This window comes from Juglans regia, chromosome 4 (assembly GCF_001411555.2).
Source record: "Juglans regia cultivar Chandler chromosome 4, Walnut 2.0, whole genome shotgun sequence".
NCBI classification, from domain to species: domain Eukaryota; kingdom Viridiplantae; phylum Streptophyta; class Magnoliopsida; order Fagales; family Juglandaceae; genus Juglans; species Juglans regia.
The window spans coordinates 4,290,246-4,362,334 of NC_049904.1; the positions used below are offsets into that span (position 1 = coordinate 4,290,246).

Here is a 72,089-nt window from a genome sequence, read left to right on the forward strand (position 1 = left end):
CTGAAGCTCATCAATACCGATAGATCTTAAATTCAATGACAATAATTGAAGAAATTTCAGATGATGAAGAAGTATTACAACCACCAGTTTATGATATTGTTCCATTTAGTGAACTTCATAATTATAAAGATTCGGTTGCAGAGATAGGTAAATATTAAATCAAAATTTACAGATCCTTTCATAACTATATTTATTAACAAAGAAAAAACTATAAACGTGATTTATTAGATTTGTTGGCAATTGCGTTATAGATTAAGCCAACTAGAGAAGTGAAGACAACAAACAGTTTCATAGTCTTGCAGGAAATATATATGGTTGATCAAAGGTAAGCATGTTCTTTAAATTATGTATTTATTTTATTACATTTTCAATAGTAATTGTTTTTTAATTCCATCTAATTATAGAAGATACGAAAACTTACTTTATTGATATGAGAGTGTCCTCTATATATAAGGGCTGTACATGATATGCAGTTACAAGTTTAAAAATGTGATGATATCTAAAATATTCAAATGCCGTAACAAGAGGCTCCTAGTCTATCGGGTAGCAGATTTACAGGGGATAGACGTAAGTCAGTTTTACACTTATACGATTTCCTTTAGTCAAGTAAATCAGTTGGTTGCACCTATACGATTTCCTTTATACACCCCCTCAAGATAGGCGTGCCATTAGATAAGCCAATCTTGGTGCATAAGTTTTGAAATTTTTGTTGTGACAGAGGCTTAGTTAGAAGGTCTGCGAGTTGATCGTGGGTGCTGACATGGGAGACTTGTAGCATTCCTTTTGAGACTAGATCCCGAACGAAATGGAGATCAATAGCAATATGCTTCATCCTTGAATGCATTACGGGATTAAGACTTAATTGAGTAGCACCAATGTTGTCGCAGAATAAATTTGGAGGCTTAGAAATCGGAATACCAAGCTCATGGAACAGTGAACGAATCCAAATTAGTTCTGAGGTGGCTGAAGCAAGAGCCCGGTACTCTGCTTCAGTGGACGAACGAGCTACCGCACGCTGCTTTCGTGTGCTCCAGGATATTGGGCATGCGCCCAGAAAAATTAGATAGGCAGAGGTGGAGGATCTGGTATCCTTATCACCTGCCCAATCCGCATCAGAGAACCCTTGAAGAGTTAGATTTCAAGTGCGCTTGAGAAGAATACCGTGATTAAGAGTGCCCTTCAAATATCGCAAAACTCGTTTGGCAGCAGTCCAATGAAGCTGAGACGGTTTATGCATGAACTGAGCCAGCTTGTTGACCGGGAAGGCGATGTCTGGTCGACTAAACGATAGATATTGGAGAGCTCCTATAACTCGGCGATACTCAGTTGGATCAGTAGAAGAAGATCCATCATGAAGCTGAAGTACATCCTTGGTGGCAAGTGGAGTCATCACTGCCTTGGCACCGTCCATCTTTGTGCGAGTGAGAAGATCCTGAATATATTTTTGTTGGGATAGGAACAGCCCTTGTTTTACTGATATGACTTCGACACCAAGAAAGTAATTTAAGGATCCAAGATCCTTTAGAGAAAACCGACGACCAAGTGGTTCAACCACTTTAGAAATAACGGTAGAGTCACTACCTGTGAGTAAGAGATCATCCACATAGATAAGAAAAAATAGCGTGACTCCATCACAATTATAAATGAATAAAGAGGAATCCGACTTGGACTGTTGAAAACCCAACTGAAGAAGGCAAGTGCTCAGTCCTTGATACCAAGCACGAGGTGCTTGTTTTAAGCCATATAAGGACTTTTTTAACCTGCAAACGTTAGAAGGCAGATTAGGATCAACAAAACCGGGAGGTTGAATCATAAAAACATCCTCCTGAAGTCGGTCGTGTAAAAATGCATTATTAACGTCCAGTTGGCGAATGGGCCAATTTTTCTGAACAGCAATGGAGAGGATAGCTCGGATAGTCATTGGTTTCACAACCGGGCTGAACGTCTCATTATAATCAAAACCATGCCGTTGATGAAATCCTTTTGCCACCAACCTCGCTTTATAGCGAGACATACTACCATCAGGATTTCATTTTATTCGAAAAACCCATTTGCAGCCGACGGGTTTGATGGTTGAGTTGGGTGGAACAAGCTCCCAAGTGCCATGTTTAACCAAAGCCGTGAACTCCTCTGACATAACATGTCGCCACTTGGGATCCTTCAAGGCCTGAGATAAACATGTTGGCTCGACAGGTTGAGGAAGAGGGTGTTTTGTAGCTAGATAAAGCTGCTTGGGTTTATGAATATTATTCATAGATCTGGTGATCATGGTATGAGTACGAATGGGCTGGGTTGGAGCTGCAGATGTTTCGGGTGGAGATATTTCTGCTGAACTGGGTTGTGCAGGTGTTTCGGGTTGAGTAATTTCTGCTGGATGATGTTGTGCAGGTGAGGTGGTTGGCTGAGCAAACAGATTTGGAGCTGGAGGAGTTCTGTTCGTCACGGTCTCATGCGAGGAAGGTGTCAGTCCAGTGGAAGGCACCATTGGTATTGCAGGATGTTGTATGTTAGCACTTGAAATTGACAATGAGGACATAGTGACCTGGGCAGATGAAGAGAAAGGAAATAGACACTCATCAAAAACTATATGCCGAGACAAGTAGATGCGGGAAGTATCAAGGGCCATACACTTATAGGCATTTTGAGAATTCGAGTAACCTAAGAAGAGACAAGGCACTGATTTTGGTTGTAGCTTATTGGTGGTATAAGGTTTTAACCATGGATAACATTGACAACCGAAAATTCTCAATTTCTTGTAATTGGGTAGACGACCAAATAAGCACTCAAAGGGACTCTTATTTTTTAAAATAGTCGTCGACATACGATTTATTAAATAAACCGTGGCTTGAAAGGCATAGGACCAATAAGATGGAGGAAGACTTGCCTGACTCAATAAAGTTAAGCCGGTTTCGACGATGTGACGATGTCGGCATTCACTTGTACCATTTTGTTGCGGTGTATGAGGAGCGGTGGTTAGCCAACTAATGGAATTAGAAGAAAGATATTTGCGAAGAGCATAATATTCCCATCCATTATCCGAGTATAAGTGCTTAATTTTAAAACCAAATTGGTTTTCAAGTAGCCCTTTTAACTGAATAAAAATGGTGTGGACCTCACTCTTTTGACTAATTGGAAACAACCATGAGTACTTGGTAAAATGATCAACAAACAATGCATAAAACCGAAACCCATCAAGTGAGGTGGAGGACGTAGGTCCCCAAATATCTGTATAGATATATTCCAGAGGATGAGTACTAATGAGAGAAGTATGAGAAAAAGGCAATTTATAACTTTTATTGCATTGACAAGCAGTACAAAGGGATGATGAAGAGGAACGAGACACTGCAACTGGAAGAGAAAACTGACGAATGACCAGATCAACAGTTTTATTTGACGGATGCCCAAGTCGTTTATGCCAAATTTCAGACGTGGTGCGTTCACCAACCAGTGCTAAAACAGAGGATTTGGTAGCAATAGGAACCATTGGCATTGGATAGACACCATCCTTACATTTACCGCGAAGAAGAGTCGTCCCCGTGCTCCGATCCTTCACAAGAAAATGGAATGGGTGAAACTCCAGATAAACATTATTAGAGCGAGTAAAATTATGAACCGAGATCAAATTCTTGTGAATATTAGGGACACAAAGAGTATTGGTTAAGGTAAAGGTTTTCGAGGAGGAGGGAATAGTCATAGAGCCAACATGTGTGACTCGCAAACCTGAACCATCGCCAATGACGACCTCATCCGTGCCATCGTACTCCGAGTGAATGGATAAGTTTGCAAGATCAGAGGTACTGTTATGGGAAGCAGCTGAATCCACAAGCCATTTCTTGTCATTTGAGTCGCTTGTAGTGGCACAATTTGCAAACTTTTCAGTAGAAACTGAGCGACAGAACTTGGCTGAGTGTCCCACTTTGTCACATAGCTGACAAATAATTTGGGGCTTACCAGTCCTCTCTTTACGACCATATCGACTGGAGTTGGTGCGTTGCTGGCCAGAGGATCCATGGGTGAAGCGTTGATTGCGATTTGATTTGGAACCAGCAGGACGACGCTGGGTTGAGTTTGCAGTAGCAACTAGAGATGAGTTGAAAGCTTCAATACGTTTTAGGTAGTTTTCATGACCAACTAACATGTCATGAAGTTCTTCAAACGTAAGAGAAGTTTCACGTGTCCGAATAGGTGCTGCAATATCACGGAATTCAGGACCGAGGCCATTGAGAACATAAAGTGTAAGATCATCCGCTGAGACGGGAGAGTCAATCACCGCAAGTTCATCAACAAGAGCCTTAATGGCATGAAGATACTCCGAGACCGAGCGAGACTCTCTTTGAATAAGAGTCAATTCCTCCTTAAGTTGCATAACACGAGTGCGTGAACGAATGGCATACAATCGTTGCAACTTGGACCATGCATCACGAACAGTAGATGAAGAAGCAATGAGTGGCATTACTGGTTCAGAAACTGATGTAAGGATAGCATGAAGGAGCAGCTTATCTTGCCTAAAACAGCGCCAGTAGGCTGGATTTGGAACAGCTGCAGAGGAGGAGGTGCTTGTGGGAAGCGTCGATGATGGGCAGACAAATGTGCCGTCAAGGTAACCTTGGAGATCGTAGCCAATGAGTAAAGACATCAGTTGGGCACGCCATGAAGGGAAGTTGGAAGGTGTCAGCTTTAAAGGGAGCTGAGAGCCGGCATTAATGGCAACAAGATGAGTGTCGCCATTGCCATTGGGCTCAGAGTTGTTGACGATCACAGACTCAGAGGATGTGGCCATTTAGAAAAAAAAAAAAAACTCGTGAGAGAATTAAAGCTCTGATACCATATAGAAGATACGAAAACTTACTTTATTGATATGAGAGTGTCCTCTATATATAAGGGCTGTACATGATATGCAGTTACAAGTTTAAAAATGTGATGATATCTAAAATATTCAAATGCCGTAACAAGAGGCTCCTAGACTATCGGGTAGCAGATTTACAGGGGATAGACGTAAGTCAGTTTTACACTTATACGATTTCCTTTAGTCAAGTAAATCAGTTGGTTGCACCTATACGATTTCCTTTATACTAATGACATGAAATTATTGTTTACTTTTACTTCAATTTTGTAGCTTGAACCCTGCGTGTTTTGACTATGTGGGGTCAGTTTGTTGATGCTAAATGTCAACAAATTTCAAAAGTTATTACAAGTGAACCAATCATTTTTACCAGACGATTAAAAGTCACTTCTTATAATGGTATTATTAAAAAATTCAGAATTCTATGTTTTTGTTTTGTATAATATGCACATGCCATATCTAACATATCTTTTTAATTTAGAACTCTCTTTGTCGTCTCAACCAACGAGTATGTTTACTATAAATCCTACAATTCCTGGCGCAACATCATTGCAAGAATGGTAATATATGTTTTCTTTTTCCCGTTTAATTTTAAAACAAACTTTTATTAATTTTTGTTTACAATATAGAATTATTACATTTTCAAAAATTATTATTTGTTTTTAATTTCTCTTAAATTCATGCAGGGAAACACTCAATGATTTCTTGCTTGAAAATGTGATTATAAAATCCTTGGTATGCCACTGCTCAAACTGTCTGGAAATTAACAAACATTTATGATGTTGTAGAACTTCTTAAGGCTTCACAACCTGAAATAGTAAATTATATTCTTAACAATACTTTTTTAATTATTGATTATCACAACAAAATCATTTTAATACTTGTTATAAATATCATATAGAAACCAAAATTTTGGGTGAAAGGCAAGATAAACATGCTTGATCTCCAGCAAATCTTCTTTTATATGTCTTAAATCGGATGTAATAAAGAAACAAGCTATGATTACAATGAAAAACTTTCATGTTACCAATGTAAGCATATAAGCATTGCACAACCATGGCATGTACATTTTTTCTAAACCTTAAGTTCGCATTGCTTGCTTAAAAAATTTAACATATATTTTCTATACATTCTAACATATAACTATATTTTTGTTGATAATAGTTGTCGAGTATATGTTGAAGTTGATGATGGTATAGGACAGCTAGCTACAATAGTATTTGGTGAAACTGCAGAAAAAACATTGGGTTATTCAACAATTCATTTCATGAATTATACTGACAAGGTAATATAACATTACATTTTTAAAATTTCTTCAATTCAAATGATACAATTATAAATCAATATATCATTTTTATAATAAATTCTATATTTTTTTTCTAGGAGCATTTGCCAATCTTAGAAAAATGGCGAAAGAAATCTCAGAAACAAAATGGATAATTGAGCTTCATGCAGATATAGACCACATGAACCAACAATGCTATAAGAATTTTAATATCTTATCAATTACTTATGCAAAAGAGAAAGAAATATGTTAGTTACTATGGTTGTAGCATGAACTTTAGTTATTATTTAAAACTTATATCAAACTACATTTTGTAAACTTATATCAAGTTTCTTTTGCATATATATTACTATGGTTGTTGCATATATTATTTGTTCTCTTTGACATTTCAATTTTGTTTTGCGATTAGGTTATAACCTTTTGCTATATGATTTATAAATTTATGAGAAAATATATATATTCTTTATAATACAATTGTGTTATTTTTATTTCTATCTATATATAGATCATATATATATATAATTACCATATGTATTTTCTCTCCACTGGGCAAACGTCCCTTGGACGTTTCAGTACTAATAGTGTGTATATATATATATATATATATATATATATATATATAACTAGCAATTCCTTGGACACATGATTCAACCATTTTATAAGCATTAATTGAAAAAAGCGGTCTCTCTTGAACCCGGAAGCTCTCTCTCAAACTCGTCTCTCTCAAAACTCCCGTTTACAGTTCTAACTCGAGGGGGTGGGAGATTCGGCTCCTTCCCCATCCCTCCCTCTCTCCCCACCCCTCGTACCCTCTGTGTAGTGCTCCATTTTGTGTTTGTTGTGTTTTGCAGGCTAAATAAGGGAGAATCGCGGATCTAGATCCTTTGGCAAACATAGATCAGCACGCGCCTCTCCATGGAGTTGCCTAGCCGCCGATCTTCAAGACTACCGAAGGCGGCGCCAAACAGGGTGTGGCGAGTTGCTCACACGCGCGGCCAAAAGTTATCAGAGATGTTCGGCGAGTGGCTTTCTCGCGTGGCGCCACTGAGTTCTGTGAGTCCGGATCCTCCAAGATCGGTCGACAGTTTTTTCCCAGGGTGGCGTGTGTACTACACGCGCCATCGCAGCTGCTTGGAGCATTTTCCTTTTCCGTTGTTACAGTGGTTTTCCATTGTATTTTATTTCTTGTCCTATTCTTCTTTTATTGAAAAATAAAAATCCAAAAACTTTTGTCCCTTCGGACCTTGGTCCGAACAGTGTTATCTCCCCTCTCCGTTTAGGCGGTGTATGGGGTTTAGTGCACCCTACTCTGTGTAGTCGGGGTATGGGTTTCGTCACCTAGTTACTATTACTCAGCCACGGAAGTGTGCTGGGAAGCTATTAATGTTTGTAACTGACTTTTTAAAGTCAAATTTGTATGTTTTCTATTATGAATGAAATGTGATCCTTATTATAAAAAAAAAAAAAATCAGAAAAAGCAATTTACCAATTATGGTAAAAAAAAAATACACCAATCGGAAGCCGCTCCAAATATCAATAGTGTCCAACAATCGCGTGGCCAGCAGCCTGGTAGTGGCAGCGAATATAGCTCGATTTGGTCTTCATCTTCTCTGAAAATGCGAAGAAACATCTCACAAATTTAAACACACCAAACATGAAAACAACGGGCCGGTTGATATGATAGATAGAAGACAGGAGGGAGGAAAGACGACGAGCTCCACTTTTTGAGAAATGTTTTGAAAATGTCTTGAATGAGATTTTTTTATTTTTTATTTTTTTACCGAATGATTAAGAAAATATTTTTAATGATGTAAATTTTTTATTTTTTTAAAAAATATTTATGATGATTAAAAAATTACATGAAAAAAAAGAAAAAAAGAAGAAAAAAAATTACACTATTCGGGACATTTTTTGGGTCTCGAATTCGAGACCCGTAGCAGTATTCAGTTTCACTGTTTCAGGGGAGAGAGAGAGAGAGAGAGAGAGAGAGAGAGAGAGAGAATCCGACAATTCACTTTAAAAATGATACTTTGTCCACTCAATTTATCCCATTATTTTGACACCTCATATTTTTTTTTATTTTTTTATTTTTTTATCTTTACTACTGTTAGTTTATTGATATTTTTTTATATATTTTTTAAAAATGTTTTAAAATGATAAAAAAATTGCAAAAAAATAAAAAGACCAATTTAACTTAACATCACTTAGAGCGGTGCAACTCAGGCGACATGCGACAGAGTAGCACAACTCTTCTTGGAATTATTTCAGATACCAAAAAGAAAAAAAAAAAATTGTTTGCATTTCTTACCTCTTAACCTGCATGCTAAACTCTTTTTCTCTTTTTGGCAAGCAAACTGATCATGTAACCTATTTGATATTTTATGAAACTTCGTTTCCCTTTCCTTTTTTTTTAACGGTCAGGAGTGATCATGGGGACAGTGGCTCCCAAAAATGAATTGATATATAAGGAACCAAATGAATCAAACAACTTATTGACAAATGCATGGGCCTGCAGTACTAGCAATCCTATCTGTGTGTAATTGTTTTAGAGCCTCTCCCTTTATAAATATCACTTTCGGCTCATAATTTGCAAAAGTGACCTACTATACGTTGTGTCAATTGCTGTCGATCCATGATTTTTTGTCGATTTCTGCACTGACATATCTCAATCAGTACCGACTCACTGAACTGAACTACTTACCATCTTTTTTCATTGTATAAACAAAAGATCACTGCATTCAGAGATGAAGTACTACTGAAGAAATGATCGCCTATATATATATATATATATATATATATGTATGTATGTGTATAAAGTAGCTAGTGATCAAGAGATCAGTCTACAACTTCACACACAGAGAGACTCAAATAATTCGTTCTTTTTTTTTTTCTTTGAACAAATAATATTGAAGTTTATCTTAATGATCGTACGTATAGATCAGAGACAGGTTTGATGACAAGTTGCTCGCGGAAGATATTGATGCCTCCTGAGTTCTATATCTCCACTGACAATACTCACATGCTCCACTTGTTTGCCGACATATATATATATATATATATATATATATATGATCACTCATCACATATATCCAAGCAATTTATATATAGTATGTAAGAATATTACATTCTTCATGCGAGCTTGAAAAATAAACTTAAACTAGAAGAGAAAAAACACTCCAAGTTATTAAAGATATTTATCATAAAACTAAAATAAACTAAAAATAGCAAGAAGACCTAGAAATTCAAAACTACAAAATAAAATATGAACTAAGAATAAGAAAATATAAAAAAAAAGTGAGAAATTAAAATTAAAAATAATTTCAATTTAAAAAGAAAAACTCAGGCGGTGGGGAAAAGTTCATCAGTTGCTTGTAATTACATATTGTCCCTGCATGAGTACTGTTGACCTACTGATATTTCCTGCAGAAATATCTTAATATATAGATATATAGTTGGTTTGGTAGTACTGATTTATCCTAAAACCTGTGTCAAAAATCTAGCAGACATGTCAGCTCAAATTATATATGTTAAATCATAATCAATAGACAAAAAACTAAAAGTTTTTTTGTAAGATTTTGAGTGTTCTACAGCTGATTTTGTCTTCGTATCCTTGTGGGTATGACATGGAAAAACATCAATATTATTGGTTTCCACACGAATGAGTGTGGGCTATGTGGAGTACCTGCGCCCCAATCTTCCAAAGACGTTATCATGAGAACAATGATACTTCGATAAATATTAAGTAAAACCACAACGTAGCTAGCTAGGTACCTTTTGGACTAAGGGCCAACTACTATACTAACTCATGAAGGTATGGATTTGTTCACTTCAATGCTTAATTTGTGCCAAAGTTTGCCTCTAGACCACAAGTCAGCTACGCACCCAGCTCGTATTACTGCTTACAAATTATGTATATGCATATATACACCATAGTTTTTATGTATATGTTTCATAACAATAGTTACCTATAAGTCATGCGCTGATCGAGCACTTTAATAAAATACTTTTCTTTTATTCACTACCTTTTTTAGAAATGTTTTAACCATAAAAATATCTTATAAAGGTAAACTCACAAATTAACGTAACTAGCTTGATGTGGTATATTAGATTGTAAAGTTACTTTTATTAAAACATATATAGATATAATATATCATATAAAACTATATCAGTTGTGGGTTTACTTCCTATGAGATTCTTTTATAGATGTATTGCTTCTCTTTTTTTTTTGGTTTCCTCCACATGAAACTCTCCCTTAAATGCAGGGCTGTGCAAACTTCTGAAAATTCTGACTCCATTCGACTTCCGCTCCGATTCTGACTCCAAAGGAGTCGGAGTGGTCGAAAATCAAAGTCGGAATTGGAGCAGCTCCGAATAAGTAGAAGGAGTCAGAGTCGGAGTCAAAGTTCATAGCTCAAGGAGCTCTGAACTTCGAACACGGACTCCGATTGTTTTTTTTTTTTTTTAAGAAATTAGATGTAAAATGATGTGATCGTTTTAAAAAAAAAAAACTAAACGACGCCATTCCACATAATTGTGATCATTTCATCACACGGGGGTCCAAAACATAAGAATCCCTTCCCTTCTTCCTTCTTCACTGAAGTTTGGACCTCTTAGGTCTCCTCTACGACTCGCCACCTCCATTCCCTCTCTATTGTCGTCGTTGCCTCTTTGCGCCTCCGTAGTGTGTTGACTCCGTTCCCCTTCACTTCTCAGACCAGCCTCTAGTTAGTCGTCCGACTCTAAGCCCTAAATCAAGGAAATTTAATTTTATGTTTTCTTTTTTTCCATGTTGTTGGGTTGCCTAGAATTAGTTGTTTTGGGTCTAATTGTTGTGATTCATGTGAAATTGTGTTGTAGTAAGGAAATGTGATAGAATTGAATATGGTTGATGCGTTGGGCTGTGCAAACCAGTATGCATGCAATGTGTTTGATAAAATGTGTAAGAGATGCTACTGCTTCAAAAATCAAAACCACATGACCCAGCAAAACAAAGTTAGTAATATAAATTGTAGAATAGTAAACTAATAATAAAAACAAACAGAAAACAAATTATATCAATGAGAACCGCACGCATGCAGCAGCTAGCTAGCTTTTTTATTATCTCATATTAATGGAGACAATTGCATGGGAATGAGAATTAATCAGCACGATTACATATATAATCTTGTCATAATATTATATATTTATATATATTCAAGTTTATGTCAAACAATATATATAAATGAGATAACATCATGAACCAGCTGAGATATGTAACTAGAAGGCCGTCTAGATCATTGCTCTCCTCCAACAGCTCCTATGCATGCAATATGTTTGATAAAATGTGTAAGAGATGTTACTGCTTCAAAAATCAAAACCACATGACCCAACAGAACAAAGTTAGTAATATAAATTGTAGAATAGTAAACTAATAAACTAATATAATTAAAATTCAGTACTATTTAATTTCATTCTAATAAACTAATATCCAAAATGAGTATCTACGAGCTACTCTTTCTTCATGGCTGTATATAAGTCAGTATATAAATATATTGATTTTATCTTTAAATTACTTCGATTGATATAGTATTTCTCATATTTCTATATAAGAAATATTATTTTAATATCAAACAAATAAAATTCTCCCAAAAAAGCACCTCCCGGCTCCTGTTATTCTATGATCTATTTGATCTCTTGAAAAAGGATAAAAAGCATATAAGGTAATATAAGATGCTGCTTTATTGATTTGAAAAATGATTCATAGATTTTTAGAATATGCCAACGTCATTAGGCAGGATGGTTAAAAAAAAAAAAAAAAGGAAAAACAAAAAACCATGAGAGGTCAAAATGGTTTATGAAAAACTCAACATTAATTGTTAGAACTTTGGTAGTGGAAAATTGAAATGCTGCATGTAGTTCTTTGTCATTTTATTTTTGCCTAATTTGACCTCAAAAATCAAGGCCATGCATGCTTCTCTTGGTCCCTTCCAAACTGTCCAAATTAGTTAACCCAACCCTTAATGCTTTTCTTGGTCACCTTATGCTTATCAGAATTGTGGTGGTCACAAGACACTCCATCTTAAATGAGTTGATGCATTTTAATGAATTGATGTCTCTTTTCATGTATGTTTGTTTATGTTTAGCTTCTAATTTATTTTTCTCCATCTTAAATAAGTTGATACCTTTTAATATAGCCTAGTTATTTTTTAAACTAATTTTTTGCTTCTAATTTATTTTTTCAGCTTCTTTAATTGAGATATGGATCATACACCTAGTGGAGACAATCGTCTACAAGGGGACGTGGCAGATGTCAGTGCTACTGCTCCTACATCGATGGGTACTTCCACCCCTAGAGCCACATCTAGGGCAACTACATCTAGAGCAGCTACATCTAGATTTAGAATAGCTACATCTTGTACGAGTAGTCGACTCCTAGTAGATATAGAGGATGAGGATATGTTCAATGAAGAGGAGGAGATGCCCCATTGAGCACGATTAACCACCATGGCCTTCTAAAAAAATGTCGTGGATATGGGAGCATTGCACGAAAATTCTTGGTGATCGTGCAAACCCGCAAGTAAGATGCCATCACTGTGGGCAACTTTGTGATTGTCATTCGAAGAAGTAAGGCACCAGTGTGTTACTAGCACATCTAAATGGTTGCCAACGAAATAATATCGCGAAGAGATTGGTGGCCACTGATCAAACCAAGCTTAGTTACAAAACTTCTACGACCACTGATAGTACAAAGGCTAAGAAACTGGTCATCTCTCAATACAGTGAGAAGATGTTGAGGGACATACTTACAGAGATGATAATTACTGATGAGATACCCTTTACCACAATCGACAAAAGAGGCTTCCGAAAGTTTGTACAAACTATTGAGCTATGATTTCCCAATTCATCACGGTATACAATGATGCAAGATTGTATGAAGAGGCATGCGAAGGAGAAGGCAGAGATGAAGAATATATTTATTACCACTGGCCAGGGAGTGTCATTTATGACTAACACATGGACGTCCATACAGAACATCTGCTACATGTGTATCACAACACACTACATTGACAGTGAGTGGATTTTGCATAAAAGAATTATTAGTTTCAAAGAAATTGTGAATCATAAAGGTGCAATCATTGGGGCGAAGATGGATGATTGTATAAAAGACTGAGAAATTTGAAAAGTGCTGTGTATTAGAGTTGACAATGCCAGTGCCAATGACAAAACAATTGATTGGTTTAAGCAGAATACGACGGTGAAAGATGATGTCATTCGGGCGCACGAGTTTATTCATCTTTGATGATGTGCTCATATCATCAACCTCATAGTTGTTGAAAGGTTAAAAGAAGTTGAAGATTCCATTACTAGAGTCTGCAGCATTATGTGATTTGTGAGGGATTCTCCCCAAAGGCTTGCCAAGTTTAAGGGAATAGCAGAAGATCTTTAGATTGGATATTCTAGTATGTTGTGTTTGGACATTCTAACTCAATGGAATTCTACATACATGATATTGGATGTGCCACAGAAATACCAAAGAGCGTTCGAGGGATGGAGGTTGAGGATGCAGGCCTGAGGTATGCTTTGTTGGAGCCAACGGGATAGGGGCTCAGTATGCCAGACGCACATGATCGAACTATTGTGAGGTACTTTCTTTAAATTTGAAAATTTCTTATGACATAACCATATGGATATTTGGATCCAAATATACGACTGCGAACTTGTACTTCAACGAGCTATCAGGGCTTCACTTCCACTTGCAAAATAGTTGTGATGGCTCTAGGGGATTGTTATCTGCTATGGCTACGAGGATGAAGATCAAATATGATAAATATTGGGAGAATATTGAGAAGATAAATTGATTACTATTTGTGGTTGTGATCCTTGACTCCCAATATAAGCTGCCCGTTATAGAATTTTGGATAAATTCCGTCCTCGGGGTAGTGAAGGTTGCAGAGTTTATTAGAGTGCTAAAAAATGATATTGATGACCTATATAGTCACTACAACAATAGTTGTCAGCCTTCATCTGCAGCTGGTAGCTCCTCACATTCGAGGCCGATAGGGTCGACAGCTTCCTTAGATGATACTGACCCATTCGGAGAGGTTACAGACCATCTGCACTATCAACAACTCATTGCAATGAGGAATATTATGCAGTGTACATCTGAGGCTGAACGGTATTTTATAGAAACTGTCGAGACACCTAGTGATGTATTTCAGTTATTAAATTGGTGGAAGGTTAATTCCACCAAGTATCTAATCATTTCCTGTATATCCCGAGATATGCTAGCCATATCTGTCACTACAGTAGTCTCAGAGTCAGCGTTTAGCACTTGTGGTCTTGTGTTGGATGCTTATCAGAGTTCATTGTCACTGTCAACCGTGGAGGCCCTCGTTTGTACACAGAATTGGATAAGTGAAATACCCATTGGACTAGATATCGTTAGCGCTGATGCCGAGAGCTATAGGCTTGAATCGAGTAACTTTACGTACTTTTAAATGATTATTTAATTATCTTTAATATTTCTAACTTCTATTTTTTTGTAATTTTATAGATCTAATTGTGCGCACTAAGATGACTGAGAGTCTTGGTGAGAATTAAATTCTACTTTTTCCGTGTTCAATTTTTTATTATCAGTTTTTTTTTTCTTTATTGCTTGCAACTTTCTATCTTCATTTCAGGTATGACCAATGGACCACTGAGATTTGAGTGAAATCCGTGTTTAATATTTATGTAGTTATCTTTAAAGACTAAGTCAATGTTGTAATAAATGAGACTGTTATAACTTATGAGTACATGTTATTTAGTTTTTAAGCTATTGTATTTAATTTTTTTTTCAGTATTTTTTTTACAGGTTTGGAATTAGGCTTTGGTGAGCCCAAAAGTCGAAAAAGAGCATTCATTTAGCCCAATAAACAGTCGAAGCTCCGACCTCCGTTCGGAGCTCCGATCGGAGTTCAAAGTACCAACCTCTAATCGGAGTCAGGGTAAAAATTTTCCTCTAAAGGTTGGAAATGTCAACTCCGACTCTATAAGAGTCGGAACTCAGCCCTACTTAAATGTATCTACACATGACTATTATATTTGTAGTGTGTTTGTGAGAGGGAGAGAGAAAGGATATTCGCACCACTTTTGTTGGGTACCAATTGTCGATCCCTTTTCCCTTTTTATCGTTCTCTCCACCCCCAATGTCTGTACTCTAATTTTATATTTCAATAAAATGTTATCTAGCAAAAAAATGAAAATCATAATTACAACCCGATATATGTCAAATATTATTAAAGGATCAAGTGGGGAAGGTTGGTAGGTCTCGCTTTAATCATATATAGTTTTTACATTACACTAGTCGTAAATAATACGCGCGTGTAATGTGCAAGAATAATTAACTCAAAATGAAAATTTCTCAATGTAATTAAGGTATGAAACCTTGAGGCGTTATACAACAAATATATATGACTTTTAAAAGAGCGTTAATTAAAGTTAGCATTTTGATCTGGAAAATTCAGTGTTCGATCGTGAGTTTGTATCCGTATCTGTAGCACTACTGCTCTTCCAATTCTGATTCAAAATGATGAAAGAGCCAGGCTAAAGAGGAAAGGGGTAGTAGGAGCAGTAGTAGTACTCGACCATGCATTGATCTTCATGCATGGCTGAGCCAGCTTGATCTTCAAAAATTAGTAGGTTTGGCCGTCTTTATTGAAAGCCAAAAACATTTAAACTAAGAATGCACAATACAACTTATATGTAATAATGTGATAAAATTAGTAGACGTTTAAGATGCATATTGAAAATGAAGGTGATGATTCGGTAATACACATATATTATAATTTCTCTTATTGAATTTAAGGGATCAATGACTCTTAAAATTCTATAGATATTAAACCACGTAATTCTTTAATTAGATCTCAACCATTAATATTGAAATGAATATATATATATATATATAGTTGGGATTACGATAAGTACTATATATGCTATAGGATATTTTGAGAATTCTGAAGATCAATCTTGGTCCCAAAAGCTGGTCATGTAATGAACCCAAGCTTCTTTTTGTTAAGTATCAAGATCAAGAAAGAGTTGCAAAAAAGGAAAAGAATGAATATTGGAACTTTATTAACCGAGAAAACGGAATTATTCAAGGTCATTCCAAACTCCACGCAATGATCTCAAGCTCAACGTACGATACTTTCAACTTTCCCTCCCTTCCCTAGTTATTCAACTGAATTATAGACTCCCTTGATTAGAAGAAATCCCAAAATGCACCGTCTCCCTATACAGACCCAAAACTCATCGCATCATTTACAAAACAAGTATAAACGCATACCGTATCTTGGTTATAACTTGAAGGGACCATACTATCTTGGTGCCAATTTAAAATTATGCCTTAATGCCACAGTTTGCTGCAGTTTCTCCTCTCAGTCCTTTTCTGATCTGCAAAAAACTTCATTCTTTCTCTGGCATGATTGAGATTCTGCTTCAACTGTAATTTGATCTACTATCTTGTCTTCAGTTGGGGATCCATTGCAGCATTAGTTGTTGTCCCAAGCACATAAGACAACAACTTAGGAGGGGCATAGCCATACAAGGTTTCAAAATGAGTCATTTTAATCGATGAATGACTATTGGTATTATAACAACACTCAGTCATTGGAAGCCATAAACTCCATTGCTTAAGCTAAGAACCCACATAACATCTTAAGTGACTCTCAAGGCACTTATTTAAAGCTTCAGTCTGCCCATTTGTTTGTGGATGATAGGCAGAACTGAAAGCCAAATTTGTACCTTGCAACTCAAACAACTCATTCCAAAAATTGCTACTGAACATTGTATCTTGATCAGAAATAATGGTTCAAGGCATCCCATGTAATCTAAACACTCCTGAAAAAAAATACTTGGGTAACCTTAGTTGTAGTGTATGCATGAGATAGAGAGAAATAATGTGCATGCTTTGTCAATCTATCAACTATAGAAAATACCACACTGGCACCATAGGATAAAGGTAGGCCTTCTATAAAATCTATAGAAATATCAGACCATAGATTTTCTGGAACAGGAAGTGGTTGCAACAAAATAGCAGGGAAATATTCTCATACTTTGTAACTTGACAAGTATCACATTTCCTCACCATCTTCTTGATGTCTGTACGCATGCCATACCAGTAAAAATCCATTTTAGCCCTCTTGATAGTTTCGTGGTAACCCGATTGACTAGCTTGAGGATTAGCATGCAGGAATGAGAACAATCATACCCTTCCTCAGCAACAAATCCTGCTGTAATGAATAGTGTTAAGCACTTGTTTCCCTTTCTGCAACTTAGTACATAACTCTTGAATCTTTTGTGACTGACTATAACTTTGCTTGAGTTCATCAATCCACACTGGGGTCAGGAAAGAAATCACTGCCAATGTTGCTTCTTCCTTTTCTAACTTCCTGGATAAGGCATCAGCAACCTTATTCTCTTTCCCACTTTTATAGTCAATGGAAAAATCATATTCCAATAACTTAGCCACCCACTTATGCTATGATTCAGTACTCACTATTTGCTCCAGTAAAAACTTGAGGGCTGGTTGGTCAATCTTAATCTTAAAAGACTGTCCAAGGAGATACGGCCTCAATTTCTACACAGCTGAGACAAGTGCTAACAATTCCCTTTAATAAGTCGATAAAAGGGAATGCTTCAATTTATATACAGGTGGCTGTGTAATAGCTTTCTTCAATTTTTGGAATGCTTCATCAGCTACATCAATCCACTCAAACCCATTCTTTCTATGCAAGAAGGTTAAAGGTGTTGCAATCATACCATAATTCTTCATGAACTTTTTGTAGTAACTTGTGAGGCCCAAAAACCCCTAAGGGACTTCAAATTGTTTGGCACAGGCCACTCCAATATAGTTGATATCTTAGATGGATTAGCTTTCACCCTATCTCCTGATATTAAATGACCCAGATAGTCCATTTCTGCTACACCAAATAGACATTTTGATATTTTGAAAAACAATTTGTTCTGTCTCAAAACACCCAAAATTGTCTGCTGCCTTGCATGCTTACTAAAATCATTGTTGTAAACTAATATATCATCAAAGAAGACAAGGAAAAATCTTCTTCAAAAAAAGGTTTAAAAATATCATTCATCAAACCCTGAAATGTGGCAGGAGCATTAGTAAGCCGAAATGGCATCATCGAAAACTCATAATCGCCATCATGAGTTCTGAAGGTTGTCTTGGAAATGTCTTGCTGCCTAACTCTAATCTGGTGATAACCAAACCTTAAGTCCAACTTCTAAAACACCTATGCCCCATGCAACTCACCCGAAAGCTCATCATCACAAGAATGGGGAATTTGTCCTTAATGGTCTCCTGATTTAAGGCTCTATAGTCCACACACGTCCTCCAACTCCCATCAGCTTTTCTTACTAACAACACAGGAAATGAAAATGGACTTTGACTGGTCCTAACCATCCCTGACTTAAGTAAATCTTACACTATTTTTTCTATCTCAATTTTTTGGTAATGATGATACCTGTAAGGCCTCGCTGAAATAGAAGTTGTGCCCTTTTTCAAATTAATGTGGTCATCATTGCTTCTATTTGGTGGCAGTCCAGTAGGTTCTCCAAATAAATCTTAGAATTGATCCAAAATTATCTTCATCACTTCACACTAATTCTGACTAGTCCTCTCTTCTACTCTCTCATGAATTAATTGCGATAAGAACCTAAACTTTCTCCTCAATACAGACTCGAAGAATTGGCTGCCATCTTCCACTATACTCTACCCAGAACACACCCCTTGTAAACTGATCTACTTACCAAGCCATTAAAACTTCATTATCATTAGTAAAAATTCCCATACGATTGGTCTTGATGTCTTAAGCCAATGGATCCACAAGACCATGTCAAAACCTCCCAGTGTCAACAAGTGAAAAGACACTGGAAACTTGTTCCCTCGAATCTTAATACTGACCTGCTCACATTTTCCACAGCTCGAAAGCTTTTCACCATTGGCCTCTTTCACTTGCAGTCTAGGCCCTTCCTCTACTTTCAAACTGGCTATTCTGGCCATCAAGGGATCCCAAAAGTTATGGGTACTTCTTGAATCTACTAATATCACCACTAACTTAGATCCAATCATTCCCATCAATCTCATAGTATTAGAACCAAGACAACTAGAAATAACATTTATTGATATTTCTAGGTTTTCATCTTCTTCTACCATGTCTTTTCCCAATTATTCTTATTCACAGCTACCATTTTGTGGCCCTTCTTCATCAGCTACAGTTTCCTCTCCTTGCAAGAGATAAACTCTTGGAGTTATACAGACATGGCTAGGATTCCACTTCTCCTTACTGTGGTAACAAAACATTTTCCTTCTCTTTTCATCCATTTGAGAAGAATATATTTTCTTCCCTTGAACAAAAGACGTTTGAAACTTATTGCCTACTTCCTCACTACCTCAATAGCCATTACTCTTTGCAATCAAGACAACATACCAACTCCAAATATATTCTTCTTGAAACTTAGCAAGGCCAAAAGCTACATTTAAATTGATGGGATTGTGCATCCTCAGTACTGGTCAACGAATTTCATCTCTCAATCCACTAAAAATTTCATATTCTGTCTTATACAGTTGAGAATAGAGTACCAAAAATGCACAAGTCTACACCAATTATTATAGAAAGTATTTCATTTTCTTGCTTAGATACAAAGAATAATGTAGAAAAAAGAATAATTACGCTTAGCATACAAAACAGAAAAAATGGTGGTAAAACTACACCAATCTACAAAGAAAGTAAAATGCTGTTCAAAATAATGAAATGCAGTAATAGAAATATCAAATTTAGTACAAACCCATATTTTCCCCCCCTTTATCTTCATTGGAAAACACTTGAGGGAGACCTAGTTTTTTTACCGATAGCAACAACTTTCACAAATGCGACCATTGGCTCAAGCAAAGCAATCAAAGGCAACTTATGAGTGTGGATCAAGTGTTTCAAATGAAGCATAGTACCATGATTGGCTATATATGCCCCGCACATTCCAAATAAGAATAGAGGTCGTTAATATATAAGTTGATTTTTGTGTTAGACTACTTAAGAAATGCAAAATCGATGAAACATATTTAAAATAGAAATCTTTGATTTACAAAAAAAATTACAAAAGGATAATTCACTACCCGATTCATGTTGTGATGCATTACATCTACCTTACACTTAAAAAGAAATTTACAATTTAATATATCAAAACAAATTAAACCACATTAGTATGATAGCTTTTAATCTCTAGATGTAATTAGCTCAAGTGGTAAAGACCTTGGTCTTGGTGGTATGCTCCATCTCTGTCTAAGGTTCAAATCCTCTTAAGTGCAAACAATTTCTAGAACTGGTCATACTGGAGAAACTTCTCCTTGAATTACCCAGAGTGCACTTATAGAAAACTCGTTGCCAAGAGCCTGTACACCTCTGAAATTAGTCAGGATTTTGTTCTAGAACATGATCCGATGCCAATATAAAAAAAAGAAAGTGTGATAACTTTATTTTCACGGGAACTATAGGATCAAAAGAGGAGTGCTTTGTGAAATAGTCTAGTCACAAAGAGATTACATAAATAATTTCACAAATTGACGTGTTTTAAATGATCGGTTAGATCTATTTTACAATCAAAATAATTTTACAATCTAATATATCAGATTAAGCCACATTCATTTATAAAATTATTTTTATATAATATTTTTATGACTAGAATATTTTCTCGGAGCAAAATCATACTCAGTGGCATGACTTTTTACGGACGAGGGTCTTTTATAAAAGTGCACAATTATACAGACAGCGCGTGTAGCTTTCGAAAGTACAGATCGAAGGGCCGGGCTAGAACATATGAATTCCGCAGAAAATTAGGATTTTTCCCATTAAAGTTAATTTATAATTAAATTAATAAGAAACTATAATCTTTCACCCATTAATTTAACTAATCTGATAGTCCATTGAAACCAACCATCTAATCCGAACGTCACAATATTACATTCAGGAAATGTCTCTGTCATGAGCTTTTCTCCAGTTTCCATCAGATGATGCAAAGTCCTCTCCTTTCTTGATCCCAACACAATTCATTCTTTGAAGCAACATCACCAACAACCTTTGAAGAACTAAATAGCTGCTGAGACTGTTTACAGTGAGCGATTGCTCCATCTATTGAACTCTCAAGCTCTGAGTCCATGCTGCAATTGATCCTCTTGAGCAGCTGTAGATCATTAAATCCACTTGAACCGAATGAAAAGGATGAAGAACCAGAAGAAGATGTAGACGAAGACCATGACTTGGTATCAGAACGCCGTTGACTAACCCCAGAAAAAGACCTCCTGGGGCTGCAAACAGTTCGATTCCCTAGCGTCTCTTCATCAATGCTCTTCATCCAAGTGGATGATATCTGGTATTTCTCCCTATCAATTTTTCCGAGTGGGTTTTTCTTGGGTACCTTCATAAACTTATTTAGACAATCCTTACCCTTTGAGGCAGTTTTTGCTTCTGGAGTGCATGCTGCCTTGGCACTGGAGGATGCATCTGAACAACCAGATTTGCTGAACAAAGTCTTGAGATATGAACTTGAAGCCTTGAGTTTTTGACCAAGTGCAAATTGCTTGATTTGCTTGAGCTTCTTGGCCCAAGACTTCTTTGAATGACTGCCAATGAATTCACTTTTATCAATAGACCATTCTAAGAAGCACTCATCTGGGCTTACTTCACTACTAAACCGGCAAGACTGTGATGGTGAAATGTTGCGGGAGTCAAGTGGAGTACTGCTATTGGTAGAATCTGCAGTACTGGGGCCAGTACTAGTGATAAAAGGACTGCTATAGTACTTTTCTTCTAAGGCTTCTTCTGTTTTGGGTTCAATTTCTGTGCTAGAGCTCTGAAGGATTTTTCGAACCATTTGTGACCGAGTAGGGAGGTTAAGAGGAAGGAGTTTTCCCTTGTAGAAGAGCTCATCAGCTGGGGAAGTTGTGGATTCTCTCTCACGTGACATTGAAGTCATTTGGAACTCAAACTCTCTAGTTTGTGGTGGGGAACTGATAAAGTAACACAAGAAGTTGGAAGAAGAGCTCAGTTCCATATCAATATAGTCTTCATCTGCATGCAGGTTAACTGAAGGTTGGTTTGTGGCCATTTTATGCATTTGACAGCCAGCCCTTTCTCTCTCACTCTCTCTGTATTATGTGTTTAGATCAGAAGAGATGTGCTTATGGGGAGGTAAGCTTGGTGAAGAAAGAGGAGGGCAGGACATGATCATTTAAAGTGATCGAGGATGATGACATGGACGCGCGAGGCCAAGGCTGGCTGGGGCGAGAGGGGGCCCAAGGCTGTGATGACTAAAAATTAAAAAAGGCAAAAAGCTGGTTACTTATTTTTGCTGCCTCTTCTGCAATGGCACCCTCTGATCCCCCTCCCCAAAAAAGAAAATTCCCTTCTGCTCCCCAAAAGAATTTGGCCCCCCCCTCCTTAGCAAATGTGCTTAGCTCCGTCCCTTGGATAGTGCCAAACTAGAATGATATATAGAATAAAATCCTATAGTCAGATATTTTTATTATTATGAATGCTTCCAAGTAGGAAAATTTAGAGAAAAGTAAAACTGTGGACCTTTAATTTCCCTGCCTAGCAAAAAAGGTTAAGCATATAGTTCATGAGCTAGTTGCTTTTGTTTCATCAGTTGTGTGATATGTTAAGTTCAGATGCATCAGCAGCAGCTCATGTGTGACCGACATGCATCATTTGATCAGTCTAGCTAGCTACCTAATTAATTACCTATGAATGATGCTACTATGTCTCCTCATTTTGTCTCTTCATTTTAACTACTCATGCATTTAAATTTTTTTTTTTTTAATTTCTTAATAGTTAATGAAGTGAATATTAGTGTATTTGTATTTTTTTTTCTTTTTTAAAAATATTTAAACATGTTTAAAAAAATATTTGAAATAAAAAACAAAATAAGAAAAGAAAAGTGCAATTTGCACTAGGCGGCAAGCGATTACCTGCAGGCGACAGAGTAGCACCGTTCATTACCTATATATGAAATATGCCAGCTATCTAAACTTGCTACAAATTTTACCACAAAAATCTTGAAATTTTCATGTGATTTGTGGCATGTCATTAATATAATAAATATTAATTTGACTTAGGTTTTTACTTTTAACTTTTGATTTGTAAATCTAAAGCAGTAAAACTTGACGACGTATACATCATGATCATTAATTGATCATCCAAGTTCTCTTCAACATGCATAAAGTTTTTGATGAGCAGTGCTCACCAGCTAATTTAATTACAGTACTCCACAATGCATGGACATCTTCTTGTTTTCTTTCGTTGGCATGCATATATACATGTTGGTACCTTGAATTTGAAATGCCCAAAACGAGTTAAGTCTCCACTACATAGGAAGATGTTGACAGTGCTCTTGTTTTTATGGACAGTTTCAATGGAAGTAATTCCAAACCCATGACTCAACTATGTAATAATGTTAGGACAATGAAATAAAAACTCAGGATGAAGATTCGGATCGATGGATGGATTCTATATAGATATATCTAATATGTGCATATGTATGCATGATTAATGCATGTACATGCACTACTACGCCGCTGGGGAATTCTGAATGGACTGTTCCTCCAACCTTGTCTGTAATCTGTATCGTCCAGTTCTCTCTTATCTAGTCATCGGTACTATAACGAGTCAAGTTGCTTGCACCATGCATATACATGATTCATGTTCATTACGGCCTCAAGTCATGACAGACTACATGCATTATATAGAAGAAAAGGACCATACACAATATATATAGACGTACAATAATACATCTATGGCTATTATAATAATGAACTTTCTCCAACTTATGTTACCCGATATCCACAATCTTTTCGAGTTCGAAAAGCTATCTCATTTCTCGAAACCCTAGAACTTTTTTTTTTTGCATAAAATTAATTTTAAATCTTGAATTCTAACGGATCAACATGATATTCTCAAATTGACGTCCTTTCAATTTATTTTTATAAATTAGAAGATAGATTAAAAAATATAGCGGCACTATAAAATCTAGTGTTATTTATATACTTATGAGAGAGAGTGTATACCCTACTACATGATCATTAGATAATTGGAGAAATACTCTAGCCACAAAAGAATTACATAAAAATAATCTTACAAACTGATATAGTTTGATGTGGTTCGTCAAATTATATATAAAGTTATTTTTATTATAAAGTAGATATAATATATCAGATAAAAATACGTCAGTTTGTAAAGTTATTTTTGTATAATTATTTTATGAATGTAACAGTACTCTTCAAATAAACAACAGGAGAAAATGTGATTCTTGAGAAGCCCTCGTTTATATGTCTACACGTGACAGATGTGCTTTACCAAAAGCCAGCTCAGAGACTATAAACTTGGGGGAGTTGATTACGCGCTGCTTTTGGAGTTATTTACATGTACCGGTCGATCGCATGATCATCACAACTTTCGCAACGTGCTTCTCTGTGAATGGTAAAGGTTTCTGCAGATAAAAGTTCGTGGAAAGCCCAGAGGGACAAAAGGTATCTCTCACTTTAGGAAACTGCCTTCCATTATTATGAATATGGGTATCGCGCGTTAAAGTTGTTTGTGTTAGCTAGCCAGACCTTTTACACGGTTCCAGCTCATAAGCATCTCTGCATTCATGCGGCCAGAATCAAATTACAGATAAGCAAATTAAAGACCAGCTCACTGATCCTACCGTTACTGAGTCAATAACATGATCTCCTCTATGTTTCTATATTTATCTTATCATGTGCGGTACAGATATTTCTGATAGAGTACAGAATACCAGTGTTTGTAGGTTGAATTCACTGTAGGTACTTGTATTGTGCAGAGGATATATATATTATATATAGAGAATCAATTCATAGAGTCTATAAAGAGTATGGGAAATACTCTAACCACAAAGGGATTATCTAATGTTTGAGCTATAGATAAACTCTATGTTCCTAGATCTTCGGTCTTATCCTCAGACTGTTTGTGTTTATCGTTTACACTCCCCCGCAAGCTGGATTGTGGAACCACCACATGAAGCTTGTTCCGCAAAGTAACAAAACGTGTTGAGCCAAGTGGTTTTGTAAGTATGTTAGCAAGCTAGTCCTTGCTTGATAGAAAACGGACAATTAGACTCCCTTGTGACACTCGTTCTCGTACAAAATGAAAATCCACTTCCACATGCTTTGTGCGAGCATAGAAGATTGGATTAGCTGTGAAATAAGTAGCCCGTACATTATCACACCATAGAACTGGGGGTTGGTGTAGAAGAATTCCGAGTTCCTTCAGTAGTGATTGTATCCAGATCAACTCTATTGTGGCATTAGCAATGGCTTGATACTCTGCCTCTGTACTTGATCTAGCAACAGTTGATTGCTTTTTTGAGCTCCTTGAGATGAGACTATTACCATAAAATATACCATAGCCACTTGTCGAGCGTCTATCCTTAGAAGAGCCAGCCCAATCGGTAGCTGAGTATGCTGCCAAAGTGGAGGATGGGCTTGGTTGGATGGTGCATGAACTGACACACCTTGTTGACAGCAAAACTTATATCTGGTCTTGTTAAAGAAAGGTATTGTAAAGCTCCCACTAGGCTGCGATACATGTGCTCATCTTCAACTGGATCGCCATCATGTAGGGAAAGAGAATGAGTAGTAGACATCAGTGAAGATACATGCTTGGCGTCGAGCATGTTTGTACGCTTGAGAAGGTTGAAGATGTAACATTGTTATGTAAGAAAAAGACCATATGGAAGGAAGCTGGCCTAATACCCAAAAAAAGTGCAACTGGCCCATGTCTTTAATTGCAAAACCCAGATTGAGAGATGTAATCAAAGAGGTAAGAACCTTATCATTAGAGCCAGTGATCACTATGTCATCAACATAGATAAGAAAATAAATTGTGGCGAAGTATCCTTGTATACAAATAAAGAGGTATCAGCTTTAGAATTAGTGAAGACAAGGGAGAGGAGTTTGTCACTCAGTTTGGAATACCAAGCTCATGGGGCTTGTTTTAGGCCGTAAATAGCTTTGTGAAGCTTTCATACATGGTTTAGCTGCTGGGGATGGATGAAACTTGGTGGCTATTGCATATAGACTTCGTCTTGAAGGAAACCAAGTAAAAATGCATTTTGAACATCCAACTGCATGTCGAATAGGCCACTTATGAGAAATTGCATGCGCAAGGACTAGTCTAATCGTGCACGGCTTGACCACAGGACTAAAAGTATCTTGAAAATCAATTCCCTCTTGTTGATGATAACCTTTGGCTACTAGTCAAGCTTTATAATGCTCTAGTGAGTGATCTGGATGTCGCTTGATTTTATATACCCAACGGCACCCCACTATATTCATGTTTGAAGTGGGAGGTACAAATGACTAAGTTCCATTACGGATTAAAGCATTAATCTCAGCATCCATGCTCTGGCGCCATTCTGAAATTTTCATAGCTGAGGTGAAGTAAGTAGGCTCAATTTCAAGTGGGTCACATGCAGCCAGTAAAGCTTTGGGTAGTGGATAGCATACCGTGCCATCAATGTGAGGTTTTGGCTTTGAGATAACATTTTGGAGCCTTGTACGCATGAGATGAGTTCGCAAGGACATACTTGCAGCAGCTGGACTAGGAATGGGCGAGGGTGGTTGATGTGGCGTTGAGCTCGAGGTGGGTGGTAGGGTGGGAGATGTGGGACGTGATGATGAAGGGGTGATGGATAGTATGGATGAAGAATGAGTAGGCGATGTATTGGACTGAACTTGGGATGAAGACCCTGGTGAAACTGGGACTAGTCCAAGAACAAATTTGATACGTGAGGTAGGCATGATAGGTGGAATAAGTAGCTTGGTAGGGAGTGAGTTTGTGGCGATAGGTGGAGAAGACATGGGAAGTTTGGAGTGGGTAAAAGGGAAAGTTGATCATTGAAGACAACATGGCAGAATGTGTGATTGGTATGGCCGCAGGAAAGGCCAGCACTCGCATCCAAAAACCCTTAATATGGTGTAGGTGGGTGAGTTTTGGAACATCTTTTCAAAAGGAGAAATATTTGAGAGGTTAGGCGTAGGGAGATGATTGATTAAGTAGCAGGCAAGTCACAAGGCAAAGTCCCAATATTTATATGGGGCTAATGCTTGGGAGAGCATGGAAAGCTCAGTCTCGACAATATGGCGATGTCAACATTCGACAAAGCCATTTTGTTGGTGAGTGTAGGGGCATGTGAGATGATATTGAATTCCAACCGAGGTGAGAAATTTGCCAAGGCTGCGATATTCACCATCCTTATCCAATTGAAGCATTTTAATTTTGCGATTAAATAAACGTTTAACATATAGAGAGAATGATCGAAATATAGGTAGCACATCAGATTTATTGGAGATAGGATATAGCCAATAAAATTTACTATAATGATCAACAAAAAGCACATAGTATTTATTGCCAGTAGTAGAAAGACAGGGGTAGGACCTCAAACATCCAAAAATATTAAATCTAAAGGACCTTGAGAAGAGGAGACAGGCGACTCAAAAGGTAACTGGTGGCCTTTTCCTTATTGACAAGCGCCACATACAGACTTTATTTTATGTGAAAGAGAGACCCTAGACATAATAGCTTTAACCGTGTGCATAGTGGGAGGACCAAGTCAGGAATGCCAAGATTGAAGAGACACTCGAGAGGAGAGGAATGCTTGTGGTGAGGATGTGGTTGGGGAAGCTGGAAACAATGGATATTGCCTATCCTTAGTCTTGTCGTGCAACAGTATTTGTCTCGTTTTCTCATCCTTTACGTAAAAATACCGGCCATGAAATTCAAGAAAAACATTGTTATCAGTGGTGAATTTGCTAACTGATACTAAATTCTTACTCACACTGGGTACATGTAATAGTTGTCTCAAAAAGAAAATTAGTATGAGGGAAGGAAAACCAAGTGGCCCCAAAGTGGGCTATAGGCAAACCTGAACCATCCCCAATTTGAATCTAATCTTGACCTTGATATGACTCAGCATGAAGATTCATGTTTTGAAACTCATTGGTTAAATGATGTGTAGCACCTGTATCAGCATACCACTGTGTATCAAATCCAGAGTTAGGGGCAACAACATATGTGGTGGGAGGTTGTTGAGATGCTTGATAGGAGTGACCAAAGCGATGCCAACAATTGAGAGCCATGTGACCAGATTTCCCACAAACTCGACGCATTGGATGAGTGGATGGTGAAAAGGTAGTAGATGAGGCATGACCATGGCCACGGTTGGTGTAACAGGCCTCGTGTAGCATCAAATTTGCTAGCAAGATTCGTTGATGTGATGTTGAGTTTAGTAGCTGGATTCCGTTGATCAAGGCGAGCTTCAAAAAAAGGAGGTGGCCAAAGAGATCATCCAAGCAAAGTGGGTCCACCCGTGTGGTGATGGAGGTCACCAATGAATCATATGACAAATCCAAACTAGCAAGTAAACAAGAAATTATTTCCGAGTCTTCGAGATTGACTTTTTGATAATAATCTTCTTCAATGTAGAGAGTTGGAACCGAATGCGGGTAATACATGTATGAGATGTTGCAGAGTACATGCATCTAAGGGCTATCCAGACATCACGAGAAAAGGTGAGGCCAACAACTTGAGTTAAAACCCCTTCAGAGAGGGAGGAAACCAAGAGGCTAAGAAGAACCTAATCCTAATGATACCACTGAGTAAATGCCAGATTAGGAGCACCATCAATAAACTGAGGGGGAAGAGTGATACACCCATCAACATAGCCATATAGTTGCTATCCCCGTAGATATGGGTAGAGGTTTTCCATAGTGAATAGTTTTCTTTGGTGAGTTTGAGAGAAAAAAAATGAGAAAAGTTATTGGTAGAGATGATACGGGCAGATTTTGAAGAAGAAACATTGGTTCGAGGGGGGTAGGAGAAGAAGAAAAAATAGGGGATAATTGAAAGTGTAACACCCTGTATTTTAGTGTATTTTTATTAATTGATTTATTTTTTATTTATTCAAAAATTTATTCTCTTGTTTTAAGATTGGTTGGATTTTTAGTGAGTTTATTTTTATGATTTTAATTTTGTGAAAATTATTTTGAAGTGCTTTCTTATAATTAATTATGGTTATGCATTTAAATGGCTTTTCATATTTAATTACTTATTGTTGGGTTTAATTATTTATTTTCATTTTAATCACTACGTTTGAATTATTTTATTTTATTTGTTGTTTTGAAATCGTTTCCGTTGGATCATTTTTGTGACCTAAGATGTGAGGACTGGACCTCATTTCTTTCCCTCCATTTTCTCTTTCCTCTCTTTTTCTTTCTTCTTTTCTTTTCCTTTTCTTCTTTCTTTCTTCTCCCTCTGCTTCCCGCGCGACACCCTTCTCCCTCTCTCTCCCCATGCGTTTTTCTCCTCCACCCAACCCGCCGCCCATGACCGACACCACCCACCACCACAAGTTCCCCTCCCGCCGGCCATCATCCCCAACCAACCTCAACCCCTGACACACCAACGTTCTCCTCCACGCACGGCTTGAAGCAGCGGCGTTCCTTGTGCTCGCGCGCCGCCGTCGCGCCACCTCTGGCTACAATTTCTTCACCACTTCATCCTCAACCTTCTAGCAACCCAATGCACCCATCCTCACCTTCGATCTGTCACCGGTGAAGCCCCACCATCAATATTTCTGTTTTGGGTATTTTAGCCTTTGACCGCCCTCTACGCCGACACCCACGGCCAACCACCACCACTACTAGCTTCACCGACATCCCTAGGCCCTACCCTATCAATCTCGGGTCTTCGTTTGCACCCGTTCAAAAGTGGGTCTTTGAGACCCACGGCCATAATGCATTTGGCACTGTTTCGTTGTTGCATTACCACTTCTTGCAGCTCCGTGATCCTTCCGAAATTATTATATAGCGCTGTAGGTATTTTTCCAAATAACTTTTAAGATTTAAATATATTTCTGCGCTAACTCATTTATTTATTGTGATTGGTTGGTTTTGCCAGACTGAGTCCGAGGAGTACAGGGGTTGGATGGATTTGAGAATGAAATTGTTTGTGTGATTGGATTGTGTTGACATTTGTTGGTTGTTGGATACTGTTGTTGGGTCGTGTTCATTGCGTTTGCACGCATGTTCATGTTTGTAACTGAAAACTGGATTTTCGCATGATTGCATGCATGTTCATGTGTTTATTTGAAAACTGGCTTTTCATGTGAGAAATGATTTGAGTATGTTTGAAATATTTGGATTGACTGGTCTGAGAAAAATGAAAAGAGACTGTAAGGATGGTGGTGAGCATAAATGGTGGTAGAGTCCTGCCTGTGATTCCCGCCTACGATGCACGCGGTAGGGATGGTGGTTGTATCCCACCTGTGATTCTTGCCTACGGTGCATGCGGTAGGGATGGTAGTAAGCAGGGATGGTGGTATAGTCCAGCCTGTGATATTCGCCTACAGTGCTCTGATATGTATTCATTGTGTGGAAAGGAACTGTAGGGATGGTGGTAAGCAGGGATGGTGGTAGAGTCCCGCCTGGGATTCTCGCCTACGGTGCACGCGGTAGGAATGGTGGTAAGTAGGGATGGTGGTTGTGTCCCGCCCGTGATTCCCGCCTACGGTGCATGCGGTAGGGATAGTGGTATAATCCCGCCTGTGATTCCCGCCTACAGTGTCCAATAAATGGTTGGGTTTTGTGTAAATCATTTTCTTGGAAAATGTTGGATTATATGTTTTGGCTAAAATGGAATTTTTAGCGTGTGTTGGAAAAATAATCATTTTCGAGAAAAATGAAGTTTTGGGATCTATTAGTTGGTTGCTTTAATACGTTTTTATCTTGAGGGTTGTTTGGATTATTACTTACCTACGGTACCGTTTTATGGTATCACAAATTTTGATGTAGATGAGGATGACGAACCTTAGGCTTTGGTTCCGCTGGAGGAGCGGCTTGGGGTTGCTCTCATGTATCAAGATTTAATTTATTATCTGTTTATGTGTTTGCCCTTTGTGATATATTTTGGGATAACTGTATAACTTTTAAAGGTAATTTATTTTGGATACTTATATTTAAATTTATAGTACTTAGTTGACTTATTTATATTATCCGCTGCGATTTTTATTGAGCATTTTTTGCATGTTGCACACACTTGGGCACATTTCGTTGGGATGTGTGACCCGTGTTGTCATCATACCGACGTCACAATTCCCGTGTTTCTGTACATGGGAGTCGGGGTGTCACAGAAAGGCCATAGGATCAAACGTGAGTCAGTTGGCTCTTGATACCGAGATAGAGTATAGGAACTATCAGAGTGTTTGTAGGTTGAGTTCACTGTACTACTTGTATTGTGAAGAGGATATATTATATATAGAGAATCAATTCATAGAGTCTGTATAGTATACAAATACATTATCTAGTGTTTGAGCTATAGATAAACTCTATGTTCCTAGATCTTCGGTCTTATCCTCGGACTATTTGTGTTTATCGTTTGTGGATTCAACCTTTATGATGCAATGATCTCTACATTTTGGGCTATAATTTATCTTCTTTCTTGTATTTAAGTGTACATTTTTGTAAATGAAATTAAGATTCTTTTTGTCCATTTCTTCCTCTCTTCTCTAGTATCAACAGCCCTACGATTGACACATTCGATCCCTATGACAGATTCTTCCTCATTTGTTATTCCCAACATTACTTAATTTATCTCAATCAAACTTGAACTGCATGATTGCCTTATTTGGTTGTTCCAATTCGTTCCTGTGTTGCGAACCTATGACTTGCTGGGCATTGTTGATGGCACTGAACCATGCCCATTCCAATTTCTTCCCACTTCTCAAGACAATCAAGTCCCTTCCATTAATTCTACATATGTCCTTTGGATATAAAAATTCCAATTTATTTTAATCTAGCTTAATGCAACACTCACAGAAGGCGTGTTGGCCACTGTGTATGGTCTCCATACATCTAGGACAATATGGACGTCTCTTGCAACTCAGTTTGCATCTTAGTCCAGAACTCTTGTAGCACACTTGAAAATGCAGCTCTAAATCATGAACATCCTATCTCAAACTTGCCAAGCAATATGCTGATCAACTAGCTGCTATGGGAAAAGCAATTGATGATGAAACTCTTATTGCCTATATTGTTAGTGGTCTTAATCCCTCGTATACCCCATTTATTACCACCTTCTCTTTGGCCACCCAAGACCATCCAATGAGCTTTGATGCCTTCTTATTAGAGCTCCTCAACTTTGAAACTTTGCTAGAATCCCACAACGATATGTGCTTCCTGACTCAAACTCTCTAGTTATGTTCTCCGAAAAACCAGGAAAATCATTTCCTCCTCGCAAGAACAAACCTCAAATCTCTTCCAAGAACTTTTATCCTCAAAATCAGTATAATCGATCCTCCTTGTAACGCTCGTCCTTGTGGTCGAACCTTAAGAAATAGTTTTAAAAAATGAAAAGAGAATTACTGAACTTTTCAAAGATTTTCCTTTACTCCAGTATACCAAAGATTCTATAGTTTAAAATTGAAACCTGATTTGCAAATTTAAAAGAGAGTTGTATCAAAATTCATTAAATTAAATTAGAAAGTCCTTTTACAAAACATTAATTCATACATTACGTAAAAAGTGCCAAGGCCCCTGTCGCCTTTATTTGGGGCCACGCTTGTCCTGACAGTTTGTCTCATTTCATTCATGGGTGGACCATGCATAAAAATAAAATGAGTTGAATACTCAGTAAACATCACTTCATACTATAAACATACACTGACATACGTTTTCATTCATGCATTCATCGTCCCTCTATTTACATTACATAAAACATCTCTGTCAATTGAAAACATTATAAGGTGATATTTTTTCTTTAAAAATATTTTCATTCCTCATAAAAATATTTCTCACACCTTGTACATCACTTCATTAAGATTAAAACGATTTTGCAACATTCAATTAGCTATTATCACTTTTCATTCGTCGATACACACTGTTACGTCCCATGTAGAGGACTTTTGGACCTAGACTCCACTCGTGGCCACATGTTGGGAATCTCTTTCAGGGGTAGGACTGGATGCACTACTAGTACTACTTACCCGTCATTACAATTTGTCCAGACCATCGGTACCATCATTCATTCATTCAATCGTGGCCATTATATAGCTTCATACATTAAAATATTCATTTATTTCATTTCCTCTCTTTTCATTCCTTTCCGTGTCATCTCTTTCAATCCTTTTATTTTCATTCATCAGTACATTTCATTTCATAAAACATCATTTCATAGCATAAAGCATAAAGCATAAATATCATCATTTCATGTCATAGAACATAAAGACAATAAGTACTATATATAACATCCATTTTATAACATGCATACAATTATTCTTGAGGTTAATAAAAATGGGCTGCTAAAGAAGGTCATTACATTCGTATATTTAAAACATTAATACCTTAACATACTTTCATAAAACCTTGGTGAGCTCTCTTTCTTTCTTGGTATTTAGGCCATCAAAAATTCTTCAAGCCTTCATCTAAATCAATCCAGGTACATCTTAGACATCCCTCATCGAGCTCACATGGTTGGTGATATTTTATTTGATGGAACTAAATATTGAAAAATTGTGGGCGCTTTATTATATTGCACCTTGACAATACCTGAAATTCAATAAATTGTGTCAGTTTCTACACTACCCCCACTACATCTCATTGGATAACATCCAAGAGGGTCTTACATTATCACAAAGGGACAATTAATCATGGACTGAATTCACCAAAATTTCTCTTGCACTCATGGCCTTTTGTGACTCAAATTAGGGTGGTTCTGTAGGTGATAAAAGATCAACTAGTAGTTTTGCCATTTATCTTGGTCCATGCCTAATTTATTGGAGTGCCAAGAAACGAGCAATTGTCTCACATAGCAGTACTGAAGCAGAATATAGGTCCTTAGCTCATGCAATAACTAAATTTTATTGGTTAAGAATGCTCGCTCCTTCTTGACTTGCAAATTTTCCTTCCTTCAGCCCCGATAGTTTGGTATGACACTTTGGGAGTCATCTCACTTGTCTCGAACCCAATATTCCATGCTAGAACTAAGTACATTGAAGTGGATTTCTATTTCATTAGAGAAAAGGTATTGAATAAGGATATTCAACTCAAACACATCTTCTTTGCAGATCAACATGCTGATATTTTCACCAAGGCACTTACCACTACTCTTTTTGATAGGAACCAAGGTGGGCCTACACTTAAAGATCCTTTGCAAGTTCTAGATCGGCCAATTACAAGATCAAGGGCCAAGAAGATCAAGAAAGCAATGCAAGGATTGGTGCAATCCACTTGGGATGAAGCCAGCAAGAGCCCAACACTCAAGATGGGTCTGAAAGAAGAAGAACCAGTTTTGATCCACTTGATTCAAGCTGTGGAAGACATGACTTAGAGATACGGCCTATTGTTATTGGAGGCTTCCAGTTTGGTTAAATGATTTATTTTATTAGTTTAGAATAAGTGGGCTTGAAGATGCTTGGCTCACATGTTTTATTTCTTATGAACTATGTTTTTGGGAAGGCCTTATATTTTGGCCAAGGGCTTATTTGGAAAGTTACTTTTTAGGAACTAGGGTTTCATCAATTTATTGTAGGGGTTACTGTAGCCGGTACTGTTCATCAAGGGTAATTTTGGGTAAAAAGGGTTTTATTTTGGCTAGGGTTTTGATTAGCTTTGGATTTAAAAACTCTTTGTAGCCTCATTTGACAGATTAGACAATATTAAATTTTATTTGTGAGTTGAGTTTTCTCCTCTTGTTCTTGATTGAACTCTTGAACTTATCAAAGATAAATCACAACCTTTGTGGTGTTCCTCCTTTGTAATCTGGGTTCTTGAGACGGGTTCTTCAACGGGTCTAGATTTTAATATAATCTAGGTTCTTTGAACGAGTTCTCATCGGGTCTAGGCTCTCCATCCGTTGACTTGACTTTGGCTTTCTTGGAGAGTTTTTAAATTGATTGTGGGTTCAAGGGAATTCATTCCCGCGGGTTCATATCATTTGGTATTCAGAGCAAGGTTTCCAATCAGGTCTTATTCTATATTTTATTTCTTGCATATTTAATTCTAGGGCTTCATTGTTCTAGGATTGATTACAAAAAAAAAAAAAAAAAATAGTGGTGCCTAGCAGATTTCTTCACTATTGTTAGGGTTGCTGAAATTCATTGTTCTAGGGTTTGTGTTGACTGAAATCTCTTGTTCTGGGGGCTGCCGTATATCACTTGTCCAAGGGTTTTTGAGTTATTGTTAGGGTTTTCTCAACTGCTTATTCTTGATTATGATCAAATCAGTTGGTGAAAAGAAAAGAAAAGAAAAGAAAGGAAAAGAAAAAAAAAAGAAATAAAAAAAATAACAAAATCCGAGATTTTTTTTTCTTGAGCCATATCATCAAAGGGGGTGCATACATTATTCTAGTTGGTATCTTGTCTTATAGTTACTGTTTCATTCGTATAATTTCCTTGATTCACGTGCCCTTTTTTTTTCTTTCATTCCTTCTGTGTTTCTCTTGTTCTTGTTTCTTGGACCTAATTACTAGTTGGGATAAAATAAGGTTGCTTTGTCTTGATTGAGTCAATTAGTTCTTAAAGAACTTGAGTGGGAAAACTCTTGGGTAAAAGGCAAGAGAGTGTGAGACTATTATCGAAAAAAAAGTCAATTAAGAGTGAAACACGAGTGGAGTGTCATTATTCGAGTGTAAACACGTAAGGGAGTGCGTGATGTTTACTTTTTTTGCTACTAACATTCTTTTGTGTAGCACCTGATAATGTCTCATCGGAGTAGCGCATCACCAAGGGGGAGAGCAGATAACTCATCCTTTGTGTTGCAAGCCATGTAACAACAGTTTGAGCGGTTGAACTTGGTGTTGGGTGAAGTGAGGGATAGGATGGATCATCAAGAAGCAGCGATTAGAAATCTACAAGGTGGGAGGGACAAGAGGCGACGTGAGCATAGAGTTGAAAATCAGTATGAGAATGAAGGAGATGGTAAGGATGAAGAAGACTTAGCATCTGACGTTGGATCGGCTAGAAATAGAAGAGTTAGGCATGAAAGAGGGCTTGAGGGGAATCTAAGGGTTCGGGATGGTGTAGATAGAGACCTTGGTAGCATCAAAATGAAAATACCATCTTTTCAAGGTAGAACTGACCCTGAGGTTTATCTAGAGTGGGAGAAAAAAATAGAGTTGGTCTTTGATTGCCATAATTACTCTGAGAAGAAGAAAGTGAAGTTGGCGGTAATTGAGTTCACTGATTTTGCTATTATTTGGTGAGATCAATTAGTGACCAATAGGAGGAGGAATTATGAGAGGCCTATAAAGACATGGGGAAAGTTGAAAGCTCTCATGAGGCGGAGATTTGTTCCTAACCATTACTATAGAGACCTTTACCAGAAATTACAAAATCTTACACAGGGGTCTAGGAGTGTGGAGGATTACCATAAGGAGATGGAGGTGGCAATGATTCGGACTAATGTAGAGGAGGACCGAGAGGCCACCATGGCTAGATTTTTGAGCGGTTTGAATAGGGACATAGCCAATGTAATTGAATTGCAGCATTATGTGGAGATAGAAGACATGGTGCACATGGCTATGAAGGTGGAAAGGCAATTAAAGAGAAAATGGACAACAAGGTACACTTTGGTTTCTAGCACTACTTGGAAATCAAAATGGGATAGGAATGATCCAGCTGAAGCAAAGAGAAAGACCGAACCACCTAAGGGAAAAGATGAAGGAACTAGCAACAAACCCAATGTAGAATCCCAACCTTCACGGAATAGAGATATTAAATGTTTTAAGTGTTTGGGTTCAGGGCACATTGCTTCTCAATGTCCAAATAGGAGGGTGATGATTATGCGTGACAATGGGGAGGTGATGACTGAGAGTGAGGATGATAGTGATGAGGTGCTCGAGTTGGTTGATGCTAGTGATGATGATGGAGTGGTATACCCTGTGACAGGTGAGTCTCTTGTTGCCAAGCGTGCTCTCAATGCACACATTAAGGTGGATGATGCAGAGCAACAGCGAGAGAACATTTTCCATACTAGATGCCATGTCAACAATAAGGTATGTAGTATGATCATTGATGGGGGGAGTTGTACTAATGTGGCTAGCACTACTTTGGTTGAGAAATTGAATTTACCAACCTTAAAATACTCTAGACCATACAAATTGCAATAGTTGAATGATTGTGGAGAGGTTAGGGTGGATAAACAAGTGTTAGTTACTTTTTCTATTGGGAAGTATCAGGATGAGGTGCTTTGTGATGTTGTGCCTATGCATGCGGGCCATATTTTGTTGGGGAGGTCGTGGCAGTATGATAGGAGAGTGACACATGATGGGTTCAAGAACATGTACAGCTTTGAAAAGGAGGGCAAAACAATTAAGCTTGCCCCTTTAACTCCAAGCCAGATCTATGAGGACCAATTGAAATTGAAAAGTGAGGTTGCTCAAAAAAGAAATAGTGAAAATGAGAGTGATCAAAAGGGAAAAAGTGAAAAAGAAAGTAGAGAGGTGGCTGAGAGTAAAGAAACAAGAGTAGAGCCATGAGAGAAAAAAGAAAGAGAGTTTGCCGAGAGAAAAGGAAAGGCAAAAGTGAGTTTCTATGCAAGAGAGAGTGAGGTTAAGAGGGCTTTCTTCGCAGATCGCCCTATGATTTTTCTTGTCTATAAAGAGTCTTATCTTACTCTTGATGAAACTAACCAGTCTCTTTCTAGTTTGACTGTTTCTTTGTTGCAGGAGTTTGGGGATGTATTCCCGGAGGAGATGCCAAATGAGTTGCCACCCATTATAGGCATTGAGCACCAGATTGATTTTGTGCCCGGGGATGCTATTCCAAACCGACCAACCTATAGGAGTAATCCAGAGGAGACAAAGGAGCTTCAGAGGCAAGTTGAGGATTTGATGAGCAAGGGATACGTGAGGGAGAGCATGAGCCCTTATGCAGTACCAGTGCCACTAGTGCCAAAGAAGGATGGGACGTGGAGGATGTACATTGATTGCAGGGCGGTCAACAATATCACGGTAAAGTATCGTCATCCCATTCCTAGATTGGATGATATGCTTGATGAATTGCATAGCTTATGTATTTTTAGTAAAATTGATCTTAAAAGTGGGTACCATCAAATTAGAATGAAAGAGGGTGATGAATGGAAAACTGCTTTTAAGACTAAGTATGAGCTTTATGAATAGTTGGTTATGTCATTTGGACTTACAAATGCGCCCAGTACTTTCATGAGATTAATGAACCATGTCCTACGAGCATTCATAGGCAAGCTTGTGGTTGTGTACTTTGATGATATCTTAGTATATAGCAAGAACTTAAATGAACATATTGAGCATTTGAGATATGTGTTTGATGTGTTGAGATGTGAAAAGTTGTATGCTAATTTCAAGAAATGTGCCTTTTGCATGGAAAAAGTTGTTTTTCTTGGTTATGTTGTTAGTATAAAGGGTATTGAGGTGGATGAAGAGAAAGTCAAGGCCATCAAGGAGTGGCCAACGCCAAAAAGCATCACTGAGGTAAGAAGCTTTCATGGCTTAGCTAGCTTTTATCGGCGTTTTGTTAAAAACTTCAGCACCATTGCTGCACCACTCACTGAGGTAATTAAAAAGAATGTTGGGTTTCATTGGGGGGCTAATCAAGAGAATGCTTTTGCCACTATGAAAGAAAGGTTGTGCTCTGCACCTGTGTTAGCATTACCTGATTTTAACAAAACTTTTGAGATTGAATGTGATGCCTCAGGAATAGGGATTGAAGCCGTTTTGATGTAGGATAGGCGGCCCATAGCCTTCTTCAGTGAAAAGTTAAGTGGGACATACCTGAAGTACCCTACTTATGACAAAGAGCTTTATGCTCTTGTTCGTGCATTAGAGACTTGACAGCACTACCTATGGCCAAGGGAATTTGTGATCCACACCGATCATGAATCATTGAAGCATCTCAAGGGTCAAGGTAAGTTGAATAAAAGGCATGCTAGATGGATGGAATACATTGAGACCTTTTCCTATGTCATCCGTTACAAGCAAGGTAAGGAGAACATTGTTGCTGATGCTCTATCCCGGAAGTATGTACTTCTTACTTCTATGAGTGCTAAAATGCTTGGGTTTAAATATGTGAAAGACATGTATGCCGATGATGCTGATTTTTCAAATGTGTATGTGGCATGTGATAAGGCGGCATTTGGTAAGTTTTACAAGCATGATGGTTATTTGTTTAAAGAAAGCAAACTTTGTTTGCCAAATTGTTCTATGTGTGAGTTATTGGTGCGTGAGGCACATGGTGGGGGATTATTGAGACACTTTGGTGTCAAGAAAACTTTAGACATTTTGCATGAACATTTCTTTTGGCCTAAGATGAAGAGAGATGTTAACCGTATTTGTGGAAGGTGCATTACATGTAGAAAGGCCAAATCTAAGGTTTTGCCACATGGGTTGTATACACTCTTACCCGTTCCTAGTGAGCCATGGGTAGACATATCTATGGACTTTGTTTTGGGGCTGCCTAGGACCAAAAGGGGTAGAGATTCTATTTTTGTGGTTGTGGATAGATTTAGTAAGATGGCACATTTCATTCCATGCCATAAAACAGATGATGCCACAAACATAGCTGATTTGTTTTTCCGGGAGATAGTGCGACTCCATGGTGTACCTAGGAGTATTGTTTCTGATAGGGATGTTAAATTCCTTAGCTACTTTTGGAAGGTGTTGTGGGGGAAATTGGGTACTAAGCTCTTATTTTCCACTACTTGTCATCCGCAGACTGATGGTCAGACTGAAGTAGTTAATAGGACTTTAACTCAGCTTTTACGTACTGTTGTTCATAAGAATTTAAAAACTTGGGAGGATTGTTTACCATTTATAGAATTTGCATATAATAGGACGATGCATACTACTACTTCATACTCTCCTTTTGAAATTGTTTATGGATTTAATCCACTTACTTCTTTGGATTTGATGCCTTTACCTGTTGATGGCAGGAGTAGTGTGGATGGACAAAAGAAGGTAGAGTTGGTGACGTCACTTCATGAGAGGGTACGGCTTCAAATTGCCCAAAAGAATGAAAGGGTTGCTTCCTAAGCCAATAGAGGACGAAGGCGTGTCATCTTTGAACCAGGAGATTGGGTTTGGGTTCACATACGCAAAGAAAGATTCCCAGCCCATAGAAGGACTAAGTTGCATCCTCGAGGAGATGGACCTTTCCAAATTCTTGAGAAAATTAATGACAATGCATATAAAGTAGATCTTCCAGGTGAGTATAAAGTTTATGCAACTTTCAATGTTTCTGATCTTTCTCCTTTTGATGTAGGTGAAGATTCGAGGTCGAATCCTTTTGAGGAAAGGGGGAATGATAGGAACCAAGGTGAGCCTACACTTAAAGATACTTTGCAAGTTCCAGATCGGCCAATTACAAGATCAAGGGCCAAGAAGATCAAGAAAACAATGCAAGGATTGGTGCAATCCACTTGGGATGAAGCCAGCAAGAGCCCAACACTCAAGATAGGTCTGAAAGAAGAAGAACCAGTTTTGATCCACTTGATTCAAGCTGTGGAAGACATGACTTAGAGATACGGCCTATTGTTATTGGAGGCTTCCAGTTTGGTTAAATGATTTATTTTATTAGTTTAGAATAAGTGGGCTTGAAGATGCTTGGCTCACATGTCTTATTTCTTATGAACTATGTTTTTGGGAAGGCCTTGTATTTTGGCCAAGGGCTTATTTGGTTATTTGGAAAGTTACTTTTTAGGAACTAGGGTTTCATCAATTTATTGTATGGGTTACTGTAGCCGCGCGTACTGTAGCCGGTACTGTCAAGGGTAATTTTGGGTAAAATGGGCTTTATTTTGGCTAGGGTTTTGATTAGGTTTGGGTTTAAAAACTCTTTGTAGCCTCAATTGACAGATTAGACAATATTGAATTTTATTTGTGAGTTGAGTTTTCTCCTCTTGTTCTTGATTGAACTCTTGAACTTATCAAAGGTAAATCAAAACATTTGTGACGTTCCTCCTTTGTAATCTGAGTTCTTGAGACGGGTTCTTCAACGAGTCTAGATTTTAATATAATCTAGGTTCTTGAAACAAGTTCTCATCGGGTTTAGGTTCTCCATCCGTTGACTTGACTTTGGCTTTCTTGGAGAGTTTTCAAATTGATTGTGGGTTCAAGGGAATTCATTCCCACGGGTTCATATCACTTTTCCTCCGCCTCCGTGACAAGCTAATAATTTGTTGCCTCCCCCATTAGCTTGCTAGGGTGTGTTAGCCAAACATATTCTAACAGTTCCAGCTCATAAGTATCTCTGCATTCATACCAGAATCAAGCTACAAATCAAAAAATTAAACACTAACTCATTAATCCTACCATTACTTAAGGAATAACATGATGTATTCTATGTTTCCATATTTATCTTTTCATGTGATGTACAGATTCATCCTTTATGCTGCAATCTCTACATTTTAGGCTATAATTTATCTTCTTTCTTCTATTTAAGTGTACATCTCTATAAATGAAATTAAGATTCTTTTTGTCCATTTCCTTCTCTCTTATTGTTTGATCACTAGTAGGAGTCTTTGTAATGGTTGTGTTGTGTAAGTGTACAAATTCAAGATCCATATATATTAGAATGCTCCATATTATATAAACTGATTGTTAGTTTGTTAGTATGTGTATGTGTCAAAAGGTATTTGAGATCACAATAGTTGGGCCTCACCAAGCTCCTAACAATATTGTTATAAACAACTCTTACAACCTAGCCCAAAGTCCAACTCCTTTTGTTAGGAAAAAAACAAACACAAAGCCTAATTCTTCCTCCATCTGTCTCTCCATATATCCATGACTCTTTCGCTTTCTCTCTCCACGATTTCATCTCTCTCTATCCATCACAGCCTCTCCCCACCAGTGGCACCTCATCATCAACATAGCACCATGCATATTACTATCTTTGCACTGTTACTATTATTACATTGCATCCTAAAAACCCTTAAGGTATGAGATTACTATTATGTTACTGGCCCAGCCATGGGCGTAAAACGTGGCTACTGGGAGTTGATTACTGATATTGCTTTTATTGAGAATACTATTACTATTGCTTGCCCTGCCATAGGAAAAAAATGTTGCAACTCGAAATTGATTACTGATACTGCTTCTACAAAGAATATTGTAACTGTTACTGGCTCTACCATGGGTGTAAAATCGTTACTACTGGGACCTAATTAATGATATTGCTTCTACTATGATTATTGTTACTGTCCTTGACCCTACCATGTGCGTAAAACTATGGCTAATAGGAATTGACTACTTGATATATACTGCTTCTATATATTGGGATTACTGTTATTGTTACTGGTGCCGCCATGGGCATAAAACTTTGGCTACTGTTATTGTTACCATATGACTTATGATATTGGGGTAAATTTCATGTATATAATTTTACGAATAATTACTTCCTTAACCATTAAGTAAAATAAAAAATTAAAAAGAAAATCAAATATAAAATGAGTAGTAAATGAGTAGTAGGAAGGTAGTAACTCTATCATTTCCAAATTTCATTGTGTTTCAGTGCTGGCTATAGATTAAATTTCTATTCATCACCACATTGCTTTTACACTATTGACACATGTTTTGCATACTGGTATATGTTCACTACTTACTGAGTCGGTAGACTCACCTATTTTCTTTCTATAGTTTTCAAATGACATTAATGAGTTTCATAGTGATGATCGAGGATAGAAAGTGATGGGCAGGATTAGAAGAGAGTAGTAAGAAACATACTATTTGGCATTGAAGTATTAGTTCGATTTAAGAGAAAATTGGTTGTGTTAAGCTCATTTTCTTCAGATGGAATTCCTGAGACATTTTACTTTAGAGGATTTTTCTATTTAAGTTGTTACGTACCTTTATTGATTTTGGTTAAAAGGGTTCATCTGATCCCCAAGTATGGGGGATGACAGTTTGTATCAAAGCCTAGGTTTCTAGATTCTATAAACTTTAGTATGTGAGTTTGATTGAAACCTGACTTGTAGATTCTGTAGTCTTTAGGAAATTATTTTTATCGGACTAAACGTTATATATAGAAGCTACAGACTTAATTAGTACGTGAATTTGATCCAATATGATGTTATTGATTCTACAGACTTTAGAAAATTATTATTAATGGATTTAAGGACGTTGTAGGTTCTATAAACTCTAGGAAATGATTCTTGTCAAGTTTAAAGTTTATAGATTCTGCAGACTTCAAGATGTTATTCTTATAAGACGCAAGGTCTTTAATACGTTAATTTTATCAAATATGAGGATATTGATTCTGCAAACTTTAGAAAATTATTATTAATGGATTTAATTAGATTGTAGACACTAGGAAAGGATCCTTATCAAATTTAAAATTTATCGATTCTCCAAACTTCATGAAGATGTTATTCTTATAAGATGCAAGGTCTTAAATTCTGCAAACCTTAGGAAACGACTTTTATTAGATTAAAGTTCCGTTTGGATATAGAAACACTCTCAATTCATCTCATCAGTATAATTTTTTTAAATTTTCACACAAAATATAATAAACAATTCAACTTTTTCAAATATCAAAACAAAATAATATTAACAATATTTTATTCAACTCATCTAAAACCATCTCATTTCATCTCAGCTCATCTCACTATCCAAACGAGCCCTTAAGGCCATCCATTCTGCGGTAGAGTTTAGAAAATAATTTTTATTAGATTTAAGATTATTGGTTCCACATAGTTTAGAAAATTATTCTTATCGGATTCGAGGTAGGTTTGGAAAATTTTAGGAAATGACTCGTATCAAATTTAAGTTTATAGACTTTGCAAAATTTAGAAAATGAATTTTTTTTTTTTCAAATCTAAGGACATAGGTTTAGCATATAGTACTAGAAATGATACTTTTATTTCGATGGTTTAGGAATAGGACTGAGTAGATTGGCTTGCGTTCAAGTCAACTTGAGTTATGATTTTGATGGGCTTTAGTGGAAATCGATAGTGATTTATGGAATTTCAACTAGTCGGGGACGTCTTTAATGTGCTTGAGAATATCCATTGTAGAGATGATCGTTAGTGTCTATTATATGATTGGTTCAATTATTGTTACCCTCGAGTCACAACTTGAAACAATAGAACATGCTATATCGGAGTCCTTAACTGCAAATGATGTATGGAGGGTGTAACGCCCCAACCCCGAGGGTCCGGAGAGTTAACTCATAACACCTGATAAACAACTCTAACAAGGCTAGAGTACTTCCAAATTCAAGAATATATCCATTTTACCAAACCTCAAATCGAACGTAAATACTTCAATTAAATAAATCAAATAAACTCATTTATCCAATATTCAATCCAACAATCCAAATAAAATCAACTCTTCTTCATATCTCAAATAACAACTAGAAATAATAAAACATTAACATAGTCTCCATAAACCGTCTAAATCCATTGAAGCAAACTTAAGAAAGATAAATAACCTCTAACACCAACACTAATATCATGAGATACCCAACAACAAATCAATGCTAATCTTCTCCATAGACTTTAATACTGATCCTCAGCTGAACCATCAATGTCATCTGAAATATTATGGAGATAAGGGGGGTGAGTTATCAACAACTCAGTAAGCAGAGAACATATACCAGTGTATAAACATGAGCATTTACAGAAATCAGAATGCAGAACAAAACATTTTCATTTTCAGAGTGCGGAATCAGAACATGTTATTAAAATATCAGAGCGAAGATTTAGAAGTAATTTCATTCAAAATATTCTTTGGCATAGCATAAATGATCATCGTCATCATCAAAACATCATATCAGAACAGAGGCCATGTATAACCCCGTGGTAGGGTTGTGCATCTGCGGATAGCCAAGCAGAACATAAGACACTCTGTCACCAAGGTGTGCACTCAAAACAGAGACCACTACTATAACCCGTGGCAGGGCCGTACCACTATTATTACCCGTGGTTGGGCCGTATCCACTATTATAACCCGTGGTTGGGCCGTATCCACTATTATTACCCGTGGTTGGGCCGTATGCCACTATTATCACCCGTGGCAGGGCCGTAACTGAACGGAACAGAAACAGAATCAAATTCAGAGTCAGAGAGTCATGCCAAAGGTTTTCAGAAACCACGTCTTTTCCAAACAGTGTACTGAACAAAATTTTTCGGAACAGAACAAAATCATATCACCACATAATTTATGCACAAATTTCATATTCGCTCTCATTTTCAAAGTTCAGAAATAAAATATCAAAAATAAGCTCATGTTTACACCAGTCATGACAGAAAATACGTCATTCTTAAACAGAATCTCATGAGTAATGCAGAACAAATATTTGAGGTTGTTTTCAAATTTCTTTTCATAGCAGAACATGCACATTTTCCAAAGAGGACCTCAGTTCATTTTATTTAATGCAAAGTCTAGCATAGGAACCCCACTTACCTGAACTTCTTAGCTTTTTCGAAATTCCTCAAAACGTCGGACAATAATTAATCGTCACCTATAAAATAATCAAGTAATTCCCGTAAATTCACAATCAATCACGTATTTCGTATTTGAACCTAAGAATCTATTTAAATCCTCAAAACCTAGCATTCTAAAAATTTCCTATAATACCACCATTATCTAAAAAAACACCAATATTGTTTACTCTTAAAATAAACCTTTACTTAATAACATAAAAAAAAATACTTAAGTGATTTACTTTAATCATAAATAAAATGTTCAAAATACACTTTCAATAAAATAATCGCTGCACATAGTATAATTTTAAAAAAATACTATATAAACTCAGTACAATATCCTATACATCCCACAAAGGGTAAAAAAGTAATTATCAGACAAAAATATTTCCTAAACTACGGAAAGTCTACGGAACAACCATACAAGCCAAGCAACGTGACCATGCCGCGCGGTTGAAGAGTAACGGAGGACCTACCGAGAGAAGTGGAGCTGCGACGGAGCTGGGCGGGTGCGTTAGTGGTGGTGGGTACTGCGGCGGTGCACTGGAAGAGAGAGAGAGAGCTGAAACCGAGAGAGAGACGGTGAGAGAAAGAGGGAGAGACCGAGAGAATGGAGACACCAACAAGAAATGGCGTGAGCTTACCGGGGAAACAAAGGCTGCGTGCGGCGGACAGGGGTGCTGAGACGTCCTCCTCGGCAGTTTCTGTGTGGGCACAGCGCGGAGGGGCTTTCGGTGGAGGATGCTTTCAGCGGCTCAAGGTGGCTGGAAATGCTCTGTTTTTGGATAACAAAACAGAGCAGTCCGATGCTTGCTGTAGAGGCTACGGGAACACTAGGCGACAGCTTCGCGTGATAGGGCAGTGGGCACGGTGGTTTCGTGTGGGTTCACTGCGGCTTAAGGAGGTGTGGACTAGGTTCGTCGGGAAGGCGGCTGCGGTGACTTCCCGCGGTATGCAACTCGGTGCACGGTAAGCCGAAGGCAGAGGCTTTTCTGTTAACTGGCGTGGTGCTTTCCGAAAGGGCGAGGACAGGCTGCGATGATGCTGGGACGGCGTCGCGGTACGCGGATAAACTTTGGGGTGCTGCACGACTCGGGGTGCGAGGAACCGAGGGGATGGAGGCTGAGGAGGAAAACTGGGCTATGGTTCGGCGTGGGAAGGCAGCGGCGCGAGCCTTCTTCGCATGAATATAAGTAGACGATTGAACATGAAAAGAAAACCCTAGATGAAAACCAAACGGACGTGGGACGTGCATGAGGGACGTGTGTGTGCCATGCCGTGAACGAAAGCGTGCGTGTATGCATGCTGTGCGACGGAAAACAAAATAAGCCGTGCGAAAAAAAATTAAAATAGACGGAAAGAGAAAGAATTAAAAAAATGAAACATGCGGAAAAAAAAAAATAAAATAAACGGTCAAGAACTTCAAATTAAAAGAAAATAAAAACGCTACTCAAAATCGTAAATTAAGAACTTAAATAAACAATCAAGTTATAAAAAAAAAAAAATAAGTAAAGTCCAACTATACCAATATTGAGTCCGGGTGTTACAGAGGGCATGTAGTCAAAAGCTTTAAGAAAGTAAGGCGGAGTCCATGGAGTTTAGATCCAAAGTGGAGGTACCAAGTGAGAAACTGGATATTGGAGACTTTGAAGTCATGGCTATTGTGGCAAGGCATATATGCTTGAGGAGAAATTAAGTTGTTCACGGGGGAACCTTATTGCATCTAAAACTACAACAAATAGTGGTTTTTGGGACAGATTTTTTTCCCGCAACTTTTATTTGATAGCAAGTAATTACCTTTTGCGACTAATTATTTTGCAACAATAGAAATTATGTCGCAAAAAGCCAATTTTTACATTCACGTTCTTTTGTTTCTGATCAGTAAGAAACTGTAGGTAGTTCTTACTACTTTTTGCGGCGAAAATCACATCACCACAAATATTCCCAATTACAAATCTATCTTTCATGGCCACATTAAATTGCCGCTAAAAGTGTAGGATGATATTTGATTATTTGCAATGAAAACTTAATTATTTGCGGTGATATTAGACCGCTGCAAAAGGTTATTAAAAATGAAATAAGGGGAAGTTTTAGAACAGTATCGGCTGGAGTAATCCTAGTCCGTTTTTTCTTTCTTCTTATGCTCTAAGAGAAAATATATTTATAATCATGAATTGTGTAACTGTCAAGTAATCGTGTTGAAAAAAATAAATAAAATATGAGACTCACATAAAAAAAATTAATTTTTTAATAATAAATCTCACTTTTTTTCAAAATAATTACGCAACGATTAAACACTTCACGATTATATATAGAATTACGCGTACTCTAAACCTCCCATCCCCCGACGTCTCTCTCTCGCTGACTCTTCTCTTCATTTTCTCCCTCACTTTGTGCCGCCACAGTCCCTAGCCGTCGTCGGTAGCAGTTTCTTCATGCCTGTAAGTCTCTCCATATATCCCTCTCGTCCCTCTCGTTCGGATCTCTTTTCTCTCTCTCCATATGGGTCTCTCACTTTGTCGATTTTCCAGCCCATCTCTCTGTTTCTTTGACTCTCCCTCTTGTACGCCGCCTCCGTGCTCCATCGACTTCCCTTCATATGCATCCTCTCCCTTCTCGACTTCCCTCTTTCTCTCTTCGTCCATGTCTCTTTTGCTCTCTCCCAGTTTCGTTCCCCTTCTCTCTCTCTCTCTCTCTCTCTCTAACCCTCTATTTTTTCCTTCCGCCAATATCACCGTAGTGACCAGTGCATGTCGTTGCACCACACGCACAGCCGCTCTGCACCATCTAATAGTGTTGTGTTTCTTGACCAAGTGATTGTTGGGTTCTTAATGGCTTTTGTCATTTGGTTTCAAGAACATGATTTTCTGGTTAGAAAACTTTTTCAAAATACTTGCTAAAATGCCCTGGAATTCATTATTTATTGAGGCTGGAAATAAAGACATATACATAAAATTTGATTGAAGATGTTGGAATCAGAAGGAAAATACACGAAAGCCCATAATTGGATTTTGAGGAGTTTGAGACTAGTAAGCTTATCAGAGCAGAATTGGATAAGATGGGTATTCCCTATAATTACCCAGTTGCAGTTACTGGTGTTATCGACTTCATTGGGATTGATGGAGCCCCTTTTGTGGCCATAAGGGTTGATATGGATGCTCTTGCTATGCAGGTTCGATTAGATTTTGTGTATTTGTCAATATAAGTAGGATGTATGAGTATACTTTATTGTTGTAAGATTGAGTGATTTGTAGATATTTGAATGTGTAGATTGGGAATTTGGCATATTGTCTACCTGAAGCACCAAAAGTTGTATATGGATTGAGAGGTTCCACTACTGATATATACCTTGACAATGCAGCTTACAGAGAATTTCTGTTCAAATAATTTAACGTCTCAACTGTTGATGAAGAAAGTGTTGTTATTGTAATGGCAAGTGAAAACAACTCCCGATGTTCCATGGAAAATTGTTTATTTGTAAGTTATGGTGTTTGTCATTCTTGGTCTTTCTGCAGACATCCCTATCAAAATTAGTGTCTTGTATTGTCAGGTTATGTTTTAAGGGCATAGTGCCTTGGCTTGAGGATAGAACCCCCATTTTTGCTTCTGGCACTAGGTAGGCTCATGGGCCAATGGTGCTTAATGGCCCATGAGTTGCTTTTTTCATAATTTTATTTTCTATGAGTCATTGGTGCTTAATTATTGTCTATTATGTGAAGTTCTTTGATAGGTCAATTAATCCTGATGATTTCGATTGGATTCTTGGGAAGATTTTGATATATTTTTTTGACGAAAATTTTAGGTAAAATATTTATTTTCCATGCTACACAGGTCATTTTTTGAGATAATACATGTATGATTGCTGGAACTACCACGTCTGCAGTAGGTATTTGGAGCTTAGGGAGTTCCAAACTATCCTTTGGCTTCATTTGGTTCAGGTGTTTTATTTTTAAGTCCTATGCTATTTGTAATTTGGTGCTCTAACAATGATTTGCATTCTAGATGGTTTCCATATTGATCAAGTACGGTTCTGGCACTGATAAAACCATTTCTTTCTATTTTCTAGGACATAATTCGCAGTCGGACAGCTTGACACAAATGCAGTACTTTTTGATCGATCATCAAGGTAGATCTTATCTACACTCAGTGGTCATGCTAAAAAGGTTCAACTGCTTTTAAGTTTTATTCATTTGCTCGTGTTTTCTGGTCATTAAGATTGGTTGATTTGATAACAATTGGTGCACACTTCCCTACATTTTTCCATGTTTAGTATTAGTGCTTTTTTTCCCCCTTTCTTTTAAAACTACCTAGATTTTGTTATTTTTATTCCAATATTTTCTTTTTTGTAATATATTGTTCACACTCTTTATGTGTTTTAGGTATAAGACTGTGAGCCTATGATATTATTTTGCTAGTATTTTTTTTTTCGTAAAAGACTATTTCTGATGAGAACAAATTGCTCGAAATATTTTTTTCTCGCGAGAAAAAATAATTTTCTGCCATATTTATTGTCTAAAATAGGCATTTCTGGCAACATCCTTCACCACAATAAACTTTTCTCGCGAGCAAGCTCCACTCGTGTGTGACATATTTTCCACGAAAACTCTATATTTCCAACTACTATCATATGCCAAAAACAATAGTATTTTGGATAGCAATTAAATTCGCAGCTACTAGCAACTTCTATTGCCAGTTATTTCTAGGGAGTCTCCTACGAGTCGAAATGGCGGAAATCATTTCTGACAATAATGCTGATTATACAGTTTGATTAGCATTGCAAAAGCAACTTTAGCTAAGTTCAAGGTGGCCTCTACACACATCCGTCAGAAGATAACTAGAGAATCATTAAGAGATAAAAAATAAAAAAAGTCATAGGCAAATGTTATTAAGCTTAACTGGAATGCAGCAGTTTCTTACCTAACGTGAATCAGCAGAAGGTTGGGATTGGTGTCATTGCTCATGACAACCAAGGACAAGTGAATGCATTTTTAATAGTGCCATCATTCAGTCTGCACTGACTAGTGAGGGGTTTGCTAAGAGCAAAAGGTTTTGTTTTGAGCTAGCTTTTAAGCGTATGGAAATTGAAGGAGATGCAAAGCAAGTTGTGATAACGTTAAAAAAGGTTGAGATGGATTGTAGTTATATTGGGCACCTATTAAAGGAGGCGAGAGAACTCCCTCATTCTCTCTTCTTCATCTTCTCTTCTATTATATTTTATTTTCACTTAATATCAGAACCCTTGACTAACGTCTGGCTTCTCTTTTAACCGCCATTCAACGATATTTTATTCAAATCAATGCATTTGGATATCTTTACAAGCTACTAGCCTTTTTATTGGGATTTTATCTATTGTGGGTATTGTTTGAAGTCCCAAACCCATTTTTGGCCTTTTTTCTTGGTCCTATAGTTGACCAAGGCCATATGTAGCCCATTGTCAGTTCAATTTTTCGACTTATTGTTAGCCCACTGTTGGTTTTGGCCCATTATCCAACCCATTGTTGGCCATAACTCCAGATTCGATATTCTAGCTGCTAGTCACTTCATCATTAGTGCTATTTTGATCATCTCATCGACGATTAATCAACGAATATAATGGTTACACTCAAATTTTAAACTCAATATTTCAAAATTCTTCACCTTGAGTCTGAAGGGGATGTTGAAGATAATATCAAGTCAATAACTTGATTTGATTAATATCTTGATTTAGTTACATAATTATCACATCAGTTGATTTGATTTTCATAATTATCAAATCAAGAGATTTGATTCTCAAAGATATTTACCTTATCTCATCTCTATGTAGTTTCTCCATAAAGAGAGCAATATTTTGTATTCAATAACAATTGAAAATAAAAATGATGTAGCCTTTAAAGTCTGCTATATCTTGCTCCTCTCTTCTCCATCATCTTTCTATTATATTTTATTTTCTATCAATTATAATAGGGTTGCATGAAAGCCAAGTTCGATGTTGGTTTTTTAGTAAGTGGTGTTGGACTGTATACATAATTCCAAATGACTCAAGTTATATTATTGACAGGTCTTTTTGGCATGTAACTCCTACATGACTAGCTACCATTTTAAAAACAATTGAAAAAAAAAAGCAATCAATTCACCGACATAAAAAAAAAAAAAATGCATGATTGAAAGCCGGTCCAAATATAAAAGTGTCCGACAATATTATGGATAGTGTGTTCAGCATGCTGGAAGTGATAGCGCTGGTCTTCATCTTCTCTGAAAATGAGAAGGAACACACAAATTATCTAAACAAGCCAAACCTGAAAACAAGGAAGTAGATATGATAAAGATGCATGGGAGCAATGGAGGGAAGATGCACATGCTCCACTTATATAACAACCCGTCAGAAATTTAGTGAAAAATTTTCTTTAGACCTTAAGAATGTCGTGAAATTCCAAAAAGATTTCACAAATTAAGCGACCGCTTAAGTTTTGGTCAGTCAGCATAGTCGGTTTCCTACCCGCTTCAATGACAAAAGTGTCGTTTTAATTTTAAGGTACTTAGGATAATGACTATGAGAAACAAGTTGCACTATTAGTCTCGTATGATTATTTAGGATTTTATGGTACAAGATTTTTTTTTTTTTCATCTTTTGGATGAATAGTAACATCCAGGATAGAGCCATGTGACACCCAGTTTAGACAATTGTCAAATCGCTATGTGAATTTGTCCAAAATAGTCTTAGAGAGTTTTTATTAGACAGTTGGCAATATCTTAGTCACACTTGGTGTATAGTGTAGGACACTTGGCACTAAGATGAATCTTTAGATGAAAATGTGAAGGAATAGAAGGAAAATCAAGCATTGTGATCATTCCACATAAGCCAAACACTATTCCATCCAACCAAACACTTTGTGGCAAACCAAAAGAGAGTTTCAACCCTAGTGAAATCCCAAACCATTGAGATTCAATTGAAACCCAAAACGATGGTGGAAGTCGAAACCCTAAACGGTTCTCCCAAACCCTAAATGACTGGTTTTAGCTTAAGTGATTAATCACTTGATTAAATCATTTTCACATGCTATTAACCACTCAAATACATGCTATTACACCCTAATTTTATTTTTTTATATCTTGGTAATTTTATTGGCCCAAGAAAAAATTAGAATTGGGTTTGATAGAAACTAAAACATTAAACCAAATCCTTTTTAAATCCTAAAGTGATTTCCATTCGATTATGACCCATCAAAATGCACCACCTATGCAAAGCTTCTTGAGGAAGTTAGCCCCAACCCCCAAGGCTGACCTATGGCTGACATGTCATCCCAAATAGCGCATGATGGGAGGCCAAACAGCCACCCAAAACCACCCACCTCTCTCGACAGCAGTAGCCAAATACAGTCGGCTAAGTTGCCTATGGTTTTGCCCCCCCCCCCCCCCCCCCCAAAAAAAATCAAGTGGCCCCATTCACCCATCTCCCACCATGCCTCTCCTCATATAAAGGACATCCTAAGCAGCCCCTCCACTCTTTCGTCACTTTTCTTTCACTTACTTTAAGAGAACTCAAGTGGAAGTTTCTAGTAGTTATTGTGACTATTTTTGCTTGTTTTTTTTTTTTTTGAATCATTTTTCTTTAGATTCTCATGAAACGTCCTTCATATTTCTCTTTGAGTATAGTTTTTAACGATATATTTGGTATAAATTTTCGTGGAGTATGGATTGGTAAAATGTGGGTTTAAGAATGTAAAGGTCGTAGTGGGTGACAATTTAAATGATGGTGTGAAATCTTGAAGTTTTTATGAAGGTTTTGTTAAATTTAGGAGTATATGTTGATATGATGAAATTCTAACACATTTTTATACATATTATGAGTTTTTTTTATGCAAAGGTATCATGTATTGAAAAGAAGCTTTTAAACCAAAGCTTGGATACAAAGAGGTGCAAAATCAAATTAGGTGGTATAACCACTGATGCTAAGAGCATCCTTACTTAAAGCACAAGTAACAAAATTGTTAGCTCTTACAGTGTGCCTTGCTGACCAAAAAGCAAAGAAATTAAGAGTAGTTCTAGTGTCTGCTATCAACTAGCCTACATAGGTGTGCATGACTGATGTTGAGTTGAGTCCAATAATGACTTGCAGTGAATCTCCCTCCATGATGACATCGCTATAGCTACAGGACTTACAAAAGATAGATGCCTATAATGCAGCAAATGCTTATGCCAGAAAAGGGTCAGGGTACAAGTCATGATGCATCTTGAGGGTGGCAAGAACCTGTCCCTCACTATCCCTGATAATTGCACCCACTCCCACGTTACAAGAGATTTTATCAAGTGTCGCATCCTAGTTCAGATTGAGTCTTCCCTAAGGTGGAGCTTCTCACTTGGTCTGTTACTGCCTGGTGGTTGCAAGAGGCTTCTGTTGTTGTGTAATCGTTTGTAATTCCTCCACAAGATAAGTTGATTGTTGGGCAACAGCAAAAGGGTGTAGGAACTGCTCCTTAAAAACCATGTCATTCCTTCCCTTCCATATTAGCCACGAGGTAATGGTAAAGGACATCAGATCCTCAAGCTCCAATGTCTCCATAAATCCTTCAATTAAGTCTTTAAAGTGATGGTAGTGAGGACTTGCCTTCTATAACTTTCTAGAACTCTGACCCCACACATCCTTGCTAAGGGGCAGTCCCATAGGATGTGCTACACTGATTCTGGTTGTTGTTTGCAGATTAAGCATGTCCTTAATGACCTTTCTCTTCAGAAGGTTTGCTCGAGTAGGCAACGCATTAAGGCATGCTCTCCAGATAAATGTTTTTGCTACATTGGGAATGTTCAAATTCCTGAGATTAGTTCAGGGGTCCTTTGAGCTACTAGGATTAGAAGATTGACCCAATTGTTGATTGCCCAACTTAGTGAGCAAATGGTAAGCACTCTTTACACTAAACGCACCTGAGTTTGTGCTCCTTCAGATCAATTTGTCAGGTTTAGGATAGGAGCTTAGAGGAATTTATTTAATAAGGTCAGCTTCCTCCTTTGTAAAGATAGCATTAACCAGGTCAGTTTTCCATTGATTTACTGATTTATCAATAAGAAAATAAACTTTGGTATCAACTTGCAAGAATCTAATAGAGCTTTGAGGCTTGAAGATTGTTTGCATAGGTAGCCATTTGTTAGTCCAAATCTCAGTTGAATCACCATCTAATATCCTCCATTGCAGACCCTCCTTAAGTAGAGATCAAGTATTTATAAAGCTCTACCATAGGTAAACTATGTTTTGACCCAGTTTAACTGACAGAAAGGACTTGTTAGGAAAATATTTTTCCTTCAAAACCAGTGCAGCAAGTGAGTCTGGCTTCGAGATAATTCTCTAGCGTTGCTTAGCTAGGAGAGCTAAGTAAAAGTTAGCAAAATCTCTTAGTCCAAGGCCACCATGACACTTTGCTATTTTCATTTGATCCCAGTGAACCCAGTGGATTCTGTGTTCTTGTGATTGTTGGCCCCACCAGAAGCTTCTAAACATTTTGTTCAATTCATGGACAAGCTGCATTGGCAATTTAAAAATGTCCATACTATAAGTAGGGATGGTCTGTATGATAGCTTTATTCAAGACTTCCTTGCCTACTTGGGATAGAAACTTGGTTTGCCAGTTGGTAAGCTTAGTCTGCACCTTACCCAGTAAGTTTTTGAAGGATTGAACTCGAGACCTGCCTATAAGGGCTAGTAAACCTAGATATTTCTCATAGGAGTTGGTGTCTCTGATTCCTGCAATGCTGGTTATGATTCCTTTAGTCTGTTCCATGGTGTTTTTGCTAAAGTAGATTGAGGTTCTTTTCCTTGTTTAGCCTTTGTCCTAATGTATTTTCAAATGATTCCAGCAAGTAAAATAATCTGCTCCATTCTATAGAGTTTGCTTTGTAAAAGAGGAGACTGTCATCTGCAAAAAAACAAATAGTTAATGGAGAGTTTGTTTCTTCTTTCTTATAGGCAGACCAATGGTGATCCCATCCCTCTCAGCTTTGTTGAGCATGCAACTAAGTGCTTCTGTGTAGAGAATAAACAGGTAAGGGGATAGTGGGCCCCCTTGCCTAATCCCCCTTGTGGGTTTAAAACACTCTTAAGGCACTCCATTAAGGATGAGAGAATAAAAGACTGGTCCTACACACATCATAGTAAGGTCAATCCACTTTTGTTCAAAACCAAGTTGCTGCATTACTGATTTCAGAAAAGGCCACTCAATTCTATCATAGGCCTTACACACGTAGAGTTTAAAAGCCATGAAACCATCTCTTCCCTTAAACCGTGCCTTCATGGTACGAATAGATTCAAAAGCCACAATAACGTTGTATGTTATGAGCCTGTCAGGGACAAAGGCTCTCTTAGTTGGAGATTTGATGTCTGGCAGAATGCACTTCATCCTATTAGTCAAGGTTTTAGCAATGATTTTGTACAAGCTTATAGGCCTGAAATCAGTCACCTAAGAGGGGGAGGATTTATTAAGGATTAGTGCAATACGGGTCTCGTTCATAGTGTTAAACCATATTCCTTTATTCAGAACTTCAAGCACAGCTTTTGTAACTCTTGCACCCATCAGGACCAGGTGATCCAAAGAATTTCATGCTGAACAGGGTCTCTTTGACTTCCACTGCAGTAACAGGACGGGCTAGGATGAGATTCATGTCTACTGTGATTTTCTTAGGCATAGAGGAAAGGCATGTGGCAGTACTAGTAGGAGTCGAGGAGGTGAATAGGTTCTGAAAGAAATGCTGAAACACCTTACTTATGTCCTGTGGTCTGTTGAACTCTTGGCCAGTCTCATCTTAAATCTTCTTAACAGCACTGTGCTTTCTTCTTTGGCTAGCACATTTATGAAAGAAAGATGTATTCACGTCTCCTTTTTTTAGCCAGGCTTGCTTTGCTCTTTGTTGCCACTTGGTGTTTTCAGCCTCACACGTTGAATCCACTTCTTTCTGAAGTTCTTTGATCTCAGCATACAGTTTCCCCTCATTTTGTTCTTTTAGATTAAGCATTTCAATTTTAGACTTCAAGAGATCCCCTTGACTTCTGTGCATGTCCCTGCTCCACATTTTTAAGCCTTATTTGCAGTTTCTTAAGTCGAACAGTGTGTTCTAAAGTGTATCAGGTTGCCCTATGGAGTTCTCCCAGGTCTATTTGATCAAGTTCCCACATCCACCCCTCTTGCTCTAGCTAGCTTCATATGTGAACATCCTTTCTTTCTTTTTAGTCACAAACTTGCCCTAGATCTAAATAAAAATAGGCATGTGATCTAAGGAGGATGCTGACAGATGTAGAACTGAATTCTGCTTGAATTTAACAAACCAAGTAGTGTTGCCAAGAGCTCTATCAATCCTCTCTTTAGTAAAGTTACTTCCCTCTCTATTAATGGCACAAGTGAATTTGTCTCCTGTATAGCTAAGGTCATTGAGATCACAGTGTTCTAAGGCTTCTCTGAGAGCCACAATCTGCCTATATGGTCTACTAGCAACTCCAACTTTCTCATTGAAGTCCCCAAAACACAACCATGGGACATTTAGTGCAAGGGTTAGCTATTTTTGGAGCTGCCAAGTTTCACATCTTTTAGCAATGTTAGGGTGTCCATAGAAGCCAGTTAATACCCAAGGGCACCATCATTTGACATATTGATTAATACAAAAATGTGCCAATAAGTATGCGAAATTACTTTTAGATTCACTGAAGAGTTCCATAGTATGGCCAAACCACCACTTCTTCCCTTACTGTTCACACTGAAACAATAATCAAAACCCAACTTGCTATGAGTTCTTTCCATCTTTTCCCTATTGAACTTGGTCTTTCTAATAGTCTTTTTTAGAAAGACGTTTGAGATCTTTGTTTTCACCAAAAGGTGAAGTTCGTGAATTGTCTGGAGGAGGTGGGGCTGCTCCACCACTTGAACCTAAGGTTGACTCCTATCAAGTCTGAGCTCGGTCTTCCTCTTCTTTTGGGAAGAATTGCTATACTGGGTCTCCAACATAGTTATGAGTCCTTTGGTATTTCTAAGTTTAGGAGGGGTATATGAGAGATTTGTGATATCAGGCAGTACTGTGGACTGGCCTCTGGCTTTCCTTTTCCACGTGATGCCTTTGGGAGCTAGATAGGGGTTTGAATGAAAGTCAATGGTTGTAGAGCCAAAAATAGGAGGTTTTGACATATTAAGAAGTGTGGCATTGTCAGTGAAGCTACTGTCAGCTACTATGTGAATCTCTTTCATAGGAAAAGGCAAATAAGGGCAGTAGTTGCTTACCTTTTGGACTACATCGTCTAAACCATAGAGAAGACCCCAACTATTTTTAGCAAGAGGCCCAGATTCTAGGAATCACCAGAAATATGCATAGCATTGCAGTCTTGTTCGTTGGGTGCAAGAAAGAAATCCGTAGACTTCAGATTGCGTTCCTGGTTAGTCTAACCTATGATTGGCTCCTTAAACGTAGCTGCATTATCCTGACTTGTTACCTCTACCTCTGCATCTGATTGAGACTTGCCATGGCCAGCATTCCGAGGACCCCCCTCCTCTGAATGCCCCCAGAAGGTAGTTCCCTGTGGAGAGGATTCCGATGACCCTCCATACTTCTTCACTGAAAACAGTTGCAGGGAAACAGAAGCTGCTCTTAACCATTGCCCATATTGTTCTTGTGACTATGTGACTTGGTTAAAACTGGGGCACTTCTCGTGGACATGCTGCAACAGGACACATTTGAAGCAGAAATTAGGTAGCCTTTCGTACTTGAAATAGGCCCAACATTGCTTGCCTCTATGGTTGATCATACAACCTCGAATCAGAGGCTTAGTGACATTGACATCCACTCTAAGCCCTAGAAAGCTCCCCCAACCACACCCTTGTTCATCAACCTCCACATGTGCACCTTACTAATGGTCGCACCTATCCTTTCACCCAGCACCTTATTCATACCTACAAAATGGATTGAACCCAAAGAGGTTCTGAAGTAAACTGCACCTCACTTGGAGAAAGCTCCCCCTCAAACTCTTTTAAGAAAAGAAGGTGACGATTAAAAGACCAAGGTCCTCCTAGGTTCCAAACCTTTGCCATGGTAGTCTTAAAAGCTTCTCGGTTTGCAGTTCTGTCATTGAGTATCATTGCCAAAAGACAATAGTTGCCTCTAATCTTGGTTGATAAAATTGTTTCATATGTCAGTGTTAAAACCTGTTGTTCTTCATCTGTTAACTTCAAAGAACCCCAACATTGTGTGATATCATCGGACATGGATTTTTACTATATTGATTGTCGTCCAAAAGGCACAAGCTTTGTCAAGAGGCCAAGCAGAAATCTCACCTTTTAGAAGGAGAGGACACAAGCTTTGGAGCTCAACTCAACAACCTTTGTCATACATATTATGAGTTGATCCAGAGCATGTTAGAATTTTTATTAAAGAGCTTTACATATTTTCTTTGAGCTTGAAACTAGAACCCACAAAACAGATTTTGTTTTGAGGTTATGATGATTGTTAGTTCTAGAAACCTAGTCCACTGGCTATAAAATTCATATATGATGTTCTTAAGGGTTTCATTAGGTGTTAAGAGTCTCGTTTTGAAGAAAGATGGTTTAGATCTTTCTTGGAAGCATGTTTTACATGAAAAGATTCGGTTACGGCACAAACTTGAAGCTCACAAGTTTACTTGGTGTTTTTATGGAATGTTTGACTTGTGATCCTAGATTAAATGTTTAGATCAAGCTTATAAGTTGAATATGAAGTGTATGACTTTGTTTCTTGAAGGTTTGCTTCATAAAAGTCTTGGATTTAGCAGTTTTGTTCTAAGTAAAAAACATGTGGTACTCGGTTTAAATTTTAGTGAACATGCCAATTGTTTGGTGATGAATTCTGTGATTTTGGTTATTTGATCTAGCATGTTATCACTTAGTTTTGATTTATAAACATGTTAAGAGTGTGTTTATGGACTTTTAGAGTCCTTGGAGTTGATTTGAAAAGTATTAGATCAAGAACATCAAGGGTGTGTTCTATTTCACCAAAACTTAATATTTTGGGCCTTTTATTGATATGAGGAGTTTAGATTTTTATGAAGTGATTCTATTGATGCCTTAGCACGACCTAAGAACTTAGGATATGATTTTTAGCCTTGCATAAATTGGTTTAAGAATATGGTTTGAGATTTGAAAAAATTGCAACAAAAATCAAGATTTTCTAACCTTCATGTAAAACGGTCAATCCATAGTTTGTATAGTTGTAGTTTTTTTTTTAATTTTTTCTTATTTCATAATTGGACTTAGGAAAAAATTTGCATGAAGTTAGTATGTTAAGTTTGGTAGCATTTGGAGTTAGCATGTGAAACTCTTAATTTAGGGGCAAAATTGTCATATCTTACAAGTAGAGGGGTAAAATGGGTATTTTTTCATGAGTCAGTGAATTTTATGTTTTATAGTAATTAGTGGGATATTCTAACCCTTAGAAATATTTCATTTCAGTTCACACTATTTTCCTGCTACTTTTACGTCATGCACAATCATTGTAAGTTAGCATGTAACTTACTTTCTAGTGTATTTCTGTATGTACGATGGTAAGCCATAATTGTCATAGTATTTTATCTTATGATATCTATAAATGTTCTAATACGCCATGCCATGATTATTAAAAGTACATACTTATCTGTTCCATGCCATGTTATGTCATACCATTTGTTATATGTTCATGTCATGTCATGTCTCATGCATAGAGTATGTCACGAAAATTGTTTTCAAGTCAACGAAATTTTTATGTTTATCCTGACTCCAAGTGCTAGGATGGGGCATTATCCTAGTGGAATTTCATTGTTCACACTGGAGTGTTTAAATTGATGTGGGATTTCCTGAATTAACAAAGTACCATCAATAGGTTTTGAATGGGACCTAAGTAATTGGTTGTTGGAGCGAAGTCAAGCACCCAACGCCAGTAGTGCCAATCTCATGTTTATCGATTTTAATAAGTTCAGTTATCAAGATGTACACACAGTTGGCGCAGATGCCTGTAATGTGATGTGGTTCCATCAGAAGCACACAACTTAAGGGGACCCGTGTTGCATCCATATATTCATATTTAATTAGCCATGTTTATGTTGAACAAGATTTCAAGTTCATATTCAGTTCATATCAAGTTCAGTTCATGTCAGTTACAGTCAATGTCAGTTCAACTTATGTTAGCACATGTCATGTTATTTGCTAAGTCATGTCACACACATTCATGTTCACATCACATCGCATTCATGTCATTTTATTGTCATTCATGCATTTGTATACTGCTAGTTAAGTTGGTAGTTAACTTACTGAGATTGATAATCAAATCTCACTTGGTAGTCTCAATTATCATTTTTTCCAAAATAGTAGACGATGTGTCAGGACCTGGAGAGCTAGTTGAGGACCATCTGGATGAGGTCGATTAGGCCCCGACGCGACGACAAGTAAATTGTTACTTTAGTCCTCCAATTTTTAGATAGGATTATAGTTATCTTAGCCGAGTTACGAGCGGCTCCATGAGGTAGCTCAGTAGTTTAGTGTTTTTCAATACTATACTTATGGAGCATTGTCTCCAGTACTTATTTATGTTATAATCATGAAGGACAAGCTTTGTATCATTACAATTATCATTTTGTTATGAAGTTATGAATTATGATATGTTTTGTGATATAGTTTTTGGTACAATGTTATTCATTCAAAGAAAAAATTATCCATTGTGTATATTGCATATTGCTTGATGCATACTAGGTGCATTGGATCTTTAACTGTCATGAACGGGGACAAGTAACCTTATGCATGTCCCAACGCTTTAGAGTCTGTCTAATCCTAAGAAGAATATGTGAGTGTCACAACTTATATATCCAAAATAGACGCAAGAAAGCAAAGGGGACTGTCTACGCTAGAGAGAAGATACCAAAAACAATAAACACTAAAAAGAATACCAAAAAGACCTAGCTAGAAATTCAAAACTACAAAATACAATATGAACTAAGAAAAAGAAAAAAATTAAGTCAGAAATTAAACTAAAAAAAATTCAAATAAAAAAATCAACTAAAAACTAAAAACAATCATTGTTACAAGAAAACTACTTATTTACGACCAGTTAATTTTAGCAAAATAACTATTTACAACTAAAATGAATTGCAAATAGTCTTTTGATTGCAATAAATTAATTACAAAAGCCCGTTTTTCTTGTAGAGATGGGAGAAAGAGTTGCTTGTAACATGTCTCTTCATGTCTGTCCGGATAGTTCCAGCAATATCTAATGTGAGATTACTTCAAGATACATTATCATCAAATAATTACTTGTGTGTGTCATGTATATGCATAGAAATTTATTTATTTTTCCTTATAAATATTTTAGTCATAAAGAACTTTTGTAAACATAAACTCATAAGTTAAGATGACTGGATATTATATATTAAATTGTAAAATTATTTTTATCGTAAAATATATCTAAAATACTATACGAAACCATTTTAATTTGTTTGTTTATTTTTATAAAATAAAAAAAATTTACCGAGGTAGATTTACTTTTTTATTTAAATAATTAATGATCAATAGTATGCAATATTCGGGAGGGCGAGCATGGCCATAATATTATATATAATTAATACGTAACATTTGCAGGTATTAGACAACTTCACGTTGATTCACAGAAAACTACGCACCTACCAATCATTTATTAATTGATCTGATATGATTGGGTCGCCACCATTCAGATCAGATCGTTAGTACAAGTACTGTACGTACTTGCATGCAATCACAATCGTCCAGACATTTAACAGTTCTGATCATGCATGCATCTTGCCTACGTACTTTCATGCAGCTAATTTGTGACGAAGTTTGCATCTAATACACAATTAATGAGCGCCACGTACGCACTCAGCTTGTAATTAATACCGTATTAATTACTGCCTACGTTACAAATTAATGCACAAACAATAGTTCGATACGGCCATAGTATTAATACGCTTGCTTCAAAACGATAGTTAATCATTAGAGTACGGAATATGAGTAATGCTAAAGAGAAGTTATTATAGTAGTGTATATTTTGCACTCACTACGTGGTTGCTTCTAGTTGATTATTTTCAACACTCACTTGAGGAGATGTGTGGTCTAGATAATTCCACATCATATATATTAAATGGATGCTCTCAATAGTAGTTTCTATCTATATTTATTCACGTAGTATATAGAGGTGAAAACCGTCATCAGTATAGTTTTGGTCCAAAATTGACGCTGCACCGATGTATTTAATTTTCAAAATGTCCAGAACCGATTGAGCCGGCCAGAGAGCAAAGCGGCAACTTTGGTGTCGGCATAGTTCTAGTTGATTCTTCAATTTTTCATTGGTGGCGCTATAAAGGTGGAGGGGAGCAGAGGGTTGTGGCGCTGCGGGGCTACGAGTGAAAGAGAAGAGAGATTATGAAGAAAGAAGAAGAAGATCAGGGAAGGAGTGGAGGGGGCAGAGTTATTAAGGTTACGTTTAGATAGTGAGGTGATCTCAGATATTTTTTAAATTGTAATGAAAAAATAATGAAAAAGTAATTGAATAGTAATTGAATAGTAATGAAAAGTAGTTGAATAGTAATGAAAAGTAGTTGAAAAGTAATACTTTTTTTTATTATATGAATGTTTGAATTAAAACGACGTTATTTCATTCATTTAAGTGAAATAATATTGTTTTATCTACGTATAATATAAATATATATACATCTACATATATATATAATCGACCGGTTCGACGATTTGAATTAGGTCAATTCAAATTGAGATCGAACCAACCGACGTCGATTTCTTTATTTTTCTATCGCCGATCAACTGATTCTCTGCTGGTTTCGGCCTCCCACGGCCAATTCACATTGGTGGCGAGCGATGTGGTCAATTTTTGTACAGCCGTAATGTAGTAATCAACATTAATAAAAATATTTTTCCTTTTTCACGTGAAAGAAGTTGCCACTAAATATAGTGCGATTCCTTTTCCCTTTTTCTTGCTTTGTGGTGATTGATGCTTTGGATATTTATCGTTCTCCCCAACCCCCAGGCCAATGTTTGTACTCTTATTTTATATTTCAATAAAGTTTTATATATTGAAGGATCAATGCACAAGAATAATTAACTCATAAAATAAAAATTGCTCTATGTAACTAAGGTACCAGACCTTGAGGCATTAATATACAACAAATATATATATATATATATATAACTTTTAAAAGAGCATTATTAATGTAGCATTTTGATCTTCTAGAATATGGCTGAGCAACTTAATTATTAATCTTCTATACCCTCAGTATAATACGTACTTTCTTTCGTTTAAAAAAAGAAAAAAGGGTCACAAGTTAGAAAGACTAAAATGTTTTGCTATATATCAGCCACTATTCACATCCATATCTCACACTTGACAATTTTTTTTTTTTATAGGGTGTGGGGTGTGTGCAGTGAATAGTAACTGATGAGAAAAATTATTTAAGACTAAAATATCTACTAATTTTATTTTAGAAAAGTAATAAAAATATTTCCTATTTATTAATGATATATATGTTTTGTAATTTATAAGATTAATTATTCAAACGTATCATTTTTAAACGACAATCGTTAGTATATATGCACTGTGAATATATAACTGTTTCAAGACAATCATGAGTATAGCTATCCAAACCCTCACCAACGTCTACTTGTGATCACAAATTAAAGAGATCGAGCGAACAACTGACTGTCTTTCAGTGTTTTCCCCAAAAAAAGATCTTCAGTATCAAAATAATCATCTGCGCTCCAAGCATGACTTTTTAATGATAAGGCTCTTTTATAAAAGTGTACATGCGGATATATAGACTGCGTGTAACTTTTAAAAGTACAAAAAGGTGATAGACCATATGAAGCTAGCGGATTTTTTATTGAAATTTATTTTTATTAAATTAATAAGCAACTCCATTAATGGTTTCTTCCACCCATTAACCTTAAAACAATGAGCTAATCTGGGAGTCCATTAAAACCAATTAAGAATATAATGCTAAAATCATAATAATACATTCTGGAAATGTCTCTTTCTTGAGCTTTTCCCCAGTTACCATCAGATGATGCGAAGCCCTCTTCTTTCTTGATCAACACAAATTGCATTCCTTGAAGCAACATCACTAACAATCTTTGAAGAACTAATTAACAGCTGCTGAGACTGTTTACAGTGAGCGATTGCTCCCTCTACTGAGCTGTCAAGCTCTGAATCTGTACAGCAACTGATCCTCTTGAGCAGCTGTAAATCATTAAAACCACTTGAACCGAATGAAAAGGATGAAAAGGATGAAGAAGCTGATGTGGATGAAGAACATGAGTTGCTATCAGAACGCCGTTGAATCACCCCAGAAAAAGACCACCTATGACTGCTAACAGTGCCATTCTCAAGCATCTCTCTGTCAATGCTCTTCATCAAAGTGGTCGACATCTGGTATTTCTCCCTATCAGTTTTTCCAAATGGGGTTTTATTGGGTGCCTTCCTAAACTTGTTTAGACAGTCCTTACTCTTTGAGGCAATGTTTGCTTCAGGAGTGCATGCTGCCTTGGCGCAGGAGGATGCATCTGAACAACCAAATTTGCTGAACAGAGACTTGAGATATGAACTTGAAGCCTTGAGCTTTTGACCCAGTGCAATTTGCTTGATTTGCTTGAGCTTCTTGCCCGAAGACTTCTTTGGATGATCGCCACTGAATACATTATTTTCAATAGACCATTCTAAGAAAAACTCATCTGCGTTTAGTTCGCTGCTAAAGCGGCAAGACTGTGATGGTGAAATGTTGCGGGAGTCAAGTGGGGTACTGCTATTGGTAGAATCTGCAGTACTGGAGTCAGTAGTTATGGAATGAATGTTATAGTTTTCTTCTAAGGCTTCTTCTCTTTTGGGTTCAGTTTCTGTGCTAGGAGTACGAAGGGTTTTTCTAGCCATTTGTAAGCAAGTAGGGAGGTTAAGAGGAAGGAGTTTTCCCTTGTAGAAGAGCTCATCGGCTGGGGAAGTTATGGATTCTCTCTCACGTGAGACTGAAGTCATTTGGAACTCAAACTCTCCATTTTTTGGTGGAGAACTGATAGAGTAACCCAAGAAGTTGGAAGAGGAGCTCAGTTCTATATCAATATATTCTTCATCTGTGTGGTTAATGGCAGGTTGGTTTGTGGCCATTTTATGTGACCTTCTGTCAAAACCTCTCTCTCTCTCTCTCTCTCCTCTCTCTGTAATATGTGAATAGAGAACAGATGTGCTAGCTTGGGGGGGATGAGCTTGGTGAAGGAAGAGGAGAGCAGAACATCATTTTATAAAGTGAGGATGGAGCACGAATCCAAGGGAGGGGCGAGAGGGGCGGGGCCCGAGGCTGCGATGTCTAAAAATGAAATTTAAGTGAAAAAGTTATGAATATTTGCTGCTGCTTGATCTGCAATGACACCCTCCCAAAAAAGAAAGAAAAATCTCTTCTAGTACTAGTTCCCATCATCAGCAGATCTTCTTAGCTTCGTCTATTGAATAGCGCTAAACAAGAATGATAGAATAAAATGGTATAGTCAGATATTTTTTTCATTATTATGAATGCTTCCAAGCTGTAGGAAAATTTAGGGAAAAATAAAACTGTGGACCTTTAATTTCCCTGCCTAGCAGCCACACACTGACTGACCAATATGCATAGCTTGTAGTTTTTCTCCATCAAAAAAGGTTAAGTACTATATATATAGTTCATTAGCAAGCTGCTTTTGTTTCAATTGTGTGATATGTTCAGACCAGATATTGCATCAGCAGCATGCAGCAGCTGTGCAACCGATCGACATGCATGATCATTTTATCAGTCTAGCTAGACTAATTACGTATATATAAAATATGCTAAACTTACTACAATTTTTACAACAAAATTAAATCTTACATTAACTTTCATGTGATTTGTGACATGATGTCATGATCATCAATATAATGAACATTAATTTAACTTTAACTTTGTGTTTATAACATAACTATTTGTAAATATCACGACAAGAAAAATGACTATGTGTGGCAGATTATTTACTACGAGAATGACTATTTACGACGAAAATAAACTCATTTTGACATAAAATAATCATTTTCACAATAAATAGCTGATCACAATTAAGCAATAGTTTTTTTATAGTGTATTCTCGTGTGGTAAAATAAGTTGTACTTGCAGTCCCTCTAACACTTTTAACAATACTCATTACCTATTTTGTAGCCACTTATATTAAAATGAATTGTTCGATCAAATCGGGGTTGGGAGAATAGATCACCTGGAAACCTAGGATTTCGATCCAGATCATGATGAACTTGACCGAGATGTTAACAAGTTCTGACCAGAGTATTAGTACTGTGGAAACGCCAATTAGTTCATGATTCACCTAAGTTATATTCAACAAGCATAAATTGTTCGTGATGAGCACAGACCCAGCTAATTATTTAATTACAACTCCAAAATGCATGGACCGTACGTGTATATATATAGCTTAATTACTACCGGATGACATTGCTGGATCGAGCAAGCAGCATATATATCTTCTTGTTTTCTTTCGTTGCATTGCATGCATGCATACCTGATGAATGTTCTTTACGGCAGCTCGCGTGACAGACTACAGTACTATATTTAGATAGGTACAGTAACATCTAATGAATACTGGCCTACATGATTTGAAATTCGAACAAACACGCAATAGGAAAACATGTGAGTCATGCTTATCAATTTTTGGAAACCCCAGTGCATCCATAATTCTATATATATATATATAATGTCCACACGTACGTGACAGACTCGCTTTAAAAAACCAGCTAAGAGACTATAAAATTGGGGGAGGAGTTGATTAAGTGCTGCGCCTTATCGGCCTGCTTTTATTTGGAGTAGTGATATTTCATGTACTGGTTGATCGCATGATCATCACATGAACTTTCACAACGTGCTTCTCATGTGACTGTTACTAAAGCTTTCTGCAGATAAAAGTTAGTGGAAAGCTCGAAAGGTGTCTCTCACTTTTGGAAACTGCCTTCCTTTATAATGAATGAATATGGGGTACCGTTAAAAGTCGTTGATTTTCTGGAAAGTGCAGTCTAGGAGTACTACCACTAGTACTGTTTAGTCTGCACGCAGCACTAGGAGTCTTTATAATGATTCATGTGCTCTGTCAGCGTACGAATTCAAGGTGGTCCATATATCATGTGTGTCTCTATTATATTGCAAGAGTCTATCTCGCGTTAACAATAATGAACAGTTATTTTCTTGTCATTCCGTGTATAGTTCGTGTGTGTTGTATCTTTTTTGTCATTCTATTTTATTCTTTTATATCCGTTTAAGTGATAGTTTTTTATCTTTTGATGCAGGTGACTAGGTGTGCAGCTTTAATTTTTTTTTTTTTTTTTTTTCTCTTTTAATCTTTTTCAGTATTGTGTCAGAGATGGGAATGGAATTGCGTCAGTCGGTTTTTGCTTTTGTGCATCTTTATCCATTGAGTGTTACGATGTTTTGAATTTATTATTTTTATCTTTTATGTTTTGTCGGTTGTGTCAGTACAAAATTTATGATTAAAGTGTTCTGTTAATTTGTCATACAAAATTTATGATTAAGAAGTTTTTAATTTCGTTGACTGTAATGTTATTGGGGTTTCTAATGCACTGACACTGTCATTTTAATTATGGGGAAGGAAATTACTGGTCTCTGTATGCTGGTATGCTTTTGTGTCAGTACACTATTTTTTTGCTTTTTCTCTATATGCTAGTCTTTGTATACTTTTTCTCTTCTGCAGGTTGCATTAATGTATGCATATAGGCAATTGTGCCTGTTTACATCTTTAAATTTTTAAAAAACAAAACTATGCTCGCCACAGAAGAAGAAAAAAAATCATAAAAAAAAAATAAAAAAACATAGAAAACATTAAAAAATTGTAAAAAAAATAATCAAAATCTAAAAAACAGATAAAAAATCACAAAAACCATTAAAAAAATATTCTTAATCATTGGGTATAAAAAAAAAAAACTGTAAGAGTTTCTAATGCACTGACACTGTCATTTTAATTGTGGTGAAGGAAATTGCTGGTCTCTGTATGCTGGTATGTTTTTGTCCATTACACCAATTTTATGCTTTTTCTCTATCTGTTGGTCTCTGTATGCTTTTTCTCTTCTACAGGTTGCATAAATGCATGTGTATAGGCAATTGTGCTTTACATCTTTAGATTTTTTAAAAAAACTGTAAAAAACAAAAATCAAGCTCACCACAAAAGAAGAAAAAAAATCACAAAAAATAAATAGAAAAACACAGAAAGCATTAAAAAAATGTAAAAAAATCAATCAAAATCTAAAAAATCACAAAAACCAGTAAAAAAATATTTTTAATCAGTGGGTATAAAAAAACTTCATCATTACTTAAATAAATAAAATCAAATCCATGCATGTCTTCTGCCCATTCATGGTCTTGTTATTGTACTTTCCTACAAAGTAAAATAAAATACATAGCAGAAAGATTTTTAAGAAGAATACATATAAATGGCTAAAACCAACTGTGCCCGCTACTGAACAAAAAAAAAAAAAAAACCATATGCATGCATGATTTCACGAGTTTTTTTTCCATATCTGGTTTGGGAGTTTTTCTTTTCTCATGTCTAGCTTGGTTGCTTTTGCAGTTTTTTATTAGTTTTGCAGTGGTCTAATGGGTGATAGGTCGCATGGGAGGAGAGGGGACATTGCACTTTAAAAGATAATGTGTTGTGTTGATCATCTTTAGGAGAGTTCAGAAATCTTTAGTGCTTGCATCTTGTGTTCTTTGTTTCCTTATGGATATTTTTCCTCATTACAGGTGGTTTTCTGGAAAACTCTTTTTGTGTTTTTTACTTCTAATTTCTTCTCTTCTCTTCCATTTTTTCCTTTAACTGATTTTTAATGTTTACTGTTGATTTTTACTGGTGATTTTTTTTAGCTGCTTTCCCAGTTCTCTAAGGTGTTCTTAGCTGGGGATTTAATTTCTAAAACTGGAACTTTCTGGTGTTTGATCATTGTGAGTGCATGGTTGTTTAGTGTAGTATTTTCTGACTTCCTTTTTTTTTATTCGTTGGTTATTACAATGCTTTGTATTTTCTGTGGGTTATTTTTTGTGATTTGTTTTTAGATCTTGTTGGTTGAGAGCTTTCAGAGCTAGATGTTTCTGATTCTTATCTTTGTAAGTGTATGGTGTTATTTATTTTATCACATTGTTTGTTATATAATTTATTGTTATTCTATTTTATACTATTTATGGGGCAACACTTTCATTAATGAAAATAGTACATGTGTTATTCTATTTATTCATTAATAGTGCATGTGTATTGTGTGGTTTGATGGTGACCTAAAAATCTTAACTTTCTATGTAGGGTTGGATATATAATGGTTACACGAACCTTTCATAAAATGGTGCATGTGCAAGTGTTGCCACATACTATTTATTTATTGTTATTCTATTTATTTATTCTATTTTTATTTTATTAATGAAAATGCATCTGAAAGCCCTATCTACAAAAGATGATATGTAATAACCTTATTTACAACAGATAATATATTGGTGAGAAATCAAACAAAAGTTACTAAAGAAATACAAAAAAAAAAAAAAAAACATTGGAGCACACTTAACAAATAACTAGTTTAGTTCAAACACAACACAATGTACAGTATATAAAGAGATCTAACAGAAATTTTGAAAATAGAATTTTTTTTAAATTCCTGTTTTTTATTAAATAAAATAGAAATCATGTTTTATCTAGAAAAGTTAAAATTAAAACAGAATCAAAGAAATTCATTGTAAAAAAAGGGCACAGATTGTAGCACAGATTAATAATTTCTTGCCTTTTATTTCAGATTCTTATAGAGTTGTCAAATATAATATTATTTTGATGCAATCAATCTGATTTTTGGAACATGTTTTATATATTTTGGGTGTTTGTGTCGATAGGCATTCTATATATAAAATTGTGAAATTGGTCAGACAAAAGGAAGACAGTTGAAGGTAACATTCAGATCAGATACAAAGCAATGTGGGGTCTAGTTGGCTATGTAAGGACTTGGAGAAGCCAAAAACATGCGGCAAACTAGATGCAATTATCCTATTTTCTTAAAGTTATAAACTCAATCATAAAATCCTAATAACGCAAACTCAAACACAAAACCCTAAAAACACAAACACAATAAAAAAAAATCCAAAATTTCGAATTCAAAAATCCTAATAAAACAAATACATTATATCTACCATATTTGACATTTCAAAGTAATTTTAATAACACAAACCCAATCACAAAATCCTAATAACATAAACACAATCACAAAAATCCTAAATTTTGAATTCGAAAACCCTAATAAAGCAAATACATTATACCATCTACCAGATTTGAGATTTCAAACTAATTTTAAGAACACAAAAACAACTTATCGTGGGGAATCGAAGACAGAGAGAGTGAGGTGAGGCCGAGGGTCTGTGCGTGGTAGCACTAGTAGGTTGCGACTTAGTTATGTGCGATGGAGAGTGGGGCTAAGGGTCGAGAGAATGAGGCTGAGGAAGAGAGTGAGGTATATTTTCCAATCATAAAACCCTAATAACACAAACACAATCACTATCACAAAAACCCTAAATTTCAAATTCAAAAATCTTAATAAAACAAATACATTATACCATATATTAGATTTGAGATTTCAAAATAATTTTAAAAACACAAAAACAACTTACAGTGAAAAATCAAAGACAGAGAGAGTGAGGTGAGATCGAGGGTTTATGCGTGGTATAGCACTGGTAGGCTGCGGGTAGGTTATGTGCTACGAAGAGTGGGGCTGAAGGACAAGAAAGTGAGGCTGAGGAGGAGAGATGAGAGACGAGAGAGTGAGGTAGATTGCATCATTGCAAAGAGACAGAGACAAAAGAGCGGGACAGATTGCAGAGTGAAGCAGAGACGAGAGAGTGAGGCAGCAAAGCGAGGCAGAGATGAGAGAGTGAGGCGAGAGAGTTGAAGAAGGAAGTGAAATGGGAAAGGGGTGTGCAGCGCGGGGGGAGGAGGGAGGGGGAAGGAGAAAAATATAGGGTTTTTACCTATTTGTAGCAAAACGGTAGCGTTTAGGGAGATGGGCTAGATTCTCCTTTGGCACACCGACTGGGCCCTTCACACACACACCCTCGGCCTAACAATAATAAAACTCACCCAAACACTACACACAACCCACCAGCTCAGAAGGCCCAATCCAAAAAATCAAAATAATATATAAGAAAAAAACACCTTAACACAAAATACACAGCAACTTTTACAATAGTAAAATAAAATAATGAAAACGATCATAATAATAATAATAATAATAATATAAAATATTATATCATATATTATTGTGACACAGAAGGCCCAATCCGAAAAACCAAAATAATATGTAAGAAAACACCTTAACACAAAATACACAACAACTTTTGCAATAGTAAAATAAAATAATGAAGACGATCATAATAATAATTTGAAATTAAAAAGCCAATAATAATATAAAATATTATTA

The 72,089-nt window shown here is 36.8% G+C and overlaps 2 protein-coding genes and 1 long non-coding RNA gene across 3 annotated transcripts; 1 reads left to right on the top strand and 2 right to left on the bottom strand.

Annotated features, from left to right (window-relative positions):
- Window positions 1-21,074: 21,074 nt before the first annotated feature.
- On the bottom strand, window positions 21,075-22,314 carry LOC108988436 (probable membrane-associated kinase regulator 4). The gene has a single exon (XM_018961700.2). The coding sequence runs from the start codon at window positions 22,269-22,271 to the stop codon at window positions 21,162-21,164; it is 1,110 nt and encodes a 369-aa protein (XP_018817245.1). The 5' UTR covers window positions 22,272-22,314; the 3' UTR covers window positions 21,075-21,161.
- Window positions 22,315-47,968: 25,654 nt separating this feature from the next.
- On the top strand, window positions 47,969-50,000 carry LOC108988423. Its single transcript, XR_001995663.2, has 4 exons — window positions 47,969-48,790; window positions 48,889-49,095; window positions 49,450-49,556; window positions 49,685-50,000. It is a non-coding gene; the product is annotated as an uncharacterized LOC108988423 (long non-coding RNA).
- A 14,521-nt stretch (window positions 50,001-64,521) lies between these two features.
- Window positions 64,522-65,822, bottom strand: LOC108988435 (probable membrane-associated kinase regulator 4). The gene has a single exon (XM_018961699.2). It carries the CDS (start codon window positions 65,736-65,738, stop codon window positions 64,641-64,643), a length of 1,098 nt encoding a protein of 365 aa, XP_018817244.1. The 5' UTR covers window positions 65,739-65,822; the 3' UTR covers window positions 64,522-64,640.
- Between the last annotated feature and the right edge of the window lie 6,267 nt (window positions 65,823-72,089).

Coding starts and splice junctions, on each gene's coding strand:
- LOC108988436 (XM_018961700.2), bottom strand. CDS start 22,271: ATGCATAAAATGGCCACAAACCAACCTTCAGTTAACCTGCATGCAGAT.
- LOC108988435 (XM_018961699.2), bottom strand. CDS start 65,738: ATGGCCACAAACCAACCTGCCATTAACCACACAGATGAAGAATATATT.